Source organism: Odocoileus virginianus, chromosome 3, assembly GCF_023699985.2.
Source record: "Odocoileus virginianus isolate 20LAN1187 ecotype Illinois chromosome 3, Ovbor_1.2, whole genome shotgun sequence".
In the NCBI taxonomy this organism is placed as follows: Eukaryota; Metazoa; Chordata; class Mammalia; order Artiodactyla; family Cervidae; genus Odocoileus; species Odocoileus virginianus.
In genome coordinates, this window is record NC_069676.1 from 38,950,576 (window position 1) to 39,022,664 (window position 72,089).

General features: G+C 37.9%; 2 protein-coding genes and 1 long non-coding RNA gene across 4 annotated transcripts; all 3 read left to right on the plus strand.

Moving 5' to 3' along the window:
• Positions 1–11,910: 11,910 nt before the first annotated feature.
• Positions 11,911–29,966, plus strand: LOC139032346 (uncharacterized). Of its 2 annotated transcripts, none has more exons than XR_011484852.1 (5): positions 11,911–12,082; positions 14,730–14,973; positions 17,476–17,578; positions 18,732–18,795; positions 29,781–29,966. It is a non-coding gene; the product is annotated as an uncharacterized lncRNA (long non-coding RNA). The 2 variants fall into 2 exon arrangements; XR_011484855.1 differs by lacking the exon at positions 29,781–29,966 and adding an exon at positions 19,148–19,210.
• LOC110141604 (olfactory receptor 2T11) lies at positions 23,185–24,668 on the plus strand. Its single transcript, XM_020900550.2, has one exon. The coding sequence runs from the start codon at positions 23,386–23,388 to the stop codon at positions 24,319–24,321; it is 936 nt and encodes a 311-aa protein (XP_020756209.2). The 5' UTR covers positions 23,185–23,385; the 3' UTR covers positions 24,322–24,668.
• A 21,067-nt stretch (positions 29,967–51,033) lies between the features above and the next one.
• On the plus strand, positions 51,034–53,879 carry LOC110141622 (olfactory receptor 2T11-like). Its single transcript, XM_020900561.2, has 2 exons — positions 51,034–51,936; positions 53,769–53,879. Exons 1-2 carry the CDS (start codon positions 51,034–51,036, stop codon positions 53,877–53,879), a joined length of 1,014 nt encoding a protein of 337 aa, XP_020756220.2.
• The last annotated feature ends 18,210 nt before the right edge of the window (positions 53,880–72,089 follow it).

A 72,089-nucleotide genomic window follows, 5' to 3' on the forward strand; every position in this document is an offset into this window, starting at 1 on the left:
CAGAATAGTGACAGTTGACCCTTGAACAATGCCAGTGTGAAATAACAGGTTCACTTATAAGTGGGTAATAATAGTAAATACTGCAGCATTGCAGGATTTACTGTTGTTGAAACAGAACCTACATACAGGTTGACTATAAATTATATTTGAATTTTCAGCTGCACAGAGGATCAGTGCTCCTAGCTCCTGCATTGTTCAAGGATCAGCTATAATTCACTGAATCTCTGTCCCATCATCAAAGAGAAGAGTAAGCATGGTAGCTTTGAAGCTGTGTGTCCACAGACAAATAACTGGCACAAATTTGACTACTAGTGACATTGATTTAGGTGTCTTCCACTCATGACTGCTACACAGACATATGATTCTCCTATCAATAAAAAGTATAGCGCCACTAATTTTATTATATTAACATTCAATATTTATATTATTAAGATGGTATATGTATTGACATTAAAGTCATAGTAGCACTGTGGTTATGTTTCCTTTCAATGCTGTTTTATTGCTTTTCTAACTTCTTTCAGAATTAATCAAGTCTCAGACTTATTTATTTTTCTGCCTTAAGTGCCTTAATACTAATACATATTTTCTGGATATTGTAAATACTTTAGAATGCTTCTGATTTCTTCTTCCTAGGCCATCTGTTCTGTAGCCTCTCTCCTCCTGCTCTTCACCCAGACTGCTTGCCTGAGGCTCACCAGCACACAGCTCCTCCTGGGAGAATCCTCCACCGTTAATTCTCTCCCTTGGATCCCTTGATGTCTGAATGTTAAGCTATCTTCCTTTTTTTTTTTTCAGCTCCCTCATTTTAGTTGAGCATATCCTTCAATAGGTTCCTAAACAAGGTGCATTTGATAAAATTTCATTGAATTTGCATGTCTGGAAATAACATAGTTTCATCATCTTATGTGGCAGAAGTTTTGTTAAGTGTATACTTCTAGGATGAGAATCATTTCTCCTCATGATTAGGAGGGTATCCTTGCCTACTTTGTCTTTCAACATTCAGCACTACTGATGAGGATTCCAGTGCTAACTCAATTGTAAATATTTTGTGCTTAATGGACACTTAGGTTGTTGCCTTATCTGGACTACTGTGAGTGATTGAATGAATATGGGCATACATATATCTCTTCAAACTTCCGTTTTCATTTCCTTTATACCCTAAAATAGAATTGATGGATCGTATAGTAGTAGTTCCATTTTTAATTTTTTGAGGAACCTCAATACTGTTTTCCATGAATTTCCACCAATAGCATGTATTTTCCCATAGCTCTATATTTTTGCTAATTTTTTTTTCTCTTGTCTTCTTGATAATAGCCATTCTAATGGATGTGACATGATATCTCATTTGCATTTCCTTGATAACCAGTGATGTTAAGAACTTTTTCATGGAACTGGGTCCATTCATACGCATTCCTTGGAAAAACAGTCTATTTAGTTCTTCTGCTCATTTTTAAATTGGATTGTTGGTTTTTTAAATGCTTGGGTTGCATGAAAATTTTATGTATTTTGGATATTATCTTCTTATCTGATATATGAATTAAAAACATTTTCTCCCTCACCATAGATTTGCATCTTGTTTTTGTAATTTGCTGTGGAGAACATTTTATTTGCTAGCGTCCCACTTTTTATTATTACTTTTGTAGTTTTTACTTTTGGTGTTTTATATATATACATATATATGTGTGTGTGTGTGTGTGTGTGTGTGTGTGTGTGTATAAATCATCACTTAGCCCAATGTAAAAAAATCTTTCTAAGTTTTTTTTTCCAGAAGTTTTATTATTTCAGGACATTTAAGTCTATAATCAATTTTAAGTTAAATTTTGTGAGTTGTTAAATATAGAGATCCTATTTTCTTTTTCTGCTATAGTTAACCAGGTTTTTTTACAGCACCATTTGTTGAAGAGACTAATTTTTTTTCCCTTTGAATGTTCTTGGCTATGCTGCAATATCAGTATCATGTTGAGGGGGTGGATTTATTTATCCTGGGCTCTTCATTCTGTTTCTTTGCCCCACATATCTATTTTTATGCCAGATTTTACTGTTTAATCACTATAGCTTTTCAATATAGAATAAAATAAGAGGCATGCTATTCTGTTTTTGTTGTTTTTCTCTCTCATGATTCTTTTGGCTATTTGGATTGCTTTATGCTATACTTAGTAGCTCAGTCATGTCTGATTGTTTACCACCTCATGGACTGAAGCCTGTCAGGCTCCTCTGCCCATGGGATTCTCCAGTCAAGAATACTGGAGTAGAAACCTATTCTCTTCTCCAGGGGATCTTCCCAAACCAGAGATGGAGCTCAGATCTCCTGCAATGCTGGCAGATTCTTTACCATCTGAGCCAATTTTTTATGATTCTGTATAAAATTTGGGATTATTTTCCCTATTTATCTGAATAATTTTGATAGGGATCATATTGAATATATAAGCGAATTATGGTAGTATGAGCATTTTAACAATATTAATTCTTCCAGTGGATGAACATGAACAATTTTCTATTTTTGTATTCTTCAATTTTTCCATCAAGTTCCTATAGCTTTCACAGAGCCAGTCTTCCAATTACTTGGTTAAATTTAATTATAATTTTTAAATTTCTTTTGACGCTATTGTAAACTGGTTAGTTTTATGTCTTTTTTCAGATTTTTGTTTTTTTAGTGTTTAGAAACACATCATATTTCTGTACATTGATTTAATATCTGTTAAGTTTACTGAATTAAGTGCTCCTACCAATGTTTTGGTTGAATCTTTAGGATCTTCTCTAAATTTATATGATATAAATTCATATCAACTGTAAATAAGGATAATTTTTCTTTTCTTTTTCTGATTTGAATGTCATTTATTTCTTTGTGTTGCCTCATTGTTGTGGCTAGAACTTTCAGTATTATGCTGAATTAGATTTTTGAGAGTGGGCAGCCTTGCTTTTTTCCTGATCTTGAAGTAATTCTTCCAAATGTTTACTGTTGAGTATGTCAGCTGTGGGTTTGTCATGTATGATGTTTCACATGTTGAGGTATATTTCTTCTACATATGATTTATTGAAGGTTTTAATTATGAAAGTAAAAGTGAAAGTTGCTCAGTTGTGTCTGACTCTTTGTGACCCCATGGACTATACAGTCCATGGAATTCTCCAGGCCAGAATACTGAGGTATCACATCTGTTGATTTGTCTATGTTAAATCATTCTTGTATCCCATGGATAAATCCCACTCATTATGTATAATCTTTTTCATATATTGTTGAATTTGGTTTGCTAATTTTTTTGGATTATTTGCATGTATATTATTCAAGGGTATTCGTCTAGAGATTTCTTGTAGAGTCTTTATCTGGCTTTTGTTTCAGGGTGGTGCTAGTCTCATGAAATGAGTTTAAAAATGTTTCCTCCTCTTCAATTTTTTGTCCAGTTGGAAAATGTTGGTGTTTACACTAACTTTACATAGTATTTTGTTGCAGATTAGTGTCTTTTCATTTCAGCTCTAAGACTTCATTTCAAAATTTTTTGCCTGGTAGTTCTAGTGAATTTCTTAGCAGAAATCACAAAGGCCAAGAGAGAGTGGAATGTTTGTTTTGCCAAAAGTTTTACTTTTGTTTTAGGTTCTAAGGATTCACTAACAAAAGAAACCACTTGTTACACACAAAAAGCAATTTCAATATTTAATAGAGGATTATTTGACTTAATTTAAATATACAGTTATTTTTAAAAAGAAACAGAAGTAACAGAGTATACATCACCAAGTTGGACTGAAATCTATATCCAGTCTTGAACAGTGCTGGGAAGTCCTGAGTAGCAGCAGTCTGGAGTCCCAGTTGGAAAAAGGATCCTGGGCTGTGTATCCATCCCATGAGTGAGACTTCATATTACAGACTTGGGAGCTCCTGCTACTATTCCCAGGTCACAGACTGATATCATCATCAGTTTGCATGCTTTCAAACTGTGGCATTGGAAAAGACTCTTGAGAGCCTATTTCTTCTTTTTATACTTGTATTTATTTACTTATTTCTTGCTGTGCTGGGTCTTCATTGCTGCATGGACTTTTCTCTAGTTGCAGAGAATGGTGTGCGGGCTTCTCAATGTGGTGACTTCAGTTGCAGAGCACAGACCCTAGGATGTGCAGGTGTTAGTAGCTGAGGTCCGTGGGCTCAGTAGTTGCAGATCCTGGGCTCTAGAGCCTGGGATCAGTAGTTGTGGTGCACAGATTTAACTGCTTTGCAGCATGTGGAATCTTCCTGGATCAAGGATCAAACTTGTGTCTTTTGCCTTGGCAGATGGATTCGTCACCACTGAGCTATCCATCAAGCCCTCAACTCTATTTATGTATTATTTATTATTTCTTTAAATAAATTTTCTGGTTCTTTCTTCTTACCTTCTTATGGAATAGTATTTACTCTCATATACTTTTTGATAGATTCCTATATAACACAAAAGCATTATTCATTCCTTTCTATTCATTTTTATTTATTTGTTTGTCTCCACCTTGATAATTTCATTTTCTGTCATCTAACTCACTATTCTACTATTCATTTCCTGTGTATTACTGCAGATGCTCCCTATTGCATGTTTCATTTCATTCATTGAACTGTTTATTTTTCAGAATTTCTGCCTATTTTTTTTCTATGAGTTTTACCTTTTTGGTAAAAATTTTATCCAGAAAATGCATTATTTTGTGATTTAATTAAATTTTCTTCTGAGTTTCCTTGTAACTCATTGAAAGCCTTCAAAAGAACAATTTTCAATGCTTTATCAGTAGATCTCAGATTCTGTTCTTTTTAGTTCAGTTATTAGAGTTACTGTCTTTCCCTTTGTGTTTTCTTTTTTTCTTTTTGGTCAGCAATGTAAACATTGTTTATTTAGCATCCAAATTATATTTTACACAGCAAAATAAGTTCTATTTATTGTGACTAGTACTATTTACAGCATCAACAAAGACAAAAGCCAATGTGGCTTAGCATCACTTTATCACATTTGTCGTTCCTGAGAAAACCACAGGAAGCAAAAACCATTTCTGTTGAACCATACTTTCCCTTTGCCTTTTCAGAGATCTATTTCAGACTTCAATAAAAAAAAAAACAACCTAAGTACAAAAAAAAAAAAAAAAGAAGAAGAAGAAGAAGAATTCTAATTTTCACTTTGCATATTCTGTTTTTTTTAATTCTTTTTTTCTTTCAGTATTTTATTTTTTTTAATTAACGTTTTAATTGGAGGATACTCTACAATATTGTGATGGTTTTTGCCATACATCAACATGAATCAGCCAAAGGTATATATGTGTCCACCCTGAAACCCCCTCCTGCCTCCCTCCCCACCCTATCCTTCTGGGTCCTCCCAGAGCACTCACTGGCTATGGGTGCCTTGCTTCACACATCAAGCTTGCTTTGGTCATCTATTTTGCACATGGTAATACACCACATTCTCTCAAATTGTCTTACCCTTGCCTTCTCCCACTGAGTCCATCTATGTCTCCTTTGCTGCCCTGCATGTAGGATCATCATTACTGTCTTTCTAAATTCCACATATATTCATCAATATACAGTATTTGTCTTTCTCTTTCTGACTTACTTCATTCTGTAAAATAAGCCCCTGGTTTATTCACCTCATTAGAACTGACTCAAATGAATTCCTTTTTATAGCTGAGTTGTAATCCATTGTGTACCACAGCGTCCTTATCCATTCATTTGTCAATGGACATCTAGGTTGCTTCCTCTTACACAGTTGGTGGGAATGCAAACTGGTACACCCACTATAGAGAACAGTGCAGAGATTTCTTAAAAAACTTGGAATAAAACTGCCATATGATGCAATCCACTGCTGGGCATAAACCCCAGGAAACCAGAATTGAAAGAGATACATGTACCCCAATGTACAATGCAGTACAATTTACAGTAGCATGTTTTTTTTTTATTTTGATATTCCTTAGAGTTTTGCACTGCTGCTTTTATAAATGAATCAGTAGACACCTACTTACATCTTTGCTACTTATTTTCAGCTGATGTGTTCTGTTTAATGATGTTGTTATTAGTTGGGGTTTTCTTTGTCACTGGTATTCTGTTGTACATTTCTGGGTTTCTCTTGTGGTAGAATCCTTAAAAATAGTTTCTTCTCTGGTTATAAAACTCACCAGACTAGCTACTGGAAACCTCTCTTTTCTTTTCCAGAAGGTGGCACATTGAACCACAGATCAATTCGTGGTTTCTCTCTGGGTCTGAAATGACCCATTTTTGGCCCAGAGAACTCTGCTTGTTGCCCAAGGCTTCCATAGAAAGACTACAGAATTTTCTGGGTTCCAATGTGTGACCTGAATGTCATGTTTTCTGGGTTCAGAGATCAACCTAAGGAAGAAGTAGTCATTATGACAACCTTCAATGCTTCTGAGAGTAACATGAAGTTGTCTTGTTCACAGGGGCTATCACCTTACACTTAGCAATGATGAGGAACATATTCTCCCAGGTCCTGCAGCAGAGCCATGTGCCCTCATGTGCAGAATTCTATAGGTAGCATCACTAGTTGTAAGATTATAGGGGAAATGGTAATTGTTACAGAAAACACTGGATTAATGTTGGGAGGAGGACACGATTACAAGCTGGTTGTATGTGCCCATTTAAAGGGGCCTTCACAGCATTCCAATCATTGTGGCCGTGAAGAATGACCACGTAGAGAAATTCTCAGACCTCCTACATTGTGCATCTTGTATTAGCAAAGGGCATTATGAGAGAAAATAATCTGAAAATTTTGTGGTTTCTGTAGCCTCTCTGGGCTATCCTCTTAAAGGCCATTTCTGTGCAGACAGAAAAATGAGGATAGAGAGAATGGATATCTTTTCAGTGAATAACAGACTTTGTGACAATATTCCTGTTGAGTCATGTTGGGAACAGTCCTCATAGCTTACTTATATTTTTGACCACTGAGGCAAGGTGCCCCTCCCAAGGCATGAGGAAGAAAGTGGTGAAGTCAATATAGGAATTTTTTTTTAAATAGTAAGAAATACAGATTTTATTTTGAATATTTTAAGTTTTAGTAACATAAAAATACATGCAATAAAATGCACATAGTTAAAATACATATTTTTATAAGTTTTGACATTCATATAAATCCACGAAACCATCGTCACATCCATAGAAAACCTATCTACCTTCATATTTACCTTGTTTCCTTCATTGATGTCACTCTGACCTCTAGTCAACCATTGATTTGTTTTTCTTTTAGATAAATTTTAATTGTCTAAAATTGCATATGATTAAAGTCATTAAGTGTTTATACTCTTCCTCTCAGGTGACTTTATATGACATAGTTATCAGTGAATAGTTAGTTTTTTCTTATATTGATGAGAAATACGTTCTGTGGATATACCACTATTTGTCCATTCATTTGTTTATCCATATTTGAGTTCCCAGTTTTTGACTGTTGCAAGTAAAACTGCTGCAGACATTTGAATATATCAACAGTTCTTTACATGGATATGTTTTACTTTCCTGTATTAATACTTTGGGCTGCAATGCCTGACTTACAGGCTTAGTGAATGTATGACTTTTTAAAGAACACTATACTATGTTAAAGTAGGAGAGATTACACAAGGAAAAGATGAGAACTCAGCATTCTTCCTGAGCCAGGTGATAGAGGCATGAAGGAATTACACCAGTACAGACCCCGAGTCTGCAGAGTGGAGGACACTACATTCGATGCATTTTATGACCCAGGCTACTCTTGATATCCAGAGAAAATTATAAAAGCTTGAGGCTGGGCCCCAAGCCCCATCGTCAACCTTGGTAGAGGAGGCCTTTAAGGTCTGTAACTACTGAAACTTGATGGAGGAAGTCAATAAGGATAAGAGGTAATAAAGAAAATGCAGCCCTTGGTTGTTCTGATTCACCCACCACCTCGAGGGGATCTTGGAGGACCAAGAAAACTGGACAGACCACCGAGAAGCCACCTAGACCCAAACCAATGTGTTTTTGTCAGGAAGGGGGCACTGGAAGACTGGATGTTCTGAGCTCCCTCCTAGGTGATGCCAAGGAGCAACCCAGACCAGCCTCAGTTCTTTGTGAATAAGTTGGACGAGAGAGCCTACATACCAAAAGATGGGGCCCGAGTGCCTGCCTGGCTATAAATCTCACTTGATCCATTCTCATTATCCCAGTGGAGCCTTGGGTCCTCCTTGATGTAACAGGTAAAACTGAATTCCTGTAGATATTAGAGCTTCTTGCTCTGCTCTGACTTGGCCAGCTAGCCCCCTTTCCATCTATGGACTGTATTGTGACATGAGTTGGTGGAGAGCAAAAGGGAGAATGATTTACATCTCTCCTTGGTTTCCCAGATGCCATAGTGATAAAGAATCTGCCTGCAATGCAGGAGACACAGGAGACTTGGGTTCAGTCCCTGGGTTGGAAAGATTCTCTGGATAAGGAAATGGCAACCCACTCCAGTATTCTTGTCTGGAAAACTCCATGGACAGAGGAGCCTGGTGGGCTACAGTCCATGGGATTGAAAAAAGTTGGCTACAACTGAGTGACTAAGCACATCTGGGCCACAGATTGCAGTCTGTTGCCTGAGTATGTTCCCTGTGTGCCAGAGTTCTCTCTTATCTCCTGGAAGTGTGCACCTCAAGCTACAAATTCAAGGGAAGTTTAGATTTAGCAGTCAGGGCATTGAGGGTACCTATAGGCCTTACAAATAGCTGTGAAAAGAAGAGAAGCGAAAAGCAAAGGAGAAAAGGAAAGATATTCCCATTTGAATGCAGAGTTCCAAAGAATAGCAAGGAGAGATAAGAAAGCCTTCTTCAGCAATCAATGCAAAGAAATAGAGGAAAACAACAGAATGAGAAAGACTAGAGATCTCTTCAAGAAAATTAGAGATACCAAGGGAACATTCCATGCAAAGATCGGCTCGATAAAGGACAGAAATTGTATGGACCTAACATAAGCAGAAGATACTAAGAAGAGGTGGCAAGAATACACAGAAGAACTGTACAAAAAAGATCTTCATGACCCAGATAACAACAATGGTATGATAACTCACCTAGAGCCAGACATCTTGGAATGTGAAGTCAAGTGGGCCTTAGAAAGCATCACTATGAACAAAGCTAGTGGAGGTGATGGAATTCCAGTTGAGCTATTTCAAATCCTAAAAAATGATGCTGTGAAAGTACCGCATGAAATATGCCAGCAAATTTGGAAAACTCAGCAGTGGCCACAGGACTGGAAAAGGTCAATATTCATTCCAATCCCAAAGAAAGGCAATGCCAAAGAATGCTCAAACTACCACTCAATTGCACTCATCTCACACACTAGTAAAGGAATGCTCAAAATTCTCCAAGCCAGGCTTCAGCAATACATGAACTGTGAACTTCCAGATGCTCAAGCTGGTTTTAGAAAAGGCAGAGGAACCAGAGATCAAATTGCCAACATCTCCTGGATCATCAAAAAAATCAAGAGAGTTCCAGAAAAACATCTATTTCTGCTTTATTGACTATGCCAAAGCCTTTCACTGTGTGGATCACAATAAACTGTGGAAAATTCTGAAAGAGGTGGGAATACTAGATGACCTGACCTGCCTCTTGAGAAACCTATATGCAGGTCAGGAAGCAACAGTTAGAACTGGACATAGAGCAACAGACTGGTTTCAAATAGGAAAAGGAGTACGTCAAGGCTGTATATCGTCACCCTGCTTATTTAACTTATATGCAGATTACATCATGAGAAAAACTGGGCTGGAAGAAGCACAAGCTGGAATCAAGATTGCCGGGAGAAATATCTGTAACCTCAGCTATGCAGATGACACCACCCTCATGGCAGAAAGTGAAGAGGAACTAAAAAGCCTCTTGATGAAAGTGAAAGAGGACAGTTAAAAAGCTGGCTTAAAGCTCAACATTCAGAAAACTAAGATCATGGCATCTGGTCCCATCACTTCATGGCAATTAGATGGGGAAACAGTGGAAACAGTGTCAGAATTTATTTGGGGGGGGGACTCCAAAATCACTGCAGATGGTGATTGCAGCCTTGAAATTAAAAGACACTTACTGCTTGGAAGGAAAGTTATGTCCAGCCTAGATAGCATATTAAAATGCAGAGACATTACTTTGCCAACAAAGGTCCGTCTAGTCAAGGGTATGGTGTTTCCAGTGGTCATGTATGGATGTGAGAGTTGGTCTGTGAAGAAAGCTGAGAGCCAAAGAATAGACACTCTTGCACTGTGGTGTTGGAGAAGACTCTTGAGAGTCCCTTGGACTGCAAGGATATCCAACCAGTCCATCATAAAGATCTGTTCTGGGTGTTCATTGGAAGGACTGATGTTGAAGCTGAGACTCCAATACTTTGGCCACCTCATGCAAAGAGTTGACTCATTGGAAAAGACCTTGATGCTGTGTGGGATTGGGGGCAGGAGGAGAAGGGGACAACAGAGGATGAGATGGCTGGATAGCATCACCGACTCGATGGACATGAGTTTGAGTAAACTCCGGGAGTTGGTGATGGACAGGGAGGCCTGGCGTGCTGAGATTCATGGGGTCGCAAAGAGTCGGACATGACTGAGCGACTGAACTGAACTGAACTGATGGACTTCATAATCTATCCTCTTGATGTTATATTCCCACAGCCGTCTGGGTGAACTTCCTGCTGAGCACAATCCCTTTAGTGCATTCTTTCTCCCCTAGTGGAGACTCTCCAAAAGTTACTCTTATGATCACTGCTTCCACTCAACCAAAGTTGTGTGTATATATGTGTATATATATTTTACATATAAATATAAGTATATTATAAACACACACATGCACTGTAAGGTATAGTTCAAGACAAGGCAAGGAAAAAGAAGACGACCACAACAGAGACAGGTTACATTTATTTAGGCAAGGAGGGGCGACAGTCAGTCTAATGACCAGGTTGAGCACGTGCGGGATCAGGAAGGCTTCATATTTACAGGGGGTTTTACAAAAGCAATAAGAGAAGATTTAGTCAAAGGGATGAACAGGGATGGGGGGTCCTGGGCCGGGGGTGGAGGGTGCTGGGCTGAAGCAATCTGCCCAGAGTCTCAAGGTGGGACTTGAAGTTCAGTTTTGTCATCCCCGAAGTCAGATGATTTAGCAAGGGCCCTTGAGATCATTATCTTCTTTTTCCAGGTCCAAGGACTTTGAGGTCTTTATCTTCTTTCTAGACCCAAGGACTCCTTCATGCACGCGCGCACACACACACACACACACACACACACACACACACACACACACACATAAAATCCCAGTGTTATACTGGAATCTACCATTTGGATGGTTAGACTTTTTTCAGATGCTCCCTTACGTGTGGAAATATGAAATATGCCCAACTGCACACTTTTCAGATTTTATCCTGACCACAGAGAGAGGGGTCTGGGCAGATTTCCTTACTCTTTAGTCTTCTCAGTACATACTGAACTCTGTCTATTATCAGTTTCACAGGTAGATAAGAATCTTCCCAGCCACCTTTGTGTATGGTGCTATAACTTGCAACATCCGCAGACGTTCTTTTCTTTGTGAATGGATATCCAAATCATTTCTTAAAAGGGGGATAAGAGGAGGAATGCAATACAATTCCATGATACTGACTCACTGGAACCTCTAATTATTTTTTTTTAAATAACTTATATTAACTCAATAACTATTCTTACCTCTTTGAGCAGATAAATTGTAATTCAATTTTGATTTTTAGTTTTTTGCTCACTGTGTAGTCTGTCATCTTTTTAAAAGTATTACTGTTTGTTTTGAATTCTGCTATTTGTTTTAAATGCTTTTATCCAAAGACTAGTGATCCCTGACACTTTCTGGGAAAGTCTCTGGGTCAATTATTATTGGTAGAGTTCACTGAACTATGATCTCACTCTACATTGATCTGGGGTGCCAAATGTCAGTATTTCTAGATATTTTCTTTGAAATTATCTGCCTCTTCTGAAAGAAATCTTCCTGGGAGCTACTAGCATTTTCAGAACTAAAGCAGGAAAAGCAAACTGGGACTTCGCAAAACTGTGTATGGACTTTCAGCTTACATACCCATGCATCCGTATTTTTCCTTTCCAAAACAGAACTCCTTTTATTCAACATCTACATAAATGAAGTGTTAACGTTATGTCAGGTAAGGGAGGGGTAAATTTTCAACTTCATGAAATAAGTCTGAGGATCTTGGAACTGCTAGATTTTTATGCAGATTTTTAGCCAAGTTTCAGTTTTAGCTCTACCTGTAGTGTTGAGTTATACCTGGTTACTTTAACTTCAAACTATTGAGTGTTCTTTTAGCATGATTTAACTTATTTCTGAGCTGATTAGGTTGCTAGCTTAGCATTCTACATTTTAGATATAATAAGTCAAGTATTGATTATCCTTTTTCTTTCCAGACTGACAGACTTCAAAAACAAACTTATGATTACTAAAGTTGATAAGGAGGAGGGGGCATAAACTAGGAGTTTTGGATTAACATATATACAATTATGGTCAGTCATGTCCTACTCTTTGTGACTCCATGGGCTATAGCCAGGCTTCTCTCTCCATGGGATTTCCCAGGTAAGAATATTGGAGTGGGTTGCCATTTCCCTCTCCAGGGGATCTTTCCAACCCAAGGACCCTCATCAGCAGGCAGATCCTTAACCACTGAGTCACCAAGGAAGCCCCCATATGCACACCATGTGTATGCTAAGTCGCTTCAATCATGTCCACCTCTTTTTGACCCTATGGACTGTAGCTGCCAGGCTCCTCTGCCCATGGGATTCTCCAGGCAAGTATACTGGAGTGGGTTGCCATGTCCTTCTCTAAGGGATGTTCGCAATGCAGGAATCGAACCAGTGTCTCTTGTGGCTCCTGCATTGCAGGTGGATTCTTTACTGCTGAGCCAGCAGGAAAGCCCCATATGCACACTACTATATATAAAATAGATAATCAATGGGGACCTACTGTATATCACAGGGAACTCTACTCAATATCTGTAATAACCTATAAGGGAAAAGAATCTGAAAAAGAATGGATATGTGTATAACTGCTGTATACCTGAAACTAACACAGCATTGTAAATCAAATATACTCCAATATAAAATAAAATAAAATTTAAAAATATGATGTATCAGCTTGAGATTGAAAGTGGCAAATTGTAATAATTTAAAATTAATTAAAAAAACCAGTTGCCTACTTGCAAGATGTCAGATACTGTTCTTAAACATGGGGTAGACATGAAGGGAAAACTGTTTCCATTTTTCAAAACACATTTAATGACATTATTTGACTTTGATCTTCACAAAGTTCTGCCAAGTATTTTGAGAAGGAATTAGCCTCATGGAAGATAAATTTATAACCATATTTTCTGACTTCTGGTCTTGTGATTTTGTGCTAAAACTTGCTATTCTTTGATAGAGAATTTCCAAAAGCAGGGAAGCACGTGGCACAGTACAAACCTGGACCCTTGTTAATCCTGATAATGGCCTGGGGAAAACATATCCCTCCGGGAGTAACACGCAGATAAATCTATGTTCAGCTTCTGTGGTGTGCCATGTAGGCTGGTCTACCAAGGACCTGATGTTCCATACTGAGAGGCAGTCAGACCCTATCTGGGGTCTTTCTAAAGGTGAGGGATATGGGCATAACATTAGCTGAATCATTTCTTCCACATACTTATTTCATTTACACAATAAATTAAAATATATATTTATATAATATGAAAATTATAATAATGGATGATATAAAGTCTACTTGTTAAATAGCCCATTAAATCTTTTACTGAACACCAAGAAACATTCAGACATAAAAGGATGTTTGTCAATACTGAAAATATTTAGAGAAGGATTTGGTGTGGAGAAAAGAATTCAGAACTTTGTTGCCAAAAAAAAAAAAAAGACAGTACATCCCTGACAACTTAGACTACTATTCACTTCGAATGAAGTGGAGTCCTGCTAACAATTCTATTAACCAAGTGAAACCAAACACTTAAAACTTCAGATACTCAGTCAAGAAGATTTAAATGAGACAGGGTAATTGTAACAATGGAAAATTTCATGGCATTGAAAGCTTAACTCAAAGAACAGGTTGACATATATAATTATCCCAAACCAGAAGTATTTCCACTTTGTTCTTTTTTGTTGTTGTTGTTGCTTTCTATTTTTTTTTAAGTTGGGATTATGCTGAGAATAGATCTGATTAACAGAAGATGAGACGGTTGTATGGCATCACTGACTCAATGGACATGAGTTTGAGCAAGCTCTGGGAGTTGGTGATGGACAGGGAACCATGGAGTGCTGCAGTTCATGGGGTTGCAGAGTCGGACACGACTGAGCGACTGAACTGAACTGATGTCTAATTAAACCAGCATGACTATAATGATCTTGCCAAATATTTACCAAAGACTCAGTGATTGCTTCTTTCAAATATCCAAGACAATTAAAATTTAGGAAAATACTTAGAGTTTCTGTTCTACTGTATCATCTTGATTTGCATACTTAGGTAAAAATATATTTGTGGTGAATAAATATCTGTAGCATAAACTCGATTATCCCACTTTGCTTTATTAATGTTATTAGATTTTTATGTTCATTCAGTTATATTAGATTTTAGTCATTACATGACTAAGGACAAGGATCTTGACTTGCTCCCTGATACATCCCAAGTACCAAGAAATTTTCCTAATGCAAAATACAATTACTTTAAATGAAAAAATGTCATTTCATTTTAGAAGAATTCACACTTGAAAATACATATTTCAATGTTTATGCAATTCTTTTTTCTTTTTTCTGGAAAATCAGGTTTGAAGAGTTACAGTGAAAACTGAAAATCAAAGTGAATAGGTACCTTCTGCATGTTTGCACAGAATTGCCTGCCCAGGATAAGAGTGGAAGCAAAAGAAATATACTTAAATTCTTTCCAAATTCACCAGTTCAGATATCATTTCTACTGAAGCATTTTAGACCTGTGGCTCCTGCAAAGAAACATCATTTGTTTTTGCTAGGTTTGTCATAGATATCTGTCCCCCTTTGGAGCCAATAAGAGGTAGGTATCATAGGTAGGCATTTACTCAGATATAGAGATAGAAACTTGCATTTTTTCCATATTGACTGAAAACTTACATGTTAGAACAAGGCTTATGATTGTATATAAGAGCTGGCATTATCAAGAATTATCCTTTCCCTGAATTTCCATAGTGTTTACCTACAATGGGCAGTGGTTTTAATCAGTAGCCAATAACCTCAGGAAGATAAAATGAGGAAACAGGTTAGAACATAGTTAAGTCCATGTCTTTGGACTTCATCTACAGTTCAACTAATAGAACTGATAAAGCTGCAACAGAGAGCTGTTTCCTTGTATCCCTGGAAATATTGAGAAAATTTATATGAGACAAAAATGAATATAGAGTTGAAGGAAGTCAGGACTCGCTGTAAATAATGGTCCTTTGTAATCTGAAAGATTATAACAATCTTTATATTTCAGTATATTTAACAACAAGATAGCAACATATGCAGTGCATGTCTTCAATGCTCTCAGTCTTAAGACAGAGAACTTGTCCAGTGCTATTTTAATTGAAAATAAATGTTTTTATAAATGCATAATTATAATCCAAAAATTATATAATTATGTTTACTATCATGTTTGCTTTAAATACAGTGAAAATTAGGCTAAAAGGATTAAAGGTTATACATACTGGCCGTTTTCAAATTCATAAGTTAATACTATCTTCTCATTCTGGAGCCTGTTCTGTTTCCACAATTGCCAAATTAACGAGTTCTTTATTTTGAGTGAAGGGAGAGTCTAAACATTTCCATAACATTATTAGGTGCCAGGTACTGTTATGAGAGCTTTACACAAAATCCTCCCAATAGCCTTGAGGGCAGGGGCTGCTCTGATGTACTTTTGGCCAGTTACAAATTTGAAGAGGGACTTTCCCACTATGGCTAATAAATGGCAGGTCTTGGATTTTCACCCAAGGCAATTAGGTACAGGTTTTACATAATGATCAGGAAAAAAAGGTAAACTGACACGGTTTGAAGTGATTATAGAAAACTGGGAAATTTAAACTATCAAACCAGAGTTGTTTATACAAATGCATAAATCTATCACTTATGGGAATTATTTTGTATATATTTCTTCTCTCTTTGATAAAATGTTATTTTACTTTTCTAATAAGTTACATGTTTACAAGTTCACATTTTCTGATTATTTTGATGTATGTATGTTAGTGAGTCCCTTCAAATTTAACATGCAAAGACTAAAGTGCACATTTTAAGGCCAGAAGCACATACTTCAGGTGACATCTTGCAGTATGGAAGCTTAAAAGTCAGAAGGAAGAAGATGAATTCTGTTTTAGAATGCAGGATCCAATTTAAGCAGGATTCTGGTGTAAATTTGATACATCTTAGTGACCCTACCAATACTGAAAGACTGAGAAATGGAAAATTATAGGTATTTATTGCCCAAGTTGTGAATAGGAGGCTTGTTCTTTAACTTGAAGTTAAATTATTTTTGCACACGTAATCTATGATGTAGGAAAATGGAAAATATAGTGAAAATAAACTGATGTTCTTGAGATTCGACCATCAGTGAAACTTTTACTTCATAATTGTGTGTGTATTTATGTGTGTGTGTGTGTGTGTGTGTGTGTGTGTGTACATATATACATACACATACTTAAAGTAAGTAAAGTAGCTCAGTCATGTCTGACTCTTTGCGACCCCATGGACTGTAGCCTACCAGACTCCTCTGTCCATGGGATTTTCCAGGCAAGAGTACTGGAGTGGGTTGCCATTTCCTTCTCCAGGGGATCTTCCTGACCCAGGGATCGAACCCGGGGGCTCCAGTGTTGCAGACAGACACTTTACCATCTGCACCACCATATGCACACTAAAATATATGTATATATGTTTTTGTATATAGCTCTTTACCACAGGTATACTAGTGATACATATATCCTTATCACATATGTATTATAAATTATATGTGTAAAACATTTTTTTATCAAGGAGGAAAAATATATACACAATAGCATCTGTTCTTGGACACATACAAAAATTTTATATGTATTATGATAAGATATTTATATTATATATAAAGAATATAGGGGATTTCTAACTGCTGGATTTTTCACTTAAGAATGCAGTGAAACTGTCATACCATAATGATTTTCAGTCTACCTCATATCCTAAAGGATGCTTGGAATCTTGTTACTAATTCCAAAATCTAAATAATTTGTAAGTGTCCAATAGCAGATGCTTAAGCTGCCTCTGTTTTCTTAGTAATACAAAAAATACCAAGATGAATATTTATATAAAATTGCTTACTTATTTCTTAATTTCTATACAAAATTTTCTAGGAGTAGAAAATATATGTTATTTTTAAAGTCCAGATATTGGTTTGCTGCTCTAACAGAAATTATGCCTACTTCCATTCTCACCAGCAATATATGACAGTACTCTCTAGATACTCAGTGTTGATACAATCTAACTCTAAAACAGAGGTTCAATTTGAGTAAGACTGGCAGTTTCAACCCCACTTCTCTAGCCTGAGTCCTGTGCAACAGAGGAGAATGCAACCAGTGCCCTCCAACATCAGTCTTGTTGAGGAAGCTTCTTTCAGCCTGTACAAACAAGAAGATTTAGAGCAGGTAAATCTTATGCTCCAACTTTTTCACTTTGAGCATGCAGTGCACAGCTGAGTACAATCAGATTAACAGCTTCACATTTCATCACATCTCATAGCCTCAGAGTTAAAGGAATATGGCACAAAAGATTCAGTGACTCATCATACATATTCAGGGGAGAAAGTGGTGGGATTTGTTCTTCTAAAATCACCCAGGAAAATACAGAGGGGACAACCTGGCTGGAAAAGAATTTTGGGAACACATTTAGTTTTCAAATGACATTCTTTAATAATAAGTCCGATCCAGCTCCAGCAGGGAATAATTGTATTGGAAACATCTGGTCTGATGTAACCGTTTATCCTCGATTCACAAATCAGTGAACTTTCAAAGTACCAGTGCCTGGAGGGAGGCTTTGCTTTAAAACAATGATGTACTGTGTTTCAACAAAAATTGCATGTAACTGTAAAATATAGAAGTCTAATCTCAGAGTTCACATTTGACAGAGTCTTTTGAAAAATGCAATTTAAAATGTTATGTCTGCTCCCCATTTGGGAGCACCTGTGTGTAGGAAAATATAGTAGAAGAAGATAACTATAATTTTAAAATACTTGCAAATTTGTGGTTTTAGATTTGTATATCACTGATGGGATAGTTCTGAAAACATTTCAGTTTATTTCACAAGGATTTAAAATGGATTCACGCGCATGTGTTTGTGCTCAGTCGCTCAGTCGTGTCCACCTCTTTGCAACTCTATAGATTGTAGGCCACCAGGCTTCTCTGTCCATGGGATTCTCCAAGCAAAAATATTGGAGTGGGTTGCAATTTCCTACTCCAAAGTGGGTTCATAACTTTATGCAATATTTTGAAATGGCTCTGTTGTTTATTCTTTACTCAACTTCATGTAATAGTCTTGTCCTCAGGGGTTTTTTATCCTTAAGTGAACTCTGCTACTTTCCTCTGATACACATTAGTAGAAGATTTAATTCAATTCTGTATTCCAAAGGAAATCTGGGACAATCTTTACTGAGCTGTATTTGTAATGGTGGTTATACTGATGACAGCCTGACAGCAGGACTTTTGGATAGGACATTGCTAGGTCTGCTTGGAGTTAAGAAGCTGTCATTGGCTGTGTATGCTCAGCAGTGAGATTTGTGATTTGTGAATCTGATGTTTACAGGATCTTTCTCAGCATCCATTTGGTGAAGACTTTTTCCCCCCTGGACATCATTAGAAAGCCACAGGTATGTGATGACTAGAGATTGCCCAGGAATTAGAGAGAATTTTGAATATCTGGAAATATTTAACATTGTATGTTACTTTGTAATTTGTTGACAAGTTTTGACCAGAAATTCAAGTTTTCCATGATTGTGACTATGGCCTTGCAGATGGTACTATTCTGACTTTTTTTTAGCTGGTTGAAGTTACTGATGATTCAAAGGATACTATGGATTTAGGGGCCAGCTGAGTGTAGCTGTGGAGTGTATGGAAAACAAGGCTTTAGATTTGAGCCAGGACCCAGCTCCACTACTTATTCTTTATGCCTCACTTTCTCCAACCATAAGACGGTAATAATTACAGTAATTTCCTCCATAGAGGTGCTGTGAAGAGGAACTACATCAAACACTAGAGCATGCAAAAAGATGTCTGGCATAGAGTAAGTACTGCATGGATGCTGGGTATTTTATTATTAGCAATATGACTCCTTCATGTTATACTTATGTTTAAAATCTGGTAAAGTTATTTATGATATATTAATTTCTTGTGGTTACTATTCAAATAGAGCAAATTCAGTGCCTTAAAGTAACACAAATTTATTATCTTATTATCTTTAGTCCTGAAGACTTCAACTCCAAAACTGGTCATGCTGGGCTAAAATTAAGATGTCAGGAGGGCTATACTTCTTTCCTAAAGTGTTTGAGGAGATTCCATTTTCAGATTCTAGAGACCACCCAATTCAATGCCTCATAGTCCCCTTCATTTTCAAAACCAGCATTTGTATTCCTTGGACCTTTGTTCATAATGTCACATCTCATCTTCTTATCCCTGCCTCCTCTTTCCTGTCTCCCTCTTATAAGGACCCTGGAATATAGACTGAGCACAATGGGACATTCCAGAGTAATCTCATCTCATCATCTGTAACTGAATCACATTGCAAAGTCTCTTTTGCCAAGTAGGGAAGATATTTATAGGCTGGGGATTAGGATAGAGGGTTCTTTGAGTTGCGGTGGGAAAATTATTCTGCCTTGCAAGATAGGTTTTGTTTAACACCAAATTAATCTATGGGGCTTCCCAGGTGGCACTAGTGGTAAAGAACTCACTGGCCAATGCAAGAGACATAGGAGACACAGGTTCAATCCCTGGGTTGGGATGATCCCCTAGAGAAGGGCATGGCAAAACCCTCTAGTATTCTTGCCTGGAGAATCGCAAGGACAGAGGAGCCTGGTGGGCTACAATTCATAAGGTCACAAAGAGTCAGACACAACTGAAGTGACTTAGCATGCATGTGCACAAGTTAATCTATTACAGACTTACTATTTTAATAAGATATCAAATTATACAGTAGCATTTACTGCACAACTTTTCTGATACTAGATGGAAACTTGTTGCTAAGAATAACACATAGTGATTTTCTGTGCTTTTACCTGTGGAACACAAGGTGAGTTCAAACTATATTAACTTCCACAAAACAATCACTGTATAAATAATAACATCTGAAGTTAAATTTATCTTTTACTTAATAATTGATACATAATGAATGAATAGTTGTCACAAAAAATCAGATTCAAATGAAAGTTAAAGATGTGAGTTTCATTTTCTAAAAGAATGATGCTTTTAACTCACAGTGATTGTTTCAAATTTGTATAAATAAAACTTCATTAAGATGTAATATTTGTATTGATCTTGGATCATAATGTAGTTCTGTTTCTTATTACTTTTTTTTTTTTTTTTAATTTTTATTAGTTGGAGGCTAATTACTTTACATCATTACAGTAGTTTTTGTTATACATTGATATGAATTAGCCATGGATTTACATGTATTCCCCATCCCAGTCCTCCCTCCCACCTCCCTCTCCACCCGATCCCTCTGGGTCTTCCCAGTGCACCAGGCCCGAGCACTTGTCTCATGTACCCAACCTGAGCTGGTTATCCGTTTCACCCTAGATAATACACATGTTTCAATGCTGTTCTCCTGAAACATCCCACCCTTGCCTTCTCCCAGAGTCCACAAGTCTGTGTCCAAAGCTGGAAATAGAACTGCCATATGACCCAGCAATCCCATTTCTGGGCATACACACCAAGGAAACCAGATCTGAAAGAGCCACATGCACCCCAATGTTCATCGCAGCACTGTTTATAATAGCCAGGACATGGAAGCAACCCAGATGCCCATCAGCAGACGAATGGATGAGGAAGCTGTGGTACATATACACCATGGAATATTACTCAGCCATTAAAAAGAATTCATTTGAATCACTTCTAATGAGATGGATGAAACTGGAGCCCATTATACAGAGCGAAGTAAGCCAGAAAGATAAAGACCATTACAGTATACTAACACATATATATGGACTTTAGAAAGATGGTAACGATAACCCTATATGCAAAACAGAAAAAGAGACTCAGATGTACTTTTTTTTTTAATTAGTGTGATTGAATCCAATTTTATGATGTTATTTTAGATTGAAGATAAACAGAAAGACCTGGACTATAATTTCATTTGGCATATTTTATAGAACATACTAGGGTGAATTTTAAAGAAATTCTACTAACAATGAATCACATTAATAGACCAAAATTGCATTTTAAGGAGTGCATATGCTAAATATTCATTCGTTTAAATATTCAACAAAATTACCAAATGCTAGACATTATTTTATATTTTGAAAGTGCACAGTAAGCAAAATAAGCAAATATCCATGCTCATATTGATCTTACTGTCTAGTGGACAGGACAGAAACCCAAAATAAAGTGATTATGTATGACAGATTGTGTTAAGGACAATGAAAAATAGAAGTCATCAAGTCTTACAGAATAGATCCTTCTGAGAAGTGGATTTTGAGGAAAGACCTGAGGAGATGACCACATACAGTTATGAGGGTGAGAAACAAGCCTGGGTTAGGGCAAAAGCAAAGGACTTGGGCTGGGAAACCCCCACGAAGTGAGACAAAGGATCAGCAAGGAGATCATAAGAGCTGTAGAACCAGAGCAAATGCATCGGAGGCAGAAGAAAATGACTTCAGAGGGTGAAACTGTCACAACACAATGGGCCTTAAAGTGGCATGTGAAGCTCCACAACAGAGTTTTGAGGAAACAGTTACCTGGTCTGATGTAGATTTCTCAAAATTACGGTGCTCTACTGAGATCAGAATAAAAACTTACAAGAAAGAACAAGTAGATGATGGCAAAGCTACTGAAAAAACTTAGAATTAACATTTTACTCATGATGCCCAAACAAGTTTTTCTAACATTTTGTGATATTGTGGTGTGTAATAAGAAATATATTTGGTCTTTGTCTGAATTCCTTAGCAGAGATCTTAAATTCCTCAGAATTTCCTAAATGAAATGAGGCTTTCTCAGGTATCTTATTCATAAGGAACTCCTTCTAGCAGCACCTGAATTTATGTTAATGAGGTTACTTATGGAAAGCCCTAAGGATGGGAGCTGGTTACCAGGAAACTAACCATACCTTCAATGGTGTGGAACTTCTAAATGCCTACCTCTTAGATCTCCAAGGGGACAAAAAGTGTAGAGATTTTATTAATCACCAGTGACTAATGGAGGCAGTCTTCCACAGTGGCTCAGTGGTAAAGATTTCACCTGCAATGCTGCAGACACAGGTTCAATCCCTGGGTCAGGAGAATCCCCTGGAGGAGGGCATGGCAACTCACTCCACTATTCTTGCCTAGAGAATCCCATGGATAGAGGAGCCTGGCAGCCTTCAGTCCATCGTGGCACAAAGAGACACTACCGAAGCAACTTAGCATGCAAGCACAAATAATGGAATCTTCCTACATATTCCCCTGTATATCTTCCACTTCTGTTGTTCCTGAGTTATACACTAGTCAGTTAAGTAATATGTTTTCCTGAGTTCTATGAAATACTCTAGAAAATTTAATTGCACTCTTGGAAAGAGTCATGGGAAACTCCAATATACAGCCAGGAGATTAGCAACACAGGTGATGACATGTACTAGCAATTGATTTCTGAAGTGAGGCCAGTCTTAGGGGACTGAAACTATGGGATATTGGGGTCTATCTAGGCAGATAGTGTGAGGACTGAATTAAGTTGTAATATGCCAGTCTAGCATCTGGAAATGTGCTGGTTGCTTCAAAAGTGGGAAAACCCCACACATTTGGTTTTCTGAAGTGTCAGAAAGTGTTGATGAGAGTAGACACACAAGAGGTGTCTTCTCCTTTACATCCTTCACTTCATCAGCTATTCATTCTGCCTATCTTTGGCTATCCAAATAACCAATTTTATTAAATTAAGCCTACTATTGGCTGGACAAGATTCTGAAGGCCACCAATGCAGAATAAGCAGGGCAGATAGTGATATTTAAAACTCCAATCAAGATATAGCAAACACCAGCTTTATTATGCAATTTGCATTACCTATGTATTGCAGCACAATATAAAAAGGATTGTGCTCCAAAAAGAAAAAAATAGATCTATAGTTCCTAATTTATAATGTCTCTTTGTCTGCTTGTTTTTCTCTAGCTTTATGACTTGGAAAATCTTATCTGAACCAGTAACCTCTGAGATATCTCCATTGTGAGTTTCTTTTTTTCTGTCACATTTGTGGCTCCCTTTTCCCTGGAGCTGTCAACAGAAATGTCAATGAAGAACAGAACTGCTTCCTCTGACTTTATCCTCCTGGGACTTCTGCTAAACAGTAAATTTACAGGGATTGTCTTTGCAGTTATTTTGGCTATTTTTGTGGTGGCTGTAACTGCAAATCTGGTCATGATATTCTTGATTCACATGGACTCCCACCTCCACACCCCCATGTACTTTCTGCTCAGCCAACTATCCATCATGGACACCCTTTTCATTTGTACTACTGTCCCAAAGCTCCTGGTGGACATGGTTTCCATACAGAAGACCATTTCCTTTGTGTCCTGTGGCATCCAGATCTTTCTGTACTTAACCATGATTGGATCAGAGTTCTTCCTGTTGGGCCTCATGGCCTATGACCGCTATGTGGCTGTCTGCAACCCTCTTAGGTACCCCGTGTTGATGAACCGCAGAGTGTGTCTTCTTCTGGCTGCTGGTGCCTGGTTTGGTGGATCCCTGGATGGCTTTCTGCTCACCCCTATCACCATGAACGTCCCATACTGTGGATCCCGCATCATCGATCATTTCTTCTGTGAGATCCCTGCTGTTCTCAAATTGGCCTGTGCTGATACATCCTTGTATGAAACCTTAATGTACATCTGCTGTGTGCTCATGTTGCTCATCCCCATCTCTATTATCTCAACCTCCTACTCCCTCATTTTGTTAACTGTCCACCGCATGCGCTCTGCTGAGGGCCGGAAAAAGGCCTTTACCACTTGTTCTTCCCACTTGACTGTAGTCAGCATTTTCTATGGGGCTGCCTTCTACACGTATGTGCTGCCCAAGTCATTTCACACCCCTGAGCAAGACAAGGTAGTATCAGCCTTCTATACCATTGTCACACCCATGCTCAATCCTCTCATCTACAGCCTCAGAAACAAGGATGTCATGGGGGCATTTAAAAAGATATTTTCACAATGCTTATCCACATAGAAAGTATTCACAAGTGACGCTTAAAGATTCAATAATCTGGGAATAGTTTTCCCAGTAATAACCTCAGTGTGTTTTGTTTCACAAGAGACTATCTGCAGCTATTAAATATTTTTTTAAGAGGTGACAGTTAAAGAGGATTTACCTAGCCTGGTTTCTTCCTCTTAGATGAAAGGAACCCCAAATATTTCATTAGTTATTCAGAGTCAATTTAGCTAATTGTCAAAGCTATGTATTATTAATAAGTAAGGTAAAAGTTCCTCTGAACCTAGCAGTTATCTCTAGGGGGAAAAAAGGAGAAAAAGAAAGAGTAGATATTAGAATTCAAATGGACAAAGAAACAAACAAACAAAAAATTCCAAAACTTTACAACCTTGTTTCCAAATCTTCTGTGCTTATCACTGTGTCAATAAAAAAAAAAAAAAAAAAAAAAACCAATTCCCAAATGACAAAAAAGACAAACCACAATTTAATCCTGCCTTTAATTATTAGATTTGCCTAAATGGATTATAAACTCTATAATCACATTTATATGAGCTGAAAAAAGTGGAATATGTTTTTAGAAGGATCACTCTATCTGTAGTTTTGAGAAGAGAAGAGGGACTGGTTGAATACAGGAAGACAGCTTGTATTGTGCTGCGCTAAGTTGCTTCAGTCATGTCCAACCTTTTGTGACCCTATGGACTGTAACCTGCCAGGCTCCTCTGTCCATGAGATTCTCTAGGCAAGAATACTGGAGTGGGTTACCATGACCTGCTCCAGGGGAGCTTCCTGGACCAGGGATTGAACAAGTGTCTTTTATGTCTCTTGCAGTGGCAGGTAGCTTCTTTACCACTAGCACCATGGCCAGATACAGGAAGAAAACTTAGGAGACTTCAAATGAGAGACAAAGTTGGGATTGAATAGGGAAGTGACAAAATGGATTAAGCTCCTGAAAAGAAATATTGTTAGGAAAGAATGTGAAATAAAAGATAATATTTTTGTTTCAAGTGAAAGAAAAATGGAATTTCTATTTACTGAGTCTTGAAAACTTATAGATTGGCAACTTTCAACAGAAGAAATCAAGAATTCAGTTGTTGAGACTCTTCTGGAATGTCTATTAGATATGTGAATCACTTGGGGTTCATATTAGAGTTTTGGAGTTAGATTTATATCTGGTATTATTCAGAGTAGCAAAGATATTTGCAGACATAAAATGAATTGAAACCACTATGGTAAGAGTAAAAGTGTGAGCCGGATCTAAAGCATCTGTGCTCAGCAGGAAGCAAATGAGAAAAGAGATAGGGATTAATGGAATAAGAAGTAATATCTCAGGTACAGATGAAGAAATGATTCAGAGATGCAGCAAGTGCAGTCTCTTGTTGAATTACAAGAACTGAGAATTGACCATTGGGTTTGGCAACATAGAAATCACTTGTGAACTTAATAATAGCAATGTCAGTGAATTTGTGCTCAGAGAAGTCTGAGTAAATTAGAGAGACATAAAGAGGGCAAGAGGAGTAGAGTAGAGTATAAATGTGGCTTTTTTCTTTTTTCTTTTTTTTTTTTTTTTTTGAGAGGAAATCAGGGAAATAGAGAAGTAGCTAGAAGGATTTATGGGATCAATGTGTTTTGTTGATTGAGTGATATTATAGATATGTTTAAGGAAACAATTCTATACAAAGTTTAAATAGATGATGGACAAAAAATAAAGAAAAACTTTCTCCCAGAGGGATGCTTTTTGAGAGTGACACAGAGCATAGAAAGCAGTTTAAAACTGGAGAGGTTGATCTTTGCTGTTAGCATTACCAGTTAAATGTCTGATCATGTGATACAAGTAATTTCTCTTCTGACAGCTTCTATTTTCTCAGTGTATTTAAAATCAAAGAGGTTTTGTCTGAGGCAGTATAAGGAGGATTTTTAAAAATTTGAGAAAGCATTTTTGGAAAACAGGCCAATAAATGAACAACACAAAGATATTAAGATTGTAAGGTAGTCTTATGACTCCCAGCTAGGATTGATTCATTAATTTATCACTGGCACTATTGTAAGAAAGTCCAGTAAATGTACCCAACATGAAGCATAGCAAATGGTAAGTGTGCAGTGTATTACCTATAATTAATAACGGCCACAAAAATGACAATGATAAGAGTGATAGGAAAAAAACTATTACCATCGTTCCAACAAACTTAGCATGTTCTATATAGATAAAATATGTTGTATTCATTTATGTTTTTCAATGCCTCAAGTTAGCAGCATATAATAGTTGTCCTTAGTTTGTTTTAATGAGTTGTTCTCTTTGTACAATTAAATCTTATATAACCAATATGCTTGTTTATGTGGAGTTTATATTAAAACCTGGTGTGATTTGGAATCATTAACTAACATCCTGTCCCTTCAACATGATAATTATTTGTATTTTGGAGTTAATAGCATACACAGACATATCCATGCTTTAATCTGGTCCTTGTGATGGCTTCTCTGATAACAAGTGGATTCTCACTTAGTGCAAAATACTGTTTCTATCATAAGCTCTAAGTTTTTTGCAGGACATTTCATCCTATACAAAAGATTAAGACTTTTGGTCTGCCTCCTAAGATCCTTAATATTTGCATGCTCAGTCACTTCAGTCATGTGTCTTTGTGACCCTGTGGACTGTAGCCCACCAGGTTCCTTTGTCCTTGGGATTGTCCAGGCAAGAATACTGGAGTGGACTGCCATGCCCTCCTCTAGAAGATCTTCCCACCCCAGGGATCCAACCTGTGTCTCCTGTGACTCTTGCATTGCAGGTGGATTCTTTACCCTCCTGCCTAAAATGTCCATTGTGATATCTGGTCCATGACAAAAAGTTCTTGAATTTGAGTTCTGTCTAAAACATCCATTGAGACATTTGATGCATGATTTGCTGAATAATACAACATTTCAGTTTGTTAAAAATTTTTATTTATATGCTGGAGAGGGTGTGGAGAAAAAGGAGCCCTCTTACACTGTTGGTGGGAATGCAAACCAGTACAGCCACTATGGAGAACAGTGTGAAGATTAGTTAAAAAAAAAAAACTGGAAATAGAACTGCCATATGACCCAGCAATCCCACTGCTGGACATACATACTGAGGAAACCAGAATTGAAAGAGACACATGTACCCCAGTGTTCATTGCAGCACTGTTTATAATAGCCAGGACATGGAAGCAACCTAGATGTCCATCACCAGACGAATGGATAAGAAAACTGTGGTACATATACAGAATGGAATATTGCTCAGCCATTAAAAAGAATACATTTGAATCAGTTCTAATGAGGTGGATGAAACTGGAGCCTATTATACCGAGTGAAGTAAGCCAGAAAGAAAAACACCAATGCAGTATACTAATGCATGTATATGGAATTTAGAAAGATGGTAACAATAACCCTATATGTGAGACAGCAAAAGAGACACAGATGTATAGGACAGTCTTTTGGACTCTGTGGGAGAGGGTGAGGGTGGGATGTTATGGGACAATGGCATTGAAACATGTAAATTATTATATGTGAAACAGATCACCAGTCCAGGTTCAATGCATGAGACAGGGTGCTTGGGGCTGGTGCATTGGGATGACCCAGAGGGATGGGATGGGGAGGGAGGTGGGGGGGGGGGTGTTCAGGATAGGGAACACATGTACACCCATGGTGTATGTCTTACCAGTTCAGTTTATTTCAGTCACTCAGTCCTGTGAAACTCTGCAACCCCATGGACTGCAACATGCCAGGCCTCCCTGTCCATCACCAACTCCCAGAGTTTACTAAAACTCATGTTCATTGAGTTGGTGATGCCATCCAACCATCTCATCCTCTGTCTTCCCCTTCTCCTCCTGCCCTCAATCTTTCCCATCATCAGGGTCTTTTCAAATGAGTCAGCTCTTTGCATCAGATGGCCGAAGTATTGGAGTTTCAGCTTCAACCCCAGTCCTTCCGATGAATATTCAGGACTGATTTCCTTTAGAATGGACTGGTTTGATCTCCTTACAGTTTAAGTGTCTCTCAAGGGTCTTCTCCAATGTCACAGTTCAAAAGTGTCAATTCTTTGGCTCTCAACTTTCTTTATAATAGTCCAACTCTCACATCCATACGTGACTACTGGAAAAACCATAGCCATGACTAGATGGACCTTTGTTGGCAAAGTAGTGTCTCTGCTTTTTAATATGCTGTCTAGGTTGGTCATAACTTTTCTTCCAAGGAGTAAGCTGCAGTCAATTTCATGGCTGCAGTCACCACCTGCAGTTATTTTGGAGCCCAAAAAAATAAAATCTGTCACTGTTTCCCCATCTATTTGCCATGAAGTGATGGGACCAGATGCCATGATCTTAGTTTTCTAAATGCTGAGTTTTAAGCCAACGTTGGGTCTACTGTTGGGCGCGGTTATACTTCCCACTTATTGATTGTTTCATCTGAGGTGTTCCAGCACTTGGAGCCTGCAGGCTGTTGGATGGGACCAGGTCTCAGTACTAAAATAGCTATCTCCAGGATAGTTTATATCAATCAATATGCCCTGGGCCCTCTGTTACCAGTTTTCTTGCCTCCACACTGAGCCACAACCAATCCCCATCTCACTAGGAGGTATTCCAAGACCCACAGATAGGTATAGCCAAGTAATGTAGTCCCTGTTTTGTGCTGGGTCCTAGTACACATGAAACCTTGTGTGTATCCTTTAAGAGTGGTGTCTCTGTTTCCTCCATCCCTGTGGAGCTCTTGCACTCAAGCCTTATCAACCTTCAAAGTCAAATGATCTGAGAGCTCCTCCTCCCAATGGCAGTCCCTCAAGCTGATATGGAGCTCAGAATTCTCATTCCTGTAGGAGAAACTCTATGATACAATTATTTTTCAGTTGTGGGTCACCCACCTGGTGGGTATAGGATTTGATTATATCACAGAAGCATCCCCCTCACCTGCACCTTCTCACTGTGGCTTCTTCTTTGACTGTGGACATAGAGTATATTTTTTGGTGTGTCCTGTCTTTTTGTTGATGGTTCTTCAGTTAGTTATTATTTTGTGGTTTTCATGAGAGGCAGCGAGCTCTAATCCTTCTACTCTGACATTTTTTTCTGGAATTGAGAGACTGTTTTTAATTTGGATACTTACTGCCTCTCCTCAGCATAAGCTGGTCATTATCCCCTAGATATGGGATGTTTAGTGGGGCAGCGTACATGCTCCCAGTACTATAAGGGCAGCAATTGGTACATGCCCGTGAGATATCCAGTGGCATTGGAAGCCTGCGTGCCCCTGGGACAGTGAGGGCAGCAACTGGCAGCTGCTCCTGGGTCTCTCAAGAGTGGTGGAAGTCCACACACTCCTGGGCCAGTTAAAGTAGTGCCTAGTGGGTCTCACAATAGCAGTGGCCTGCACAATCCCAGGACAGTGGGGGCAGTTCTTGGCATCTGCTAACCACTCTTCTGTTCTCCTTGGATGGCAGGCGAACAGTGACTAACCCCTGTTCCTGGTTCTCTTAGCAGCAGGAGTGGCTTGAGTAGTCCCGGGACAGTGGGGACAGCAACTGATGACTACTCACCACCTGTACTTGCTCCCCAGATGATGGGGGCAGCAGCTGGCACCTGTTCCCGGTTCTCCTTGTGGTGGAAGTGGCCCATGCCCACCTGTGAAGCCCACAATGGCAGTGACAGCTAACACCTCTCCTGGAGTTCATGTAGGTGATGCCCTGTTGCCTGAGAACATGCGCACTGGGAAAGAAGCTCCTAGGCAATAGAACCCCTCTCCTCACACACTCCTTAAAATGGTACCTTGCCTCTCTGTCCAGTGAAGTTTTTTCCAAGTGCAGCTTCAATTGCCACACTCCAGCCTCTTCAGGCTGTCTCTGCACAGCCAACACTGGTCTTCTTCCTGGATCTGAGCTTTAAAGCATGAGCTTTAGCACCCTGTCCCTGCTCACATCAGTAGACAAGAATGTCACCTCCACTTGGCCATCCATGAGCTTCCCTGCTGGTTCAGATGGTAAAAAATCTGCCTACAATCCAGGAGACCTGGGTTTGATCCCTGGGGTGGGAAGATCCTCTGGAGAAGGGAATGGCTACCAACTACAGTATTCTTGCCTGGAGAATATCATGGCAGGAGGGGCATGGTGGGCTATAGTACATAGGGTTGCAAAGAATCATACATTACTGAGCAGTACACCAACTTCCATACTCTCCTCTGAGTCCCCCACTTTGTCCAGACTAATCTCCCTGTTGGTGAGGGGAAGTCCCAGGGTGCTAAAACACTTCCTGCTTCACAGTTCCCTCCCTGGGGTACAGGTCCAATCCTGATTCCTTTCTCTTTTTCTCTCTCTCTTTATTTTCTTTTCCCCTGACAGGTTATGTGGAAGTTATCTGGTCTGAGATCTTCTGCCAGTATTCAGTAGATATTCTGTGTGAATCTTCTACTTAGAGATTTATTCTTGATATATTTATGGGAGGAGGTGAGTTCTACATCTTGTTTCTCTGTCATTTGATTTCTTCCCCCTTTTTTAGTTTATAAAACTAAAATAAAAATAGCTACCCAAATTACTTCTATATCAGTGAAGAAATTCTTTTGGGTGTACATTTATTTGTGGCTCTTTTCTATTAAATTTTTCTTGATTACTCTATTTTACCTGCATACAATTCCAGCATGCACATTTAGGATATCATTAAACATTACTTATAATTTTAGATGGATGTACATTATTTCACTGTGTGACAAATATATCTGATAAGCTATTACTAAAATTTTTACCTCATAATATGAACACTTAAAATTATAAAAAATTGCCAATGGTTAAAATGTTTTTCTTAAGCACTCTATTTGAGAAGCAAGTATCAATGACTAAGTATCAATGAAGGAAGTATCAAAGTTTAATGCTCCTGATGTCAAGAAAGCCAGTGGTCTAGGATGAAGACTATGCCCTAGCTGATAACCTGTAGCATAGCAAAAAATCAACAGAACCAGTTGCCACAACTGATATCATCTGTAGGAATGGAAATGAGACAAGGGCTGTGAGATACACATGAAGGCTTCATGGTTCATCTCCTCTAGCATACACTCAGATAAACAGGTGTACAGAGAATATGCCAAAGTGTACCACTTAGAAAATCAGAATTCTAATTACTTTGGTGACCAAATGGCACATGAGTAGAGTTTTTGAGTGTTTGTAATATTTTATTTATTCAAGTGGTGAATGCATGTTTTGTGTTTATTTACATACATAACCAACATTTTTTTTTATTTTTTACTATGAATTTTGTATCTTAGTTAAATTTTTATATAAAAAGAAGTGTTAATATGAATGTATGACTGATAGTTAAGTAAATTTTCTTGCTTAGTTGGCATGTGCAAGTATGGTACATGTGTATGTGCATCATGGAAAAGCAGTGAATATGCTGGAGTTCCTTAGAGTGCAGACATGATGGAAGGAGTTCACTCAGCTGTCTTTGCTAAGAAGAGGAGTCCTTGCTCTAAAAATGTTGAAAAGGAAAAGAAAAATAATATATGCATATTAGTTAAGTGGTATCTGGGTCATAATAAAAGTAATGGCTCGGAAGTAACCACAGGACTCTAAATCCTCTGGGAAGTCACAGAAATCTAAGAGGATGCACATATATAGTAAATGTTGAATAGCCAGTGGTTTTAAGCCAGCTTACCTAGATACCAAGAGTTGATAAGGCATCCATATCTAACATGACTAGAAAAGATTCTTGGATCCCAGGAATTTTTTGTAGTAATCAGGTAGTCTATTTGTAGTGGCCATTTTGAGAGTTTTATGAGTATAATCAAAGATCCTTAGGTATTAGTTGTATTAGTGTATTAGTCAAAGATTTCCAGACAAACATAGCCAATAGGGGACAAATATATAGATATAGCCAGAAATAGATGGGGCTTCCCAGGTGGCACTAGTGGTAAAGAACCTGCCTGCCCCTGGGGCCAGAAGATTCCCTGGAGGAGGACTTGGCAACCCACTCCAGTATTTTTGCCTGGAGAATCCTCATGGACAGAAGAGCCTGGTAACTACAACCCATAGGGTCACAAAGAGTCAAGCATGACTGAAGTGACTTGGCACACATTCATAGATGTAAGTATAGGTGAACACAGATATAAATGGGGCTTCCCAGGTGGCGCTAGTGAAGGAGGAGACAGAACAGTCTATTTCTTGAAAGCAGGACTCCATCTTGGGCCGGACTGTGGACTTTGAGCTATATGCTATGGAAACATGGAAACACATACCAACTGGAAAACCAGGCCCCCAGAGGAAAGAGACCTAGGGCTCTCCATTGCTAAAAGAATGCCCTAATTATCTGTGTAACCGAATAGAATCATACATTCTATTACGCTTATTAGGATACGACCACAGGCTTACTGATAATTGTCCACTGTTAACAACCTAGGCTTAAGGCATATGATCACGGGTTAACTTTGATTGTATCTTTCTTTTTCCTTTGTTCAGACTTGTTTCAAGGAAACTTACACGCTTATGGTATATGAGGTTTTCACAAAAACTTGTTGGGGTCCTTGGCTAAGAGGAGACTCTGCCTTGGGCCTGCCGGTATAACAAACTGCACTCCACTATGTGCATTGTCCTTCTGAGTGAGTTTGTTTCCTGGAACACATGGCTACAACACTAGTGGTAAAGAACCTACCTGCTAATGCAGGAGACATAAGAGATGCTGGTTCAGTCTCAGGGTTGGGAAGATTCCCTGGAGGAGAGCATGGCAACCCACTCCAGTATTCTTGCCTGGAGAATCCCATGGGCAGAGAAGCCTGGCAGGCTATAGTCCATAGGGTCACAAAGGGTCAGACATGACTGAAGTGACTTAGCAGAGCAGAGATATAGATATAGATTCTATACATAAAGAGAGACATTTTGATAGATAGATAGATATTTTCTTTATCTGTCAAGGGAGAGAGTCAAAAAAGAAACTTATTTTAGGAAATTGGCTCACATGACTAAGGAGACTAAGAAGTTCCATAATCTCTCACCTACAAACTATAGGCCTAAGACAGGTGCTAGTAAAAAGCCTAGTCCAAATATAGGTGAACACCAATGTCCTGGATCAAATAGTTGGCAGAGACCGAATTTTTCATTTTTTTCCTTTCTGTTCTACTTAGGTCCTGAGTGGTTTGGGTGATTCCCATCTTTATTATGAAAGGCAATATGCTTTACTTATCCACAAATTCAAATACCCATCCCATTTACAAATACTCTCACAGACAAACTCAGAAATAATGTTTAATCTGGGCACCCCATGACCCAGTCAAGGTGACAAAATGTTAAGCCATCACAGTTGATTTCTATGCTTGATTAATTTCACATAGAACATTGTTCTTCAGTCATAAAGCTTACAGGAAATTATAAAATGGAGAGTTTACCATGAAAGTCCACATGTATCTTCTGTTGTGTATCCTTAATATTTATTCCTGCAACTAGAAATATGCATCACAGAAATACATTTCAGTACATTTATTTTCAATCAGATAGTCACACTCTAATGATACAGTTAAGATATGACTTGATTATGATATGTATGTATGATATATATTATTATATGACATCATATGTGAAAGGTTATTGCTGAACCACGAAAGACACCGGGATTATCGGCCTCCGGAGGAGAAGAATTCAATCTGGGGCCAGAGATGAGGCTTGATCACTCAGAGCTTTTGTGTAATAAAGTTTTTTTTTTTTTTTTGTAATAAAGTTTTATTAAAATGTAAAAGAGATAGAGAAAGCTTCTGACATAGACATCAGAAGGTGGCAGAAAGAATATCCCTCTGCTAGTCTTTAGTTGGATGCTATATAGCTACTCGGAGAAGGCAATGGCACCCCACTCCAGTACTCTTGCCTGGAAAATCCCATAGACGGAGGAGTCTGGTAGGCTGCAGTGCATGGGGTCGCGAAGAGTCGGACATGACTGAGAGACTTCACTTTCACTTTTCACTTTTATGCGTTGGAGAAGGAAATGGCAACCCACTTCAGTGTTCTTGCCTGGAGAATCCCAGGGATGGGGTCGCACAGAGTCGGACACGACTGAAGTGACTCAGCAGTAGCAGCCGCAGTGTATAGCTACGAACAGTCTGCTAATTAAAGAAAGGAAATGTCTCAAAACTCAGAGAATGGCACCAGGCCCCTTACCTGCAAGATGCATTTTGAGATAATCTTGGCACCAGGTGAGTCATCCCAGGCCATAAAACAGTTAACATGAATCTTGAAGAAAGGCAGATTCCCTTAGAAATATATAGTTTCATTAACATAGATTAAGAGAACCATGTATGAGTATAACATACTAGTTTGTCAAGTCAGTTCTGAGACTTTAGGCGGAACCGGAACCAGACAGAGCCTAGGGTAAATGCATAGTACATTAACATAGCTTAAAGACAAACATTTCCATAAGAAAAATGCATTGGTTAGCTCAAGGTTTGAGAAAAGTTAAGTTCAGGTGGGACCAGGTGTCATTATGGCAACACAGAGTTTTAAGAGAAATCTCTTTTTAAATTTGTATGGAGAAGGGGGAAAAAAAAATAGCACTAGTTTGTTTCTGCCTGCCGCTTAAGAGAGAGAGAAAAAAAATGTCTTACACTTGCAGCCTATTTCCTCCGTTTGGAGACCCCTGGCCTTCCTGCCTGTTTACCCTCTCATACACTTAAGAGTAGATGAGTTTACAAATATCTACTACTATCTCACAACACCAAACAGCAAGAAACATAAACTTAGAGGACCAAAATGGTAAATCATAGCTTTGGGTTTCTCATTTTATTGAAGAGCATAACTCATTAAATTTACAATTAACAATTATGTACAAAAAGGGCATTACTGCCACAAGTGTATATAATATAATTAATAACAAAGAAACACTTTCTATATTATTCTAAAAATGCAGCAGGATTATAGTGTAGTGGAAAGAAAGCCTTTCTTTCACACGGCTTAAAATGTAGCAGGCTTATATATAAACAATCTATTTTTTTTTACAAAAAGGAAAATCATTAAATAATACAAATAATTGGTTACATGGACATTTAAGTGTTGAAAGAGTAAGAAGGAAGTAGAAATAACCCCAGGATTATCTTTCCTTGTACTTTTTCCTTTTCAATCTCTTCTTAGTACTTTTCTTTTAAGATAATTTTGCATGAAACATACTGGTAATGAATTCAGAGTAATTATAGTTGACCCAGGTGAAGAAGGAATTCATAGGGCCAGGACTCCATCTCAGGCCTATCTGTGCTGATCATGCTCAGCTCCCTCTCCAGTGGACTCTGAACTCTCTGCTTAGAGCCTGTGGGAGCGACAATGGAAGGATAAGACCCCCTCCGGACAGGGCAATCTTGAGGATCACATCCAGGTTACTCATTGCCTAAGAGGAAACATACTGTAATCACCCCTGTCTCCGGACAGGTCATAAACTTTTTCCTTATCTATCAGGATGTAATCACAGGCTTATCGATTATTAACTGGTTGGAGTGTGACCACAAGCTTCTTGATTATTAATTGTTTGGAATGTAACTGCGGGCTTATTGATTATTGACTGTTTGAACACATAACACGTGAATGATGGAGTTATTGTAGTTGTATTTACCCTTCCTTTGTTTATGTAAGTCTCAAGGGAATTGGGGTGGTGGGTTTGGACACGTACACATGGGGTATAAAAGATTTTCACAAATGCTGGTCGGGGTCCTTGGCTAAGAGGAGACTCTGCCTTGGGCCCACTGGTGTAATAAACTGCACTCCACTATCTGTATCATCCTTCTGAGTGAGTTTGTTTCCCGGAAAGCGTGGCTATAACACAGGAACCATGTCAATTTGAACTGCGCATGTTCAGTTATACATGAATAGCTTTCAATAGTAGATAATATATTACTACAATATTTGCTGCTGATGTACATAGATACAGAGCCATGCATACAGAATGCTGACCATAAATTATACTTGGATTTTTTACTGCATATTGAGTCATGGATCCTAGCTTCTGCATCATTTAAGGGTCAACTATAAAATTTTCTAAACCCCTGTTCCAGCATCAAAGCAAAAAATAAACTGGTAGGTTTGGAGCTGAGAGTCCATAAGAAGTAACTGGCAGAAGTTTGACTACCAGTGATGTTGATTTGTATCCCTTCCACTCTCCTGACATCTACATACACTCACCTCAAAAAACAATAACCCTACTGATTTTTTATATTATATTCAATTTTTATATTATTAAGATAGTATAAATATTGACATTAAAGTCATTGCACCACTGTGATTACATTTCCTTTAAGACATTGTTTTATTGCTTTTCCATCTTTTTTCCCAGAATTAATTGGACCTCAGACTTGTTTATTTGCTTTTCTCTTATATGTATAAGTTACATCCTAGTAAGTGTTTCCTGGATATTGTGACTAATTCATAATTCTTCAGTTTCTTCTTCCTAGGCCATCCTCTGTAGCCTCTATCCTCCTGCTCCTCATCCAGATTGCTTGCCTGAGGCTTACCTGCACAGAGCTCCTCTGGGAGGATACTCCACCACTTACGCTCTTCTTTGGATACCTTGATGTCTATATCCTAAACCTACTTGTTATTTTTATTTTGATTTTTTTTTTTACTCCCTCATTTTAGTAGAGCATATTCTTCAAAAGTTTCCTAAACAAGGTGCATTGAAGAAAATTTCATTGAGAACCTGCAGGTCAGAAAATGACATTATTTTTTTTTTTCTCACTTGGTGAAAGTTTTGCTAAATGTATACTTCTAAGCTGAAAGTAATTTTCCCTCTTGATTTTGAGAGTATCCCTGACTCTTTTGTCTTTTAATATCCAATATTACTACTAAGGGGCTTCCCAGGTGGCCAAGCAATAAAGAACCTGCCTGCCAATGCAGGAGATGTAGAAGATGTGGGTTTGACCCCTGTGTAAGGAAGATCCCTTAGAGGAGGAAATGGCAACCCACTCCACTTCAGATATTTTCTCAGGTTCTTTTTCTCTCTCTTTTCTCCTTCTGGGACCCCTATAATGTGAATGTTTGTGCATTTAATGTTCCAGATTCTCTTAAGCTGTCTTACTTTCTTTTCATTCTTTTGTCTACATTCTGTTCTGTAGCAGTGATTTCCACCTTCCTGTCCTCCAGGTCATTTATCCATGCTTCTGCCTTAGTTATTCTGCCAGGGATTCCTTCTAATGTATTATCCATCTCTCTTTGTTTGTTCTTTAGTTCTTGTAGGTCTTTGATAAACATTTCTTGAATCTTCTCAATCTTTGCCTCCATTCTTTTCCTGAGATCCTGAATCATATTCATTATCATTATCTTGAATTATTTTTCTGGGATGTTGCCTATCTCCACATCACTTAGTTGTTTTTCTCTGGTTTTATCTTTGCCCTTCATCTAGGACCTAACTTTCTGCTTTTTCATGCTGATTAACTTTCTGTAATGTGATTTTGTTTTAGTTCCTCTGGGATTGTGGTTCTTCTTACCTCTCCTGTCTGCCTTCTGTTGGAGGAGACTGAGACTTGTATAAGCTTCCTGATGGGAGGGACCAGTGGTGGGAAAAACTGGGTCTTGCTCTGGTGGGCAGGGCCATACACAGTAAAGTTTTAATTCAATTATATGCTAATGGATGGGATTTCACTCCCTCTGTGATAGTTTCTTGGCCTGAAGTGACCCAGCCCTCAGGTCTACAGGCTCTGTGGTGGCAAACTCTAAGTGTTTATGACAAAGTAGACCTTCCTGGACAGCTGCTGCCTGTCCCCCCATCCCTGCAGTGAGTCCCTGCTTACCCATGCCTTCACTGGAGACCCTCCAACACTAACAGGAACTTTTGGTTTATTTTCCTGTGGAGTCACTGCTCCTTTCCTCTGAGACTTGGCATGCACAAGGTTTTATTTGTGCTCTCCAAGACTGGACTCTCTGTTTCCCCCAGTCCTATGGAAGTCTTATACTCAAATCCCACTGAGATTCAAGGTCAAATTCCCAGTCTCTATGTCTGGTCCCCAAGCTTAAGGTGGGGTTCTGAACCTTCACAACAGTGGGAGAACTTCTTTGGTATAATTGTTATTCAGTTTGTGGGTCACCCACGTGGTGGGTATGGAGTTTGATTTTATTGTGATTGTGCCCCTCCTACTGTCTGGCTGTTATTTCTTTATCTTTGGACATGGGGTATCTTTTTTTGGCACGTTCCAGCACCCACCTATTGATGATCATTCAACAGTCAGTTTTGATTTTGGTACTCTCACAGGAGGAGATGAGTACATGTCTTTCTATTCTGCAATCTCGAACTGGTAATTTTAAGTTTTTGAGGAATCACCATATACTGCTTTCCATTCAATTCAGTTCAGTTGCTCATTCATGTCTGACTCTTTGAGACCCCATGGACTGCAGCATACCAGGTTTCCCTGTCCTTCACTGTCTCCTGGAGTTTGCTCACATTCGTGTCCACTGAGTCAGTGATGCCATCCAAACACTTCATCCTCTCATCCTCTGTCATCCCCTTCTCCTCCTGTCTTTAGTCCTTCCCAGCATCTGGATCTTTTCTAATGAGTCAATTCTTCACATCAGGTGGCCAAATTATTGGAGTTTCAGCTTTAGCATCAATCTTTCCAATGAACATTCAGGACTGATGTCCTTTAGGATGGACTGTTTTGATCTCCTTGCAGTTCAAGGGACTCTCAAGTCTTCTCCAACACTACAGTTCAAAAGCATCAATTCTTCAGCGCTCAGCTACTGGAAAAACCATAGCTTTGACTAGATGGACCTTTTTCAGCAAAGTAATGTCTGCTTTCTAATATGCTGTCTAGGTTAGTCATAGCTTTTCTTCCAAGGAGCCAGTGGTTTTTTGTTTGTTTGTTTGTTTTAATTTCATGGCTGCAGTCACCATTTGCAGTGATTTTGTAGCCCAAGAAAATAATCTGTCACTGTTTCCATTGTTTCACCATCTATTCACCATGAAGTGATGAGACCAGATGCCATGACCTTTGTTTTTGAATGTTGAGCTTTAAACCAACTTTTTCACTCTCCTCTTTCACTTTCTTCAAAAGGCTATTTAGTTCCTCTTCTCTTTCTGCCATAAGAGAGGTGTCATCTGCATATCTATGGTTATTAATATTTCTCCCAGAAATCTTGATTCCGGCTGTGCTTCACCCAGCCTAGCATTTCACAGATGTATTCTACATATAAGTTAAATAAGCAGGGTGACAATATACAGCCTTGATGTACTCCTTTCCCAATTTGGGACCAATCTGTTGTTTTTCATAGACTTAACCAACTTAAATCCCCACCAACTCTGTACATGTTTTCCCATAGCTCTACCTCTTTGCAACACTTCTCTTTTCTTCTTTTATTGATGATAGTCATTTGAATGATTGTGAAATATCTCATTTGCATTTTCCTGATAAATAGTGGTGTTGAGGACCTGTTCATGTACCTGGGGCCATTGATATGTATTCCTTGGAAAAATGTATGTTTAGTTCTTCTGCCCATTTTTTAATTGGATTTTTCTGTGTGATTGTGTTGCTTGGAACTGTTATGTATTTTGGGTTTTATCTTGAGTATGTGAATTGCAGATATCTTATCCCATTCCATAGTTTCCTATCTTATTTTTTATTTATTTAATTAATTTATTTATTTTTTTGCTGTGCAGAAACTTTTGCATGATATTGTCCCACTTGTTGATTTTTTTGCTTTTGTTGCTTTTGCTTTTGGTGTTATATTCAAAAAAGTCAATTGCCCAGTCCAAGGTAAAAGTTTCCTCCCTATGTTTTCTTCTAGAAGTTTTGCCATTTTAGGTCTTACATTTAAATGTATAGTTTATTTTGAATTCAATTTAATGTTAAGAATTAAATTAAATTTAATTCAAATTTGAATTAAACATGAATTAAATTAAATTTATTTGAATTACACAAATTTTACATAATTTATTTTGAATTAATTAAATTGTATAATTTATTTAAATTAAATCTATTGTGTAATAGAGGGATCCAGCTACCATTTTCTACAGTGGTTATCCAGTTTTTTCAGCATCATTTGTTAAAGAGACTCATTCTTTTCCCTTTGAGATTTCTTGGCTATGTTGTCAATACAAGCATGTTTATGTGGGGGGTGGGGTGGATTTATTTATCCTATTCTGTTCCATTGCTCTACACATCTAATTTTAAGCCAATCTTTCAATTACTTGGTTAAATTTAATTCTGACTATTTTATTGGTTTTAATGATATTGTGAATGGGATAGTTTTATGTCAGTATTTCTAAATAATTTCTTTGAAATTATCTGTTCCTTCTGAAAGGACTCTTTCTGGGGGCTCCCAGCATTTGCAGAACTAAAGTAGAGAAAGTAAACTAGGGCTTCCCAAAATTCATTGTGTGAACTTTCAACTTATACAACCATTCATAAATATGCTTTTTTTTCTCCCCAAAATAGGATTCTTTTTGTTCAACATCTATATAAATAGATGTGCTAGTGTTATGTCAGGTAGAGTAGGGGCAGCTTTCCAGCTCCATTAAGTGAGTCTGAGGTTCTGGGAACTGATAGATTTCTCCACAGATTGTTAGTTATAGTTCTACTTGTAGTGTTTAGATATACCTGGTTACTATAAATTCAGGTTATTGAGGGTTCTTTTAGCATGACTTACCTGTTTCTAAGCTGTTGAAATTTCTGACTTAGCCTTCTTCATTTTAGACATAATAAGTAAATACTGGTTATACTTTTTCTTTCCAGACTCACAAACTTATAAAAGAAATTTATGATTACCACAGTGGAAAGATGAGGAGGGGAAGAATAAGTTAGGAATTTTGGATTAACATAAGCACACTGCTATATAAAATAGATAATCAACAAGGACCTACTGTATAACCCACAGAACTCTACTCAATATTCACTAATAACATTTTTGAAAAAAGACTGAAAAAATATGTATAGGTATAACTGGAACACTTTGTTATATATCTGAAACTAACACAACATTGTGAATCAACTGTATACAAATATAAAATAAAAATTAAATTTAAATTATAGTGTATTAAGAATGAAAATGATAAATTGTAATAATTTAAATTAATTCAAAATACCAATTGCATGTTTGCAAGATGTCAGGTAGTGTTCTTAACCATGTGGAAAACATGAAGGGAAGACTGTTCCCAATTTTCAAGGCATATTCAATTTCATTATCTGATTTTGATTCTGTTCCTCAAAGTTCTACCAAGGATTTTGAGAAGGAATTAGCCTCATGGGAGATAGAAAAGCTGATGTCCAGAGCAAATTGTTACTTCTCCCAAGCAATACACAGATGAGAGCCTCAGAACCATATCTTCTGACCTATGGTCATGTGATTTTGTACCAAATTTTGCTATACTTTGGTAGTTTCCAAAGGAGGGAAACCTATGGCATAATATGCAGCTGCCAGCTTGTTAATCCTGATAATAAGCTGAGGGGAAAAAAATCCCTTTGGGGTTTAACATGCGGATAAAACCCATATTCATTTCTTGTTGTATGCCAGTGAGTCTGACCTACCAAGGACTTGATGTTCCTTGCTGAGAGGAGGTCAGACTCCATGTGGGGTCTTTCTACAGGTGAGGAATATGGGCAAAAATTATCTGAATTCTTTCTTCCACGTACATATTTAATTTATACAATAAATTGAAATCAATATTTATATAAAATTATAATATGGGTGATATAAAATTTACTTAGTAAATACTGTTTTAAGTCCTTTATTGAGCACCTAGTAAGATTTAACACATAAAGAAATGATCATCAGTACTAAAAATATCTAGAGAATTATTTAGTGTGGAGAAGAGAATGCAGACCTCTGTTGCTTAGAAAGTATAGTACATTCCTAATAAGTAAGACTACTCAATTTGGACAAAGTGAAGTCCAAACTGCTAACAGTTCTGATAACCATGTGAAAATAAAACATTAGAAACTTCAGATAATGATTCTATTAATATAAATAAGAGATTAACATGAAGTAGGATAGGTGTAATAATGGATAATTTCGTGGTGTTGGAAGCTTATTTAGCTCAAACAACAGGCTGATTCATGTATAATTACCCCAAACCAGAAATATTTCCATTTTTTTTTAGTTGGGATTTTGTTCATGGTACATCTGATTATATCCACATGCTTATCATGATCTCACCAAATAATTATCAAACACCCAGTGGGTGCTTTTTTCAATAACCCACAGAAATAAATTTCAAGAAAATATTTAGAGTTTCTGTTCTACTATATAATCTGGATTTATATGACTAGACAAGGATACAATGTTGATAAATAACTATCTGTAGTATAAACTCTTCTTTATTCACATTGTTTTTATTTTATTATATTTTTAAGATTACTCAGTTACATTAGATTTTCCTGATCACATAAGTAAAGACAAGGATCTTGAATTGTTCTCCTGGTGTATCCCAAATACCAACTTTCCTGATGTAAAGCATTATTAGTTTGAATGAATGAATGTCATTTTATTTTAGATGACTTAACATTTAAAAATACATATTAATATTTATGTAATTCTATTTTTTCTGGGAAATCCATATTTGAAGAATTTCAGTGAAAATAAAAGAAATGAGGGAGTTTTACAAATTTACACAGAGTTGCCTGTCAAAGGTGAAATTGGAAGCAAAAGAAAACATACTTAAATTCTTACACACTTCATCAATTCTGATGTCATTTCCATTTAAGTATTTTAAAATTTGGCTCCTGCAAAAAAAAAAAAAAAAAAAAAAATTGGTTTTTGCTAGATTTGTCATAGCTATTTGTCCTCTTTTAGGGCCAATAAAAGGTAAGTGTCATAGGTTAACATTTGCCCAGCTGTAGAGACAGAAAGATCCTTTTCCCATATTGACTGGAAACTTAAAATAAGTCTTATGATTACATATATCAGTTGACATTATCAAAATTGTCTTTTTCTTGAATTCTCACAGTGCTTACCTGCAATGGGCAGTGATTTTAACCAGTAGCCAAAAATCATAGGAAGATAAAATGAGGAAACAGCTTCGAACATAGTTAAATCTGCATCTCTGGACTTCACCTTCTGTAGAACTGATGAAGTTGCAACAGAAAGCTGTTTCCCTCTGTCCCTGGCTAAATTGTGGGAATATTTACATGAGGGAAAAGTGAATATAAACTTGAAAGAAGCCAGGACTCCATGTAAACAAAGGACTTTCTAATTTGAAAGACTGAAAGAAAAAAAAAACTTTATACTTGAATATATTTAAGAACAAGATCACAGTGTATTCAATGCATGTTTCCACAATTACCAAAGTAGAGAGTTATTTATTCTGAATGAAAAGAGAGTCCAAAAATTTTGATAACATTATTCAGTTCAGTTCAGTCGCTCAGCCGTGGGTACCAGCTAATAATATGAGGGCTTACACAAAATCCTCCCAATAACCTTGATGACAAAGGCTGCTTTAATGCACTTTTTGACCATTAACAAACTTAAAGAGGGATTTCCCCACTGTTATATTGTTAATAAATGGTAGGCCCTGAATTTTTATCCAGGGCAGTGAGGTACAGGTTCTTCATAAAGACCAAATTAAACTGTGTGAGGAGCAAAGGATAAACTGACATCTTAGAGTTTGAACTGATTGTAGAAAACTGGGAAATTCACTTAAAACAAACTGGAGTTGTTTACACCAATGGCTTAGTCTCTGAAACTTAATGGGCATTCTTTTGTATGTATATCTCTTTTCTTTTCTAAAAAAGTTATTTTTCTTTTCTAATATGTTATATAATTACAATTTCATAATTTCTATGTTTGATGCATGTATGTTAGTGAGGCCCTTCAAATTTAACTTACGGAAACTTAAGTGCATATTTTAAAACTTGAAGCACATGCTTCAGGTGACATCGTGGGGTATGGAGGCTTAAGATTTGGAAGGAATCATGTGAATTTTGTTCTGGAATTCAGTAACGAATATCAGCAGGATTTTGCTATAAATTTAATGCATCTTAGTCTCCCTACTGACATTTAAAAACTGAGAAGTAGAAAATTACAGTTATTTAATACCACATTGTGAATAGGCTTATTCTTTGACTTTCAATTATTTTTACACATTTACAACTGTAGGAAGACAGAAAATATAGTCAAGAACAAACTGATTTTCTTGAAACCATCAGAGAAATTTTGATTCACTTTATAATTACATATAGATATATATATATGTGTGTACACACATACACATTTAAATATATATATGTATATATATATGTCTATGTATATACCCTCATCACATATAAATTAATCAAAATATATATAAGGATATTTTAAATATGCCATATTTTTCACTTAAGAATACAGTGAAACTGTGTCATACCATAATGATTATAGATCCACCTGTGTTCTCAGCCAACAGAAAGATTGGCATCTCTAGGCCACTGAGCTGGTTCTTCCCCTGCCCCTAGGGACCAGGCCAACCCTCCTGACATGGATTGTCCTGGAGCTGAGCAAGTGCTCCTGCAGCTCTGCTCTGTCTCCTGTCTCTCCAAGTGGCGATGTTCTTGTTCCCTGCTGCCTTGCTCCTCCTCAATGGATGCTTGGGCTGTGTGTGTGATGTTTCATTTGCGGCAAGCCAAGCCATGTCTTGAGGGTTCACCATGTGCTGTGTATGGCTCAGAAAGCCCATCATGTGGTCTTCGTGCTCTCAACCACGTGGCCAGGGAGGGAGCTGTTCCATCCAGGGTGGGAGGACTAGATGGCCCTCTTGCAAATGTAATTCTGCCTTTTAAAGAATGCAGTGTGACATTTCTAGTACTATTGGCAATACATGGATTTCATGCTGTTTTTTAGTAATATAGTGAGCCTATGTATGTAAGTTTTTGGAATTGGCATTATAAGTTGAGGGACTTCCCAGGTGGTGCACTGGTGAAAGAACCCACCTGCCAATGGAGGAGATCCAAGAGACATGGATTCGATCCTGGGTTGAGAAGATCCACTGTAGTAGGAAATGACAACCCACTCCAGTACTCTTGCTGGGAAATCCCATGGACAGTGGACCCCGGTGGGCTCAGTTCATGGGGTTGCAAAGCATTGGATGCAACTGAGCGACTGAGCACATGTATTAAAAAGGATGCTTGGAATTCTCTTACTAATTCTAATACTAAAAACTAAATTATTTGGAATGTGTCCAATTATAGATCTTTCAGTTGCCTCTGCTTTCTTACTAGTGTAAAAAAAATACTAAGGTGATTATTTGTACAAAGTTGCTCACATTTCTTAATTTTTATATAAAATTTCCTAGGAGTAGAAGTTTACACATATTATTTTTAAAGTCAGATATTGACTTGCAACTCTCTAACAGAAATAATATCTACTTCCATTCTCACCAGAAATGTATGAGAGCCCTTCCTAGATATTCAGTGTTGATACAATCCAGCTCTCAACTAGAGGCTCAAGTTGAATTAGGTTGGCAGCTCCAAGCCCATTTCTTTTTTTTTTTTTTTTTTACTTTTTTATTTTTTTATTAGTTGGAGGCGAATTACTTTTTCCAACCCCATTTCTATAGTCTATAGTCTGTGCAGCAGAAGAGAAAGTAACCAGTGTTCTTCAGTATCTATCTTGTTGAAGAAACTTCTTTGTGCTTATACAAAAGGGAAGAGTTGCAGAAAGTTAAACTTATGCTTCAACCTTCTATCTTTAAGCAACCAATGCATGGCTGAGTACATTCAGGCTAACAGCTTCATGATTCATCACGTCACTTAGCCTCATACTTCACATGAATTAGAGGAATGTGGCACCAAGTTTTTAGTGATTCATACATATTCAAGGGAGAAAGTGGTAGGAGTCATTTTTTTTTATGAAATCATTCAGAAAAATGCAGAAGGGACCACCTTGTTGGAGGAGAAAGCTGAGAACACCTTTAGTTTTCAAATATTATTTAATTAAATCTGAGCCAGCTCCAGCAGGGAAGTTGTATTGAAAACTTCTTGTCCCATGTAGCCACTTGTCTTAGATTCACAGTGGGGTAGCTATCAATGTACCACCACCTCTAGGGAGGTGTTGGTTTAAGACAATGATATATTATGCTTCAACAAAACATTTAGGCATATTATTTTATATTGAGAACTGTTTATAGAATTACCATTTGACTGAGTCTTTTTAAAAATGATGTTCAAAAAAAATGATCTCCCATTCCTATTTGGGAGCATCTGTACCTAGGCAAATATACTAGAAGAGAATTATATTTTTAAATGCTTGATAATTTAATTTATGATTTTACATCTGTATACTCTTGGCAGGATGGTTCCAGGGACATTTCATTTTATTTCATAAGGATTTGAAATGGGTTCACACCTCCATGCAATATTTTGAAATGGCTTTGTTGTTTATTCTTTACTCAACTCCATGCTCTACCACGTCCTTCTGACACACATCACAGAGGACTTATTTCAATTGTGGATCTAAAAGGAAATATGGTACCATCTTTACAGGAATGTACATGTAATGGTAGTTATACTAGTGAAAGTCTGATGGCAAGACTTTTGGATAGGACATTATTATGTCTGCTTAGAGATAAAATTGCCTTCAGCAGTGGATGCTAAATAGTTAGATTTGTAAGTCTGGTTTTCGCAGGATCTTTCTAAGGATACATTTTGTGAGAAATTTTGTCGTTGTTGATGATGACCTCAATACAAAGCCAGGCATCTGCATGTAGGTATGAGATGACTAGAGATTGTCCAGGAATTAAAGTATTATGAATTTCTGAAAATGATTAGTTTCATTTAGTTACTTTGTAACTTTGTTGACAACTTTTAACAAGAACTTCAAGTTTTTCTTGAGTTTGCAGCTTATATTCTCTCGACTTTGTTTTTAAGCTGGTTGTAAACTTACCTAATACTTAAAAGGGGCCAGTGGAGTATAGCTGTGGAATGTACAGAAGAGAAAGTTCTGGCTTTGAGCCAGGACACAGCTTCACTACTTGTCCTCTCTGCTTCAGTTCCTCCAACCCTACAATGATGATAATTATGGTAATTTACCCCATAGAGGTACTATGAAGAGATTGCATCAAAACGTTAGAGCATGTACAAAGATTCCTGGCATAGAGTAAGTACTGCATCGGTGCTCACTATTTTATTATTAACAACATGCTTTAATTATACTTATGTTCAAAATCTGATAAAAAATATTAAATATATTAGTTTCTTATTGCTACTATTCAAATATACCAAATTAAGTGACTTAAAATGACACAAATTTATCATCTTAGAGTTCTGGAGGCCACAAGTAAAAAACTGGGCTAAAGTTAAGATGTCAGGAGACCTATGCTTCTTTCTGAAAAGTGTTTGGGGAGATTCCATTTCCTAGGATTTTTCAAATTCTAGAGATCAGTCAATTCCTTGTTTCATGGTCCCTGTCACTTTCAAAGCCAGCATTTGAATCACTTCATGTTCAATGCTGCTCATAATGTTACATCTCATCCTCCGATTCCTGCATCTCTCTTTCCTACTTCTCCCTTGTAAGAACCTTTGTATATAGATTAGGCACAATGGGACACTACAGAATAATTTCCTTTTGTGGCCATCCCTAACTTAATCACAGTTGAAAAGTCTCTTTTGCCAAGTAAGGGAACATACTTCTGGGCTGAGGATTAGGACAGAGGGATTGTTGAGTTGGGGTGGGAACATTATTCTGCCTTTCACAATTGGTTGTATTTAATATTCATGGAAATCTACTACAGACATTAGTTTAATAAAATATGGGATCAATAGTACATTTTTAATATGCAGTTTTTCTGATAATACATGGAAATTTGCTGCTAAGAAAAATCATTCATAATGATTTTCTGTGGTTTTTACTAGTAGAACTTAAGATGAGTTCAAACTGTATTATTAACATCTACAATAAAATTTTTGCATGAATAATAGCATATGAAGCTATAGTTAACTCTTACACAATATTTGAGACAATGAATGAATAACTGTGACAACTAATCTTATTCAGAGGAGAGATAAAGAGGTGAGTTCCCCTTTCTAAAAGAATGTTGATTTTATGGCACAGAGAATGATTATCTCAAATTTGTATGCATTAATGTTCAATGATTAAGATGTAAAATTTGTATTGCTCTAAGATTTTAATTATTTTTTATATATTTGTTTCTCAGGATCACTTTGCTTTGCTGAGATCAGACTGAAAGAATGGAAGAAAGAGTAAGTAGATGGTGGGAGAGCTTACCTAAAAAACCTTGGAAACTAAGATAGCATAAACTTTTTTATTTGTGATGCCCTAATAGATTTTTTAACACTTTGTGTTATTGTGATGTATAATAAGAAGTATATATTTGGTCTTTGTCCCTGTTCTTGTCACAGAGATCTTAATATAGCCAGAATTTCCTAAATGAAAACAGCCTTGCAGATGTCTTTGGTTACTTATAAGTAATTCCTTCCAGCCAAATCTGAAATTATAGTGAATAAGTTTACTTATGCAAAACCCAAGATGGGGGCCAATTACCATGAAAGTAAGAGGTTAGAATGCCATTAGAGGTTTTAAACTTTTAAATTTCTACCTCTTTTTTTTTGCATATTGGGTTATCGTTATGATCTTTTTAAGTTACATATATATGCATTAGTATACTGTATTGGTCTTTATCTTTCTGGCTTACTTCACTCTGTATAATGGGCTCCAGTTTCATCCATCTCATTAGAACTGGTTCAAATGAATTCTTTTTCATGGCTGAGTAATATTCCATTGTGTATATGTACCACAGCTTCCTTATCCATTCGTCTGCTGATGGACATCTAGGTTGCTTCCATGTCCTGGCAATTATAAACAGTGCTTCGATGAACATTGAGGTACACGTGTCTCTTTCAGGTCTAGTTTCCTCGGTGTGTATGCCCAGGAGTGGGATTGCTGGGTCATATGGCAATTCTATTTCCAGTTTTTTTAAGGAATATCCACACTGTTCTCCATAGTGGCTGTACTAGTTTGCATTCCCACCAACAGTGTAAGAGGGTTCCCTTTTCTCCACACCCTCTCCAGCATTTATTGCTTGTAGACTTTTGGATAGCAGCCATCCTGACTGGCGTGTAATGGTACCTCATTGTGGTTTTGATTTGCATTTCTCTGATAATGAGTGATGTGGGGCATCTTTTCATGTGTTTGTTAGCCATCTTTATGTCTTCTTTGGAGAAATGTCTGTTTAGTTCTTTGGCCCATTTTTTGATTGGGTCATTTATTTTTCTGGAATTGAGCTGCAGGAGCTGCTTGTATATTTTTGAGATTAATCCTTTGTCTGTTGCTTCGTTTGCTATTATTTTCTCCCATTCTGAGGGCTGTCTTTTCTCCTTGCTTATAGTTTCCTTTGTTGTGCAAAAGCTTTTAAGTTTCATTAGGTCCCATTTGTGTATTTTTGCTTTTATTTCCAATATTCTGGGATGTGGGTCATAGAGGATCCTGCTGTGATTTATGTTGGAGATATGCAAAACAGAAAAAGAGACACAGATGTACAGAACAGACTTTTGGACTCTGTGGGAGAAGGCGAGGGTAGGGTGTTCTGAGAGAATAGCATTGAAACAAGTATACTATCAAGGGTGAAAGAGACCACCAGCCCAGACTGGATGCATGAGACAAGTGTTCAGGGCTGGTGCACTGGGAAGACCCAGAGGGATGAGGTGAAGGGAGAGGTGGGAGGGGGGATCGGGATGGGGAACACATGTAAATCCAAGGCTGATTCATGTCAATGTATGGCCAAAACTACTACAATATTGTAAAGAGTTAGCCTCCAACTAATAAAAATAAATGAAAAAAATAAATAAATAAATTTCTACCTCTTACATTTCCAAGGGAGATAGGTGTTGGGTATGTTTAATCACCAATGACTAATGGAGTCTTCTTAATACATATTTTACCTCATATATCTCTTCCAAGTGGATTGTTCCTGAGTTAGTTACTCAACAATTTTGTAAGTAAAAGTTTTTCCTGAGCTCTAAGAAACACTCTAGAAAATGTAATTGATTTCATGGAAGGGATCATGGGAAACTCCAATAGATAGCCAGTAGTTAAGAAACACTGAAAGTGACCTGTACCATGTGAATGGCATTTGAGGTGGGGTCAGTCTTATGGGACTGAACACTTAACATGTAGGGTATTAGACTGTTACACAGGTAGATAGTGTGAGAATTGAATTAAGTTGTAAGACACCAAACTAGTATCTGTAGAATTGGAAATTGTTTGGTAAGGGAAGAAAATCATGCAAATTTGGTAACCAGAAATGTCAGAAATGAAAGTATTGAGAGTAGAAAAGACATGAAGGGGTTTTTGTTGTTGTTGCTATTGTTTTCTTTATACCCTTCACATCTTAAATTATTCATTTTACTCACCTTTAGACACCCAAACAATAATCGATGAATCAATCATTCTATCCTCCAACCGGTATTTACTTAGCCCTACTATGAGACAAAAAACAAGATTCTGAGGGCCAAAAATTCAGAATAAATAAGATAGGTAAATTAAAACTCTAATCCAGATATAGCAAATGCCAATTTATTATGCCATTATCAAATAGCAAAACCTATGTATTTCAACATAAACATGAATACAATATAAAAAGTGTTGTTCACCAAAAAGAAAAAGAATAGATCTAGGGTTATTGATTTATCATGTGTCTCTTGGTCTTTTTTTTTCTCTAGCATTATAATTTGGAAAATTTTACCTGAACCAGTAATCTCTGAGGTGTCATCGCCATTGTGAATTTCTCACTTACAAGAAGTGTTTTCCTCTCCTTCTTTCCCCTGGTATTCGTGGCTTCCTTTCCCTTGGAGCTGTTGCAGGAAATGTCAATGAAGAATAGAACTTCTTTCTCTGACTTTGTTCTCCTGGGGCTTTTGCTAAACAGTAAAACTATAGGGATTGTCTTTGCAGTTATTTTGGTTATTTTTGTGGTCACTGTAACTGCAAATTTGGTCATGATATTCTTGATTCACGTGGACCGTCACCTCCATACACCCATGTACTTTCTGCTCAGCCAACTGTCCATCATGGACACCCTTTTCATTTGTACCACTGTCCCAAAACTCCTGGTCGACATGGTTTCTAAAGAGAAGACCATTTCTTTCGTGGCCTGTGGCATTCAGATCTTCCTCTATGTGACCATGATTGGATCAGAGTTGTTCCTGTTGGGCCTCATGGCCTATGACCGCTATGTGGCTGTCTGCAACCCTCTCAGGTACCCGGTCCTCATGAATCGCAGAGTGTGCCTTCTTCTGGCAGCTGGTGCCTGGTTTGGTGGATCCCTGGATGGCTTTCTGCTCACCCCTATCACCATGAATTTTCCCTACTGCCACTCCCACAGCATCGAACATTTCTTCTGTGAGATTCCAGCAATTCTCAGATTGGCCTGTGCTGACACATCCCAGTATGAAACCTTGATGTACATCTGCTGTGTACTTATGTTGCTCATCCCCTTATCTATTATCTCAACATCCTATTCTCGAATTTTACTCACTGTCTACTGCATGCGCTCTGTCGAGGGCAAGAAAAAGGCCTTTACAACTTGTTCATCCCACTTAACTATAGTTAGTATTTTCTATGGGGCAGCCTTCTACAATTATGTATTGCCCCAGTCATTTCACACCCCTGAGCAGGACAAGGTAGTATCAGCCTTCTATACCATTGTCACACCCATGCTCAATCCTCTCATCTACAGCCTCAGAAACAAGGATGTCATGGGGGCACTTAAAAAGATATTCATACAATGCTTATCTGTACAGAAAGCATCCACAAATGTTGCTTAGAGATTCAATAATCTGGGAACAGTTTTCCCTAATAGCATCAGCAATGTGTTCTGTTTGACAAGAGACTATGTGGTCAGTTCTGAATGATTTTTTTTTTTATTTTTGGCAATTAAAAGGATTTACTGTGGCTGATTTTTTCCTCCCAGAAAAAAGAAACCAAAATATTTTATTAGTTATACAGAACCTTTTTTATCAAACTATCAAAAACAATGCAGTAAGTTAAAGAATTCCTCTGATCTTAGTTCTTAACTCTAGGGGGGAAAAAAAGAGCAGATATTAGAGTTCAAAACAATACTTACTAGTTCCCTTCACACTTGCCTCATGGTCAAGTGGGATTCCCAGTTGGCTCAATGATAAAGAATCCACTTGATAGTGCAGGGGATGCAGGAGATGCAGGTTTGATCCCTGAGTTGGGAAGATGCCCTGGAGAGAGAAATGGCAACCCACTCCAGTATTTTTGCCAGGAGAATCCCTTGGACAGAGGAGCCTGGTGGGCTGTGGTCCATGGTGTCATAAAGAGCTGGACACAACTGAATGACTGAGCATGTGGTCAAGCAACTAAAAAACTTTCCAAAGCTACAAAATTAAATAGATTGCAGATCCAGGTTTGATGCATGAGAATCCAGGTGCTCAGGGCTGGTGCACTGGGATGACCCTGAGGGATGATGTAGGTGAGGAAGTGGGAGGGGGGTTCAGGATGGGGACCACATGTACACCCATGGCTGATTCATATCAATGTATGGCAAAAACCACCACAATATTGTAAAGTAATTAGCCTCCAATTAAAACACATTAATTAATTTTTTTAAAAGCTACAAAATTTTGGTGTCAAAAATGCTGTGATTATTTTTCAATCAATATAAAATTAGTGGTTCCACAGCAATCCCACTTCTGGGCATACACACCAAGGAAACCAGATCTGAAAGAGACACGTGCACCCCAATGTTCATCGCAGCACTGTTTACAATAGCCAGGACATGGAAGCAACCTAGATGCCCATCAGCAGACGAATGGATGAGGAAGCTGTGGTACATATACACCATGGAATATTACTCAGCCATTAAAAAGAATTCATTTGAATCAGTTCTAATGAGATGGATGAAACTGGAGCCCATTATACAGAGCAAAGTAAGCCAGAAAGATAAAGACCATTACAGTATACTAACACATATATATGGACTTTAGAAAGATGATAATGATAACCCTATATGCAAAACAGAAAAAGAGACTCAGATGTATAGAACAGACTTGTGGACTCTGGGAGAAGGCGAGGGTGGGATGTTTCAAAAGAACAGCATTGAAACATGTATATTATCTAGGGTGAAACAGATAACCAGCTCAGGTTGGGTACATGAGACAAGTGCTTGGGCCTGGTGCACTGGGAAGACCCAGAGGGATCGGGTGGAGAGGGAGGTGGGAGGGGGGACTGGGATGGGGAATACATGTAAATCCATGGCTAATTCATTTCAATGTATAACAAAAACTACTGTAATGATGTAAAGTAATTAGCCTCCAATTAATAAAAATAAAAAAAATAAAAAAAAATTCAACAACTAAAAAAAAAAAAAAAAAATTAGTGGTTCCAAATGACTAAGAAGACAAAGCACAATTTTAGTCCAGTCTTTAATCATTGGATTTGCCCCAGTGAATTAGAAACTCTATGATCATTTTTGTAGCACTTGTGCTAAAAACAATGACTTTCAAGTAGAAGATCATAATTAACAGTGGATGAGCTGAGGTGAACTTAGTGTGAATTTATAAAATGTCTGAGCACTACATACCTTCTCAAATTGAGTACACTCTTTAACATCAAAGAATTCTGCCATGCTTCCTTTCATGTTAACATCAGAATTCCAGGAAAACTGAAGTATATGGGAAGAAAATTTACATAGCCCACATCTGGGTGATTCAATAAAAGGTTTTGAAAGCATTTTTAGTTTTGTTCACAGTGAGATAAAGTACTCTTAAAGAATTTTCTGTAAAAGTTTAACTTGATAAGATGCACATTTTTACAAGGATCACTATGTCTATATTTTGGAGAATAGAGCAGGGAACTAGGTTGGATACATGAAGACAACTTAGGAGGCTTTAAATGAACAACAAAGTGGGATACAATAGGATAGTGACACAATACAATTAAGCTTCTGGAAAGAATTACTGTTAGGAAATGGTGTGGAATAAAAGATAACTCAATAGTTTGGTCTCAAGTAAAAAGGAAATATTTCTGTTTGCTGAGTCTTGTAAACTTCTAGCGTGGCAAGTTTCAATAGGAGAAATCAAGAATTCAGCTCCTGAGACTGTTGAAATGCCTACTAGATATGTGAAGTACTTGAGGTTCACATTAGAGTTTTGAACTGAAGGTTTACCTCTGGTAGTCTTCAGAGGAGAAAAAAAAATATTTATAGACTTAAAATGAGTTGGAATCTCTTAGGCAGAAGTAGAGGTTTGAGACTGAGACATAAAGCACCTGTGCTCACCAGGAAGCTAGTGAGACAAAAATAGGGACTAAGAAGTAACATTTTAGATACAGATGAAGAAATCTTTCAAAGATGGAGAATGTATTCAAATGCAACAAGCACAGATTCTTGCTGAAGTACAAAAACAAAGGGTTTACCATTGAATTTGGAAATATGGAGACGACTTTCAAACTTAATGAGAGCAATTTCAATGAATTTGTGCTCAGAGAAGTTTCATGGTAAAATATAGGGACAATAAGAGGACAAGATGAGTATATTAGAGTATAGACGCAGTTTGTCTTTTTTCAGATGATATCAGAGATACAGAATAGAAGATAGAAGGACATACGATATCAATGTGTTTTTTTGTTGTTGGGAGATTTTACAGAGGTGTTTATGAAATAACTGTATACATACAGTAAATTGATGATAGCCAAAAAAGTAAAGAAAGTTTCTTCTAGAGGAATATCCTTTGAGAGTGACGAGAGAGCACAGAAAGTAGTTTAAAAGAGGAGAAGTTGATCTTTCCTGTGAGCCTTGCCAGTTCATTGTCTGATTGTGTGATACAAGTAAGTTCTCTTCTGACTGCTTCTATTTTCTCACTGTATTTAAAATCAAGGAGAGTTTTTGTTTGAGGAAGAACAGGAAGGATTGAGGCATTTTGGAAAGCAGGCCAATATATGAACAGCGTAGAGATAGTAAGATTGTAAGGTAGTCTTATGACGGCCAAGTGGGATTGACTTATGAACTTATCAAAATCATGTTTTTCAGATATTCCAGTAAATGTACTCAACATAGAGCCGTGCTAATAATAAGCATGCAATCATTGTTGTTGCTGTTCAGTCACCAAGTCATGTCCAACTCTTTGTAACCCCATGGACTGCAGCACCAGGCCTCCCAGTCCCTCACCATCTCCCAAAGTGTAACTAAGTTCACGTTCATTGCATCCTATCCAGTCATCTCATCCTCCGATGTCCTCTTCTCCTTCTGCACTCAATCTTTCCCAGCATCAGTGACTTTTCCAATGAGTCAGCTGTTCACATCAGGTGATCAAAATACTGGAGCTTCAGCATCAGTCCTTTCAATGAGTATTCAAGGTTGATTTCCCTTAAGATTCACTGGTTTGATCTCCTTGCTGTCCAAGAGACTCTCAGGAGTCTTCTCCAGCACCACAGTTGCAAGATATCAATTCTTTGACACTCCACTTCCTTTATGATCCAGCTTTCACAACCATACATGACCACTAAGAAGGCCATAGCCTTGACTACATGGACCTTTGTCCGCAGAGTAATGTCTCTGTTTTTCAACACACTGTCTAGGTTTGTCATCACTTTCCTGCCAAGAAGCAATCATTTTCTGATTTCATGGCTGCAATATGTTACCTAAAATTAATTATGGCAACAAAAATGATACTGGTAATTGGAAAGCAATTGCTTTCAACATTTCTACAGATTCAGAATGTCTTATGTAAGCAAAACATGTTTTATTCATGTATATTTTTTCAATACCTAAAATTTGCAATATATAATAGTTGCTCATAGTCTGTTTCAATGAATTTTTCTCTTTATTCAAATAAAATCTGTATAAACAACATATAGCTGAGAAAAGAAGAGAAGTTAAAGACAAAGGAGAAAAGGAAAGATACACCCATTTGGCAGAGTTCTAAAGAATAGCAAGGAGAGGTAAGAAAGCATTCCTCAGTGATCAATGAAAAGAAATAGAGGAAAACAGTAGAATGGGAAAGACTAGATATCTCTTCAAGAAAATCACAGATATCAAGGGGACATGTCATGCAAATATGGGCTCAATAAAGGATAGAAATGGTATGGACCTAACAGAAGTGGAAGATATTAAGAAGAGGTGGCAAGAATACACAGGAGAACTATACAAAAAAGGTCTTCATGACCCAGATAATCACGATGGTGTGATCATTCACCTAGAGCCAGACCTCTGGAATGAGAAGTCAAGTGGGCCTTAGGAAGCATCACTACGAACAAAGCTAGTGGAGGTGATGGAATTCTAGTTGAGCTATTTCAAATCCTGAAAGATGATGCTGTGAAAGTGCTGTACTCAACATGACAGTAAATTTGAAAAACTCAGCAGAATGAAGAGGTCAGTTTTTATTACAATCCCAAAGAAGGGCAATGCAAAACATGTTCAAACTACCACACAATTACACTCATCTCACATGCTAGTAAAGTAATGCTCAAAATTCTCCAAGCCAGGCTTCAACAGCATGTGAAACATGAACTGGTGGGTTTAGAAAATGCAGAGGAACCAGAGACCAAATTAGCAACATTTGCTGGATCACTGAAAAAGCAAGAGAGTTCCAGAAAAACATCTACTTCTGCTTTATTGACTACACCAAAGCCTTTGACTGTGTGGATCACAACAAACTGTGGAAAATTCTTCAAGAGATGGGAATACCAGACCACCTTACCTGCCTCCTGAGAAATCTGAAAGAACCAACAGTTAGAACTGGATATGAAACAACAGACAGGTTCCAAATTGGGAAAGGAGTACATCAAGGCTGTATATTGTCACCCTGCTTTTTTAACTTCTATGCAGAGTACATCATGAGCAACACTGGGCTGGATGAAACACAAGCTGGAATCAAGATTGCCAGGAGAAATATCAATAACCTGAATTATGCAGATGACACCACCCTTATGGCAGAAAGGAAAAAAGAACAAAAGAGCCTCTTGATGAAAGTGAAAGAGGAGTGTGAAGACTTTGGCTTAAAACTCAACATTCAGAAAACTAAGATCACGGCATCTGGTCCCATCACTTCATGGCAAATAGATGGGGAAACAGTGGAAACAGCGACAGACTGTTTGGGGGGGCTCCAAAATCATTGCAGATGGTGACTGCAGCCATGAAACTAAAATACGCTTGCTCCTTGGAAGAAAAGCTATGACCAACCTAGAAAGCATTTTAAAAATCAGGGACATTACTTTACCAAAAAAGGTCCATCTAGTCAAAGCCATAGTTTTTCCAGTAGTCATGTAAGGATGTGAGAGTTGGACCATAAAGAAAGTTGAGTGCCTAAGAAATCATGTTTTTGAACTGTGGTGTTGGAGAAAACTCTTGAGATTTCCTTCGACTGCAAGGAGATCCAACCAGTCCATCCTAAAGGAAATTAGTCCTGAATATTCATTGGATGGACTGATGCTGAAGCTGAAACTCCAATACTTTGGCCACCTGATGCGAAGAACTATCTCACTGGAAAAGACCCTAATGCTGGGGAAGATTGAAGGCAGGAAGAGAAGGGGACAGCAGAGGACAAGATTGTTAGATGGCATCACCGACTTGGTGGACATGAGTTTGAGTAGGCTCCAGGAGTTGGTAATGGACAGGGAAGCCTGGCTTGCTGCAGTCCATGGGGTCTCAAAGAGTTGGACACGACTGAGTGACTCTGTTGAGCTGAACCAACATTCTTGTTAATGTGGAGCTTATTGTAAAACATGGTGTGATTTGGAATCATTAAGTAACACCCTTCCCTTCAACATTATAATTATTTAAATATAAACATTAATAACACATCACAACACATTCATGCTTTGAGTTGAATTCTTGTTTATTGTGAGATAGCATCTCTAGCATAAACCATAAGCATTTTTCAGGACATTTAGTCCTGTTCAAAATATTGGCATTTGGTCTGCCCTAAAATGTCCTTAATGTTTGATCTGTCCAAAATGTCCACTGAGATATTTGTTCTATGACAAAAAGGTCCTTGAAATTAGGTTTTGTTCAGTACGTTCATTGAGATATTTGGCCTATGATTCACTAAGTAATATAAACATTTCAGATTGTTTAAATTTTCATTACCTTATTTTTACTATAATTTATGATAAATTTTGAATTTTAACATTTATTCTTGTTCCTCCTTCTCATGAATTTTGGCAGGGTTAATCTTAGGGCAATGATCAGTTGCTCTCAAGTGTCTATCAACCTGATTATTTGCTTGATATATTTTTTATATCTTTTAACAATTTCTCATTACACAAGTTTGATTTTGTCAATACCATTATGAAATTTATGTCCGTATTTGAGTGTGATGACCAAGAACCTGTGCTATAATTTGTTTATAGTCTTGCTGTTTCTTTTTTTAACACTTTAATAAATCCCTGAATTGAAGGGTGATGCAATAATCATCAGTTTTTGAAATCTGCTATGTCAGTCTTCCATTGATTTGTTTATCCTGCAGCCACTCAGTACTTATGTACAATGATTCCAAGTTTCTAGTGGAAGTCTTGGAGCTTCTGGTCTTCTTTCTTGGACATGCTTTCCATGGCATAAGCTTCTTCAACATAGTCCATTAAGTCATCTAAATTTTCTTCGGCACTTTCTACAGTGTACTCAAAAGTTTTATTGACATCTTCCAAAGACACCAATACAGAAAACATGGAAGCACACTTATTGCTGTTACTTTTTGCTATCCTATACTCACATGTTAGACACAAAGAAGATATTTGTTGCCACAGTGATTATGAAAAGTGAAACAAGTAGCTTTTTAATTTGTTCATTTGGTTTTTGTTGTTCATTCCCTAAGTCGTGTCCAGCTGTTTACAACCCCATGAACTGCAACACACCTGCCATCCTTCATTATTTCCCAGAGTTTGCTCACATTCATATCCATAGAGTCAGTGATGCATCTAAACATCTCATCTTCTGCCACCCCTTTCTCCTTTTGCCTTCAGTCTTTCCCAGCATCAGGGTCTTTGCCAATGAGTCAGTTCTTCACATCAGCTGGCCAAAGTATTGGAGTTTAAGCTTCAGAATCAGCCCTTCCAATGAATAGTCAGGGCTTATTTCCTTTATAGTTGATTGGTTTCATATCCTTGCAATCCAAGGGACTCTCAAGAGTCTTCTCCAGCATCACAATTTAAAAACTTCCATTTTTCATTGCTCAGCCTTCTTTATGGGCGAACTCTCACACCTGTACATTACTACTGGAAACACCTAAGCTTTGACCATATGGATCTTTGTCAGCTGGAGAAGGAAATGGCAACCCACTCCAGTATTCTTGCCTGGAGAATCCCATGGACAGAGGAGCCAGGCTACAGTCCATGGGGTCACAAGAGTCAGACATGACCGAGCAACTAAACCACCACCACCTTTGTTGGCAAAGTGATGTCTCTACTTTTTAATACACTGTCTAGGAATCCCCTTCTACATTTTGTAGAAATAAGTAAATCACATTCATTTCTGGAATCTCAAATTCCATCATGCTTAATGAAGGGTTAATGTTTAGATTTCTTTCCAGCACAGATGCAGACTTTCTCATATATGTATGTAAGTATCTTTTCACTGTTTCATTGTTAGCAGTGTAGTATAACCCAATACTACACCATGCACAGTAAATATCTGAGGGAACTGTGTTGGTGCTGTCTTAAAGTTGTCATCACTGAGCAATTTGATTACTGAAACTTAAGTATTGAGTAATGTCATAAATTGTATAAATAAGAATTCTTTCCTAATCATGAGTGCCAGAAAGATGAACAACAAACTGTTGTCTGTGTCTGGTCACTTTATATCTCTCTGGAATTTCAATTTAATGAAATGAAATTGGCTTTGGAAATAGATATCTGTTTTGACTTTTATTTATTTTCCTCTTTAGTGAGTTTCTTTCTGGAAACATTAAGAGGACATCTTTATCATGCATATCAGAGAGTTCTTCAAAGTACCTACAATGATGTTGCATTTGGTTTTCCTTTTTGAAGGTTGTTTTTTTACCTAATCGGTATTTTTATTTCTCCTTTAATATCAACATTGTGCAGATAATTGTTCCATCTTGAATGATTGTAATATTATCCAAATGCTGACTGATTTTATATAGGTATTACAGATTTTCCTCTCTCCACTGTGCCGGTAACTATTACTCCTACCTCTGTTGTATGTGTGCCGTCTGGGTCACTTCAGCCATGTCGGACTCTTTTCCACCCCATGAACTGTAGCCTACCAGGCTCCTACTTCCATGGAATTCTCCAGGCAAAAATACTGGAGTGAGTTGCCATGACCTCCTCCAGGGAATCTTCCTGACCCACGTATTGAACCCGTATCTCTTATGTCTCCTATTGGCAGGCAGGTTCTTTACCACTGGGGCCACCTGGGAAGCCTTAATGTACCACTGACTTTTCTTTTTGTGAGTATATTACTTCTGTCATATTCCACTGAGCATTTAAAAAGACAGTCACAGTGCCAAACAACAGAAGAATTTTTGTTTCTTGGTTTTTGTTTGATTTGTAGCCTTACTAATGTCTTGGGAATTCAACAGCCTGTTCAGTCAGTTCAGTTCAGTCGCTCAGTCGTGTCTGACTCTTTGCGACCCCATGAATCACAGTGCACCAGGCCTCCCTGTCCATCACCAACTCCCGGAGTTTACTCAAACTCACGTCCATTGAGTCGGTGATGCCATCCAGCCATCTCATCCTCTGTCGTCCCCTTCTCCTCCTGCCCCCAATCCCTCCCAGCATCAGGGTCTTTTCCAATGAGTCAACTCTTCACATGAGGTGGCAAAGTATTGGAGTTTCAGCTTTAGCATCAGTCCTTCCAATGAACACCCAAGACTGACCTCTTTTAGAATGGACTGGTTGGATCCCTTGCAACAGCCTGTTAGAGCAAGCTGAATCAGCCAGTAGGTATTCACCAACCAAGGTGTGGTGATTCACACTACTTGGTAGCTAAATGTGGGAGTCAAATCCACTAAAACCTCTCCAAGTAGCAGTATATACTTCTTAACAAGCTATTGCAATTATATGTCCATAAAACATTGATTCCAGGAAAGCATTTCCTGTTAATCCTGGGTGATGGGATAGCTGTACATGCGGTCACTCATTCATGTCCAGCTCATTGTGATCCAGTGGGCTATAGTCCTCGAGGTTCCTCTATCCATGGGATTTCCCAGGCAAGAATACTGGAGTGTATTGCCATTTCCTCCTCCAGGGGATCTTCACGCTCCAGGAATGGAACAAGCAGCTCCTGCATGTCCTGCATTGGCAAATGGATTATTTTACTACCAAGCCACCTAAGAAGCCCCTGGGCTAGCTTTAGGGGCATTAATTAGGTGTCTTGTATCTTCCTCATGCTTAAATGGTAGTAGGTGAACACTTTCTGTGTTCCAGCACTTTTTATTAAAATGTTCATAGTTCTGTCTTTGTGTATGCCTGATAAGTGACAGTTCTGCTCTTGAACTGATTGTTTTTTATAAGTTTTATTTCCTCTTTTCATTTAAATATATTTTTTAAATTCCTTCCAATCCATACACCAATTTCAGCTGCAAATTAGAGTGACCTTAAGGTCACAGGCTTGTAGTAAAACTCATTGGTGTTTGAATTCCAGATTTTTAAATTTCTGGGATATCTATCTTTGTAAATAAGCTGGGCTTCCCAGATGACTCAGTAGTAAAGATCCACCTGCTAATTCAGGAGATGTGGGTTTGATCCCTGATTTGAGAAGATACCCTGGAGCAGGAAATGGCAACCCAGTCCAGTACTCTTGCCTAAGAAATCCCATGGACAGAGAAGGTTGACAGGCTATAGTTCATGGGGTCGCAAAGGAGTTGGACATGATGTATTGACTAAACAGCAACAATGTCCCAATTATTGTGAAGGATATATACTGTTCTCTGTCTTATTAAGACAATTTAAAAAATCAAGAAGAGGGAGAAACTTCTTACACGAGAGATTGTCTGAGTCTGTGACTTTTACCTTTGGAGCTAAAGGAAGGCTTGCTTTTGTCATCTGATCATTATCTTTCTGCCACCTTGTGGTAAATTAACAGCATGGTATTCTTCTAGAAATACATCATATGTCTTTGGTGTATTAAAGCAGTATGTATGATTGAAGGAATAAAAAAACAAGAAACACAACAAAATGACATTAAGATCATCTTGACATTGATGTTGATTTTTGTTTTACTTGTTAAATATTTTCCACACTGAGCAGGTTTTTGGTTAGCATTGGTTAACATCATCATTAGTAGCAGAGGGAGTATTCCGTATTTTAGAGCACAGATAAGCATTGCAACCCAACTTGACCACCTTTGGCTTTGGATTCAGTGAGATGGGTTTCCCTGGTGGCTCAGATGGTAAAGAATCCACCTGCAACATGGAAGACCTGAGTTTGATCCCCAGGTTGGGAAGATCCCCTGGAGGAGGGCATGGCAACCCACTCCAGTACTCTTGCCTGGAGAATCCCCATGGAAACAGGAACCTGGCAGGCTATAGTCCATAGGGTCTCAAAGATTCGGACTCGACTGAGCAACTAAGCACATAGTAAGTTAACCTCTTTGTGATTCAGTTTCTTTATCTGTATAAGCATTAGTGTGTAATATAAAAAAACTTCTTTCCTGGCTCACTGTGCTTGCTTGAGCTATTATCATCAGCACCGTCATCATTATTATTGACCCCAGGACCCACAGTTCATTTTGGATTAAGGACTCAATGTTTAGAATCAGATACCTAACTGAGTCCCAGGGAATATGGACAGTTCACTATTCTTAGTGTCTGGACTCTTCATAGAAATAATTTGCTCAGCATGATATCACCTAACTGGATAAGGGGAAGGATTTTTTGGAACAATAATATTCTCAGTGATTCTGTGTAAAAATCCTGAATTGTGAAACGTCAATAACCTATTAGAGTTATGTCTGGAGATGGCTTTTTATTAGGCTCCAGTCTTTATATTTTCTGTCTTATTTTTGCTCCAAGAATAATCTAGAAACAATTAAAAGATACAATATATTTTTTTCTTTTTCTTCAGACATATTTCTGTATTTATCAATAAAAGAAAATTTTACTGGTTTAAATATTTTTCTAAAGCAAATTCTCTCTCTTTATAACTAAAAGAAAGATAGTTGTAAGTATTTCTACATCGGTGAAGGAATTATTTGGGGGATACACTCTTTTGTGGTTCTTTTCTGTAAATTTTTTCTTTGCTGATTAATATTGATTTCCCTGTTTACCATTCCAACATACATATTTAAGACATTATTAAAAATTACTGTTTTAAAAATGGATGTATATTATTTCATTGCTTAACAAATCTACCTTGTTAAGAAGTCACTAATGTTTTTCTCATAACATGAATATTTAAAATTACAAAATAATTTACCAATGATTACTGTGCTTTCCTTAAATTCAGTATTTGGTAAACAAGCATCACTACTCCCAAGTTTTATGCTCCCAATGTCAAGAAAGTCAGTGGTCTGGAATGAGGACTATTGAGGACTATTCCCTAGTTGATAACCAGTCTTGGAGAATAAGATTAACAGTCAGTTGCCACAAATGTCATCCTCTGCAGGGCTGTCAATGGGACAAAAAGGTTGTGAGATACACATGCAGACTGCCTTGTCATTTCCTCTAGTGTACACTCAGATGAGCAAATATCTGTACAGAGTACATACCAAAGTGTGCCACTTAGAAATCCAAGTTAGAAGTCAGGATTCTAATTATTTTTGGTGACTAAATGGCACCTGAGTAGAATTTCTGAATGTTGGTAATATTTTCCTTATTTATTCAAGTAGTGAATAAATGAGTATATATACTTTGTGTTTATTTACATACATAACCAATGCTTTTGCATATTTTACTATGAATTTTGTATTTCAGTTAAAATTTTATATAAAATGAGGTCTTTTTATGAACATATGTCTCATAGCTTAGTAAACTGTTTTTCATAGTTGAAGAGTGCAAGTATGTTTACATGTGCATGTGTATCATGCAAAAGTAGTAAATATGCTGGGGTTCACTGGAATGTAGACATGATGGTGGGAGTTCACACATCTGTCTTTGACTAGGGAGAGTCATCCTCACCCTAAAAACATTGAAAATGAAAGAAAGAATCAGAGATTTATATTAAATAATATCAGGACTAAAGAAAACAGTAGTTAGGATGTGAACACAGGAATGATACACAGGAATGAATCACTGTGATATTACACTTAAGAAATGACCTGACTATGATGACTGAATACATAGTACATATTTAGGTGTGTGTGGTCCATATGCACTATTTAAAAACATATATAAGTCTAGCTCACAAGACAAAACAGCATGAAACATTAACTTAAAAGGCCAAAAATGTAAGTGGAAAATCTTACTTTATTGAAAAGCATGAATCAATATATTTATAATTGAAATAATGTACAGAAAGAGCATGACTATATATAATATGATTAATAGTAATGAAATACTTTCTATATTATTCTACAAAATCAATTCATATAATTTTATTAAACACCATGTACTGTACTAGGGTTTATAGTATAGTGGAGGTAAAAGAAAGTCTTTCCTTCACACAGCTTATGATGTAACATGGTTATAAATACACAATCTATTTTTTTTTTCAAAAGAGGAAAATTAACACAGGGAATTGGTTACATAGATGCTGAAGTGTTGAATGAATAAGAAGGAACCCGAGATAACCACAGCATTTTCTTCCCTGTTCTTTTTCCTTTTAATCTCTTTTAGGTGCTTCCTTTTGGGAAAACGGTTCTAGTTCTTTCTCAGTGCATACATGCTCACAAAGCCCACAGATGCTAAAACTAGACTCATCTCAGCTTTGGGAGCACTCATACATTCAGAAGTTCCACAGGTGCTAAGTCTACGAAGCAACACAGGGGGTAAATCTGTAGCTCCTGCAGCCGTAAGCAGAGATTTTAGCTCTTCTTCCTTAGTTGCACAGCCCCTAGAGCTCAGGTGTGGTTTCAACCCCACTTCTGTATGTGTTCTTCAACACATGTCTGCTCCTGAGCCTGCCTGAAGCACAGACACCTGCCCAAGTAGACAGGTAGACAGAGGTGGAGGCATTGGTGGGTGAAGTGCACAAACCCATCTGTTCCTGTGGGACTGGAAGAAGCAGTTGTGAGCTGGGTGAGAAAGCCTACTCAGGTTGGCACCCCTCCTGACACCAGCAGAGGCTGGGGCAAGAGTTTCGGAAGGGGACTACAGTGGCAGCCTTGCGCCTTGCACACCACTCAACAATGGCACCCTTCTTCGATAGCTGCTCAAGCTTCTTCCATGAAATTTCTGGCTTTGGAGCTCCTTACTTCCACCTCTTTACAGCTAACAGTTTTCCCCTCCCTGGGCCCACTTTCCGAATCCCATGTTCCAGCATCCAGCCCCTTTCACACCAGCAGAAACAAGACTCAGGCTGGGTGTGCAGGGTTGAGGCATGGACCATCCATGTAGTGTTTTAGGGTTGTTATGTTCTCTTCCAAGTCACTAAAGCTACCTCTCTGTCCCAGTTGATCTCCCCACAGGTGAGGGTGCTTCCCTGATTTAGGAAACCTTTCCTCTCTTTCAGCTCCCCCCAAGGATGTAGTTGCTTCCTCTTTTCTTTTTTCTTTCATTTGTCCTACCAAGATGTGTGGGGATTTGCTTCTCATTTCAGGTATCTGAGATCCTCAGCTAGTGTTCAGCGGGTGCTCTGAGAGAGCTGTTTAATTTGTTGATGTATTATTGATGTACTTATGGGGAGAGACAAACTCCATGTCCTCCTGTTTCTTCATCTTGACTCCATCCTGAAAAATCTGTTTTTAAACCAAGTTTTCTTTTACTCTTGAAAAATAGTTAAGCTTTATTTACATACAAGACTGATAGTTTTATTCTAGGCATTTTCCTTTGAGACTCCTCTTACCTCAGTTTACTCAGATGTATACTAATTTCCACATACTTACAGATTTTTCTCTAAATTTTAAAAACATATTGTTTTTATTTTCAGTTTTATTTCATTATTTGAGAGAGTATAGTCTGTATGATTTCAGTGTTTTAACATTTTCAGGTTGCTTTCATGACCCAGAAAACTGTCTACCTTGGTTAATATTTTTGAATGCTTAAAAATAATTTGTATTCTATTTTTGGAGGTTAAATATGTCAGTCTGCATTATGTGAGGGTTGTCTTTTTAATTTTTTTTTCCATTCAGAGTTTGTTTCCAATCGTTTGAGCCTTTCAGGAAGAAAAAGTCAGGTCATTTGAAGATGCTCACTTGAAACATATTCCTTACTAAGTTTATGTCTGAAAAAAATTAAAATAATCAAACTTTATCTCTTGAGAAATTTTAATCCTGAATCTTCTCCTTGTGATTTTTAATATAAACTCTGTATTTGGACAGTGATGAAATGCACTTCAAGGTATCCATTTTCACAGCTAACAAGACTAACAGAGAGTGATTAATTATTGAAAAAGAAAATATTTTGAAATGGAAAGAAGAGGAATAATAAATTAAAACCTTATTTTTATAAAGGAAGTTGATTGGATATTGGGGTAATGAATAGAAAGGAAGCAAGAAAGAACGAATGGAGAAACAAGAAAAAAATAAACACAGAAACCACTACCACTTTATTGAATCAGTCAACAGTGCAACAAAAGTGCTTTCTATAATTTTCCCTTCTAAGAAATATTCTTAGGCTTTTGAAAAAAACACCCTTTTTCATACAATGTTTAAAAAGAAAACTCTCCGATTAACAGCATCACAAATAAGCATAACCTTCCCTCTCACCTTTATCAAACATTATCAGCTGAGTCTCTCTTTCTTTTTTTTTTCCATTTATTTTTATTAGTTGGAGGCTAATTACTTTACATCATTGCAGTAGTTTTTGTCATACATTGAAATAAATTAGCCATGGATTTACATGTATTCCCCATCCTGGTCCCCCCTCCCACCTCCCTCTCCACCCGATTCATCTTTTATGTGTGTGTTAGGCATTCCACTATTCAGTAGTACTCCATCTGTTCCACCTAACTTGCTAATGACATTAGGGAATCACTGTGAACATCGCAAAGACTGTGATAAATCAGAAAATAGATGTCCTAAAATTTCATGTAACTGTGTGTTATCTTTGATATTCCTAATAGCACAAGTACCTATACACTTTAATGGAAATTACCAACTCAACTTAATTGTGCTAAAATGCTGAGACCACCATTTAACACTTGATGTCCATTTGCAAAAATTCACCTGTATTTTGGCTGAGTTATTTTTGTACAACTTTATAAGAAAGATTCTCTGTTTTATCAGAGAATACGTGAGAAAATTGCTTTTTGAAAATATGCCATTTTATATTTAAATAGCCTTATCTTATATGGTGGCTCTGACAGTGAAGAATCCACCTGCAATGTGGGAGACCTGGGTTCAATCCCTGGATTGGGAAGATCTCCTGGAGGAGGGTATGGAAACATACTCCAGTATTCTTGCCTGGAGAATCCCGTGGACAGAGGAGCCTGGAGGGCTACAGTGCATGGGGTTGCAAAGAGTCAGACATGACTGAGCGACTAAGCACAGCACAGCACATCTTACATGGGTAGAAGAAGAGACATGACCAAATATTTAAGAAATTTGTATTAGTAATTACAAAAAGAATAAAATAAGTATGAATTGAATTTATAGATCTCTCTCATAGGAAAAGAGTACCTAAACACCTATTCAAACACCTCAGAGGCACCTCCCTATGGTTTCATCTTATAAAAATGACCCAATCAAAAAATGGGCCAAAGAACTAAACAGACATTTCTCCAAAGAAGACATACAGATGGCTAACAAACACATGAAAAGATGCTCAACATCACTCATTATCAGAGAAATGCAAATCAAAACCTCAATGAAGTTCCATTACAGACCAGTCAGAATGGCTGTTATCCAAAAGTCTACAAGCAATAAATGCTGGAGAGGGTGTGGGGAAAAGGGGAATGCAAACTAGTACAGCCACTATGGAGAAAAGTGTGGAGATTCCTTAAAAAACTGGAAATAGAACTGCCATATGACCCACCAATCCCACTCCTGGGCATACACACCGAGGAAACCAGATCTGAAAGAGACACATGCACCCCAATGTTCATTGCAGCACTGTTTATAATAGCCAGGACATGGAAGCAACCTAGATGCCCATCAGCAGACGAATGGATAAGGAAGCTGTGGTACATATACACCATGGAATATTACTCAGCCATTAAAAAGAATTCATTTGAATTAGTTCTAATGAGATGGATGAAACTGGAGCCCATTATACAGGGTGAAGTAAGCCAGAAAGATAAAGACCAATACAGTACACTAATGCATATATATGGAATTTACAAAGATGGTAACAATAACCCTATATGCAAAACAGAAAAAGAGACACAGATGTACAGAACAGACTTTAGACTCTGTGGGAGAATGTGAGGGTGGGATGTTTCAAGAGAACAGCATCGAAACATGTATACTATCAAGGGTGAAACAGATCACCAGCCCAGATTGGATGCATGAGACAAGTGCTCAGGGCTGGTGCACTAGGAAGACCCAGAGGGATGGGATGGAGAGGGAGGTGGGAGGGGGGTTCAGGATGGGGAACACATGTAAATCCATGGCTGATTCATGTCAATGTATGGCCAAAACCACTACAATATTGTAAAGCAATTAGCCTCCAACTAATAAAAATAAATGGAAAAAAATAAATAAATAAAAAAGTTTCCCAACCCTGAAAAAAAAAATTGTAAATAAAAGGAAAATATAGCAAAATAGGTACATGTAATTCTTCTTTATACCCAAAATGTCATTCTTACAGTCAAATTAAAGAAGGAAGACTGGATGTGTAGAAAGAACTTAAGAAAACTCCAGAAAAATTTTCCTCCCTTTAGGCTTGTCTAAAAAAATTCATGATAAACATTTCTTTTTATTTTTTCAATTTAAAATATATATGAAAGATAATTTATAGTTTATTGTTCTTATAATTTTAAAATGTTTTAACTCATGTTGCATGTGTTGCTTAAGAAAGAGAAATTCGGGGGGAGGAGCCAAGATGGCGGAGGAATAGGACGGGAAGAACACTTTCTCCCCGACAAATTCATCGAAAGAACATTTGAACGCTGAGCAAATTTCACGAAACAACTTCTGATCGCTAGCAGAGGACATCAGGCGCCCAGAAAAGCAGCCCATTGTCGTCAAAGGGAGGTAGGAGAAAATATAAAAGATAAAAAGGGAGACAAAAGAGCTATGGACGGTAACCCGTCCCGGGAAGGGAGTCTTAATAGAGGAAGTTTCCAATCACCAGGAAACCCTCGCACTGGCGGGACTGGGGGAAGTTTTCGGCAATCTAACTGGGAGGAAAAATTAAATAAGGCCCACAGATTACGTGCCTAAAAGCAACTCCCAACAGAAAAGTACCCCAGACACCCGCACCCGCCAGCAACAAGCGGGGGCAGAACGGAGAGGAGCGGGCGGCATTGTTTAGGGTAAGGATCGGCCTGAAGACCCTGAGAGCAATCGGAGGGAGCTTTTTTTAAACGGTGGGACAAAATTAACCGGTCGGAACACACTGCCTGCAGTTCGCAAAACAAAGGGACTGAGAAAGTCCAGGAAAGAGCCGGCCCGTCCCCGCTGGAGGTAGGAGGCAGGGGGGAGGGGAAAAGGGCAAACTCAGCCCCTGAGAAGCCACCCCCTCCCACACTGCAAACAGGCCCCCGGTTCCTATCTAAAGACTTCCTGAGACCCGACTGGCGGCGCGCGCTGAGGCCGCGGAGGGGAAAAGCGCGCCGAACCCGGAGAGAGGGCGCGCAAGCCCCCGGCTGCCTGGGCCGCTCGACACGGAGGGAAAAGGCGCGCTGCACCCTGGCTGCCCGAACCGCTCAGGCCGGGAAAGGCACAAAACGCAGGCGCAACCGAATCCGCGCTTCTGTGGAGTACCCGAAATCTGCAACCGCACTCAACGCAGGGCCCGCTCCATATATAGCAGCCGGGAGCCTGAGCAGTGTAGACGGAGAAAGCACAGACACCCGTGAGCGGGGCAAACCCAGGGTGGCCGGTGAGTGCTAGCCACACAGAGCGGTATCTGACTGCAGCGCCCCGCCCTCCCCGTAGCAGGGCTAAACTGAACTAGCGAACCTAAATAAGAGATCACCTCTGCCCGCCTGTGTCAGGGCGGAAATTAGACACCTAAGAGAAGCCAAAATAAACAAAGGGAACCGCTTCAGAAAGGACCGGTGCAACAGATTAAAATCCCTGAAGGTAACATCGACTACACCAGAAGGAGATAAAAACCATATGATTATCTCAATAGATGTAGAAAAAGCCTTTGACAAAATTCAACATCCATTTATGATTAAAACTCTCCAGAAAGCAGGAATAGAAGGAACATACCTCAACATAATAAAAGCTATATATGACAAACCCATAGCAAGCATCACCCTCAATGGTGAAAAATTGAAAGCATTTCCCCTGAAATCAGGAACAAGACAAGGGTGCCCACTCTCACCACTACTATTCAACATAGTTTTGGAAGTGTTGGCCACAGCAATCAGGGCAGAAAAAGAAGTAAAAGGAATCCAGATAGGAAAAGAAGAAGTGAAACTCTCTCTGTTTGCAGATGACATGATCCTCTACATAAAAAACCCTAAAGACTCTACCAGAAAATTACTAGAGCTAATCAATGAATACAGTAAAGTTGCAGGATATAAAATTAACACACAGAAATCTCTTGCATCCCTATACACTAACAATGAGAAAACAGAAAGAGAAATTAAGGAAACGATACCATTCACCATTGCAACAAAAAGAATAAAATACTTAGGAGTATATCTACCTAAAGAAACAAAAGACCTATACATAGAAAACTATAAAACACAGATGAAAGAAATCAAAGAGGACACAAAAAGATGGAGAAATATACCGTGTTCATGGATTGGAAGAATCAATATTGTCAAAATGGCTATACTACCCAAAGCAATCTATAGATTCAATGCAATCCCTATCAAGCTACCAACGGTATTTTTCACAGAATTAGAACAAATAATCTCACAATTTGTATGGAAATGCAAGAAACCTCGAATAGCCAAAGTAACCTTGAGAAAGAAGAATGGAACTGGAGGAATCAATCTGCCTGACTTCAGACTATACTACAAAGCCACAGTCATCAAGACAGTATGGTACTGGCACAAAGACAGAAGTATAGATCAATGGAACAGAATAGAAAGCCCAGAGATAAATCCACGAACCTATGGTCACCTTATCTTCGACAAAGGAGGCAAGGATATACAATGGAAAAAAGACAACCTCTTTAACAAGTGGTGCTGGGAAAACTGGTCAACCACCTGTAAAAGAATGAAACTAGAACACTTTCTAACACCATACACAAAAATAAACTCAAAATGGATTAAAGATCTAAATGTAAGACCAGAAACTATAAAACTCCTAGAGGAGAACATAGGCAAAACACTCTCTGACATAAATCACAGCAGGATCCTCTATGACCCACATCCCAGAATTTTAGAAACAAAAGCAAAAATAAACAAATGGGACCTAATGAAACTTAAAAGCTTTTGTACAACAAAGGAAACTATAAGCAAGGTGAAAAGACAGCCCTCAGATTGGGAGAAAATAATAGCAAATGAAGCAACAGACAAAGGATTAATTTCAAAAATATACAAGCAACTCCTCCAGCTCAACTCCAGAAAAATAAATGACCCAATCAAAAAATGGGCCAAAGAACTAAACAGACATTTCTCCAAGGAAGACATACGGATGGCTAAAAAACACATGAAAAGATGCTCAACATCACTCATTATCAGAGAAATGCAAATCAAAACCACAATGAGGTACCATTACACGCCAGTCAGGATGGCTGCTATCCAAAAGTCTACAAGCAATAAATGCTGGAGAGGGTGTGGAGAAAAG

Coding starts and splice junctions, on each gene's coding strand:
- LOC110141604 (XM_020900550.2), top strand. CDS start 23,386: ATGTCAATGAAGAACAGAACTGCTTCCTCTGACTTTATCCTCCTGGGA.
- LOC110141622 (XM_020900561.2), top strand. CDS start 51,034: ATGAAGAATAGAACTTCTTTCTCTGACTTTGTTCTCCTGGGGCTTTTG. Junction 51,937..53,768: donor TCATGGGGGCACTTAAAAAG/ATATTCATACAA, acceptor AGCACTACATAC/CTTCTCAAATTGAGTACACT.